The 71088-nt window shown below is 51.4% G+C and overlaps 1 protein-coding gene and 1 non-coding gene across 2 annotated transcripts; both read right to left on the reverse strand.

Moving 5' to 3' along the window:
• Positions 1 to 6390: 6390 nt before the first annotated feature.
• On the reverse strand, positions 6391 to 6464 carry TRNAN-GUU (transfer RNA asparagine (anticodon GUU)). Its single transcript has one exon. It is a non-coding gene; the product is annotated as a tRNA-Asn (tRNA).
• Positions 6465 to 8521: 2057 nt separating this feature from the next.
• Positions 8522 to 28321, reverse strand: LOC140898046 (uncharacterized). Its single transcript, XM_073311475.1, has 6 exons — positions 28303 to 28321; positions 18080 to 18243; positions 16051 to 16300; positions 15398 to 15496; positions 12671 to 12856; positions 8522 to 10558 (listed from the first exon to the last, which is right to left on the reverse strand). Exons 1-5 carry the CDS (start codon positions 28319 to 28321, stop codon positions 12681 to 12683), a joined length of 708 nt encoding a protein of 235 aa, XP_073167576.1. The 3' UTR covers positions 8522 to 10558; positions 12671 to 12680.
• Between the last annotated feature and the right edge of the window lie 42767 nt (positions 28322 to 71088).

The raw sequence follows: 71088 nt of genomic DNA on the forward strand, positions 1-71088 counted from the left end.
CAGAGACACCCCCCAGCAAATCCCCCCACCCCCAGACACCGAGATCCCGGCCTGGCAGAGGGGTTCGCTCCCCAACACTTACTCACGACAGCTGCAGCAAGGGGTCCCTGTGGGGCGGGGGGAGCTTCCACCCCGCTCCGGCTGGCTGGATCTGGAGAGAGAGAGAGAGAACAGGGAGAGGAGAGTGCGGTGAGGAGTTGGTGCCCAGGGGTCCCCCTGCCCCCTCTCCTAGCTCTGGACCCCCATTGCAGGGGTATCTGTGGGTGTGTTCAGGGAAGGGCCAGGGGCTCTGCTCCACCAGGGCTGAGAGCGTCAGAGCAAAGTAACTGTAACACTGCTGAGTATTTTCAATGTTGCCTCGTCCTGAATGTCACTGATCCCCCAGTTTATAATGCATCTCCCCGGCCGCTTCTCTTGCTAATTTGAACTTCAGGGAACACATCAAATCTCTCTCCTGTCCCCCACAGCTGCTGGGTATGGGCCACTGCCAGGGCCCTCTACACTGGGGTTAACATCTGGATCCTGGCCAAGCTGGTTCTAGCCCATGTGGCCAACCCCCAGTGAACAAAAATCACAAGTCAGAGCCCCCCAAAACCATCAGATTGGCTGAAACAAGATGAGATTTTGAAAACAACTTTGGGTTCTGTTCTTGATCTTCTGGTGGTGGAGCCTTTAGGGGTCACCTTTTCAAGCTTTTCTCCACAGCCAGGAGGGCTAGAACAAGAAAAACGTCCGACAAAAATGGTCAACCCCGCCAAAATCTTCAACCAGAATCAGAAAAAATTAGTCCAGAATGATTGAAAACAGAACAATTTTTGGTTTTTGAATTTTCCAGGAAGACAGTGAATGTTTTCTATTAAAGCCGACACTTTCCACAAAAACTTGCCTTTAATCAAACACTCAATTTTTCCTAAAAAAAAAGTCAATGGAACCATTTCAGTCCACTCGTTACAGCTGTTGTGAAATCCCTCATCCCACCCACCCCAGTTCCCACAACCTCCCCCGCAACTCCATCCCCTTCACCCATTGCACACACAGCTGCGCCCCCTGCCTGGCCATAGGGCCCCTTCCCTGCCCCCAAAGAGCAGCTGCAGCAGATCCCAATGGGGGGATCCGCACAGGGACCAGCCAGCTGCACCTGTTGCTGCTCAGCCCTGCAGGGTCGTGTTTAGCCTCTCCCTGTCCCTGTCCCGGGCAGAGAAGCGCGGTACCTGGGGCTGTGCCAGGCCCATCCCTGCCATGAAGATGCCCTGTGGGCTGCGGTGCCCCGGCAGAGGGAGAAGCTGCTGGATCCATCTGGGCTCCGGGCGAGCGCTGGGTTGGGATCAGGCCCCTCTGGAGTGGCTGGGCAGCTGGTTTGCAGGGCTGGTCACCTCCTGGCCCCATGCAGATTGTCTGAACGTGGCAAGCTTCTCTCTAAGGGGAGCTCGGACAGTTCCTCCCAGACCTGTCAGTCACGACATTGCCTTCATTGTTTAGAACCGGTTGTGGGGTCCCCATATCAGGATTCCCCCCTTATATCCCCTCACCATGCCCTGGAGGGACCAGATGGAGGGATCTCACTTCAGTCCTTGGCCTTGGCCTGCTGGGATCCCTCAGGCACGTGGTGACATTTACTCGTGTTCATCCACTCCCCACTTACAGGATTGTGACCAGTGGTATCTCTCCCAAGCACCCCTGTCCCAATGCCACCCCATTGGGCTCCGGAGCTGTTGCCGCTCCATTCCCCACCCAGTTCTCTGGCTTCATACCCTCGCCCATGCTCCTGGTGTCACGCCCCACAATCTGATTGGCTGAGAATTCATTCCCAGTGCTTCCAGCCCAGGGTCCTTGTCCCTCCCTTCCCCCTAGCCAGCCTGGGACAGGGGCAGCAGCTACCCCTGCAGCCCCACCAGCCGGAGCAAAACGGAGAACACGAGAAGCAAAAGCGCGTGCGTCTCCTTTTAGGGTTGTGCCTCCAGCCCAAGAACCAAATGGATTATCCAGTGGTTCTCCAACTTTTGTTCTGGTGACCCCTTCCACACAGCAAGCCTCTGAGTGCACCCCCCCCCGTTATAAATTGAAAACCACTTTAATATATTTAACACTGTTATAATGGCTGGGGATGAAGCAGGGTTTGGGGATGGAGGCTGACAGCTCGTGACCCCCACATAATAACCTCACGACCCCCAGTTTGAGGACCCCTGCACTACACTGAGCATGCACAGAAAGAGAGCCAGAGGGTTGAAAGGCTGCTGGGATGGACAAGTCTTGTGGGGCTCCAAGAGACTGTCCCCCCCCGCCACCCCGCAGCAGTGTGAATTCAGCTCCAACCAGGGGCAGGAATCTGAAATCAGTTAAACAGCAGAGACTTCATGCAGGCAGAGGTCCGGCTTGCCAGGCAGGGACAGCTCCTTCCCTTCCAGGACGTGGGCATCAGCAAAACTCAAGCATCAGAAACCTGGGAATTACAGAGTTACGGTCCATGCCCAGGCAACCTCAACTCTGCTCCCTGGAGCAGGCAATAGGCACTGGGATTATCGGCATGTACAGCGGCTGCACTCACTGTGGGACCTGTAGCTGTACTGAAGGGTGGGGCAGGTCGAGAGAGGTGATAGGCGTTAGTTTGAGGAGTGTCCGAGCTGTGACTGGGCTACGAGGAAACCAGGGGTTGCCCCCACCCCATCAAAGCGCAGGAAGCCTTGTACCTTGAGGCTCCAGTCTGCCTCATTTTGTTGCAAACTTGTGTATGTTGTCTCAGTAGCAAGGCACTGGGGGGTCTTGCCATGGGGATTGGCAGCAGTGAGGTGGGATGCCAGAGCAGGCTGTGGGTTGAATGGTGGGTAAGGGAAAGTCTAAGGTTAGATGGTATCCAGTGAGTGAGTGGGAAGTGGTTGGTACATTTCACATGTGCAGTATTGTGCAGGGATTATGCTTAGTGTTTGAGCACTCGGCAAGCGGAGGCAGCTCCTGCCCATGACAGTGAAAAGGCCGAGTGTGAGCGTATGATGGACCTGTTGGGACATCACTTAGAGGGCGCAGTTACGGCTACCTGGGCACGTACCTGTACTTCCTGGCTTTTAGGTGGTTGAGATTTGCTGAACTCGATATTCTGGAACTGCTCCATTCATGGCCGTGGATATTCTCATCCCCACTGCTGGAGAGCCTGGGATATGCACCAAGCGTGCCCGGACTCAGCTCCTCACCCTGGTGTCAGCGGTGTGTTCTTGGTGCATGCTCCCAGTATGCCTGTTCTCCGCTCCACACCCACAGTGGTAGGGCTTCCCCACATACTGGCTCACAGGGGGTGCAGGAAGAGGTGCTCAGACACCCCCAGAGGGGCAGGGACCCACAGAGCCCAGCTCACATGAGGGGGTTGAGGATCATTGGGAGGGAGGGGACTCAGGACCCTCCCTCAAAAGCAATGGTCCCCCAGAACCATGCTCACATGAGGATGGAGGGCACAGAGGGTGGGGTCAGAACTACAGAGTTGGCCAGGGCCCTCCCCCCTCCCCCAGATCCTGACACTTGCACAAGGGACAGGCACACATGGGAAGTTTTAGGGAAACAGGCTCAGACTCCACAAGAACAGGCCAAGGCCTTCCAGCTCCCAGGTCCCATGGGGGTGTCAGCCATATATGAGCTGGGAGGTGCCAGATCACGACCCACACACCCCTGCTCCTATTCTCCCCCAGTCCCCATCCCTCTCCCCCACTCCTCCCTTCTCAGTGCCCCACCCCACCTAGCCCCCAACCTCAACCCCTCTCTGCCCCTATTCCCAGCCACTCTTTCGTCCTTCTCACCCTCCGCTCCCAGCAAGCATTTGCATGTGGAATTCATTGTCATTTCAAAGACAGGGTTAGCACCTTCTGAGTATTCTGCTGTATTTGGATTAAGTTTCCCCAAAATAAATAATAATAATAATAAAAACCCTTGGAGAGAGGCAGATTAGAGCAAGATGCCTCCTTTTTTTAAGATACAGATTTCCTACCAAGGCTTGGATTTGAACTCCTAAGAGCATAAGACCTCCCACACTGGGTCAGCCCAAAGGTCCATCCAGCCCAGTGTCCTGTCTTCCAACAGTGGCCAGGGCCAGGTGCCCCAGAGGGAATGAATAGAACAGGGAATCATCAAGTGATCCATCCCCTCTTGCCCATTCCCAGCGTCTGGCAGAGGCTAGGGACACCATCCCTGCCCATCTTGGCTCATAGCCATGGATGGACCTGTTCTGCATGAATTCATGGTGCCCGCTGCGGTTCAATGGCTGGACCATTCCCCCTGGGGTCATAACTAGCTTTCAAGCTCCTTCCCCTCTCTCCCTGCATGGGCACAGCGTGATCTGCTTGGCGTGTGAGTCTCACACCGGCTCAGCAGCCGGCCAACCTAGAATCAAAGTGGTTCATAACATGGTCATTTGATCTCCCCGAAAGGGCTGGGGGATGCCCTGCACTCTGCTGGGAGAACTTTCAGCCATCTAAAAACAGAACAGGAGGACTTGTGGCACCTAGAGATGAACACATTTATCTGAGCACAAGCTTTCAGGAGCTACAGCTCACTGCATCGGATGCATTTAAAACCCTGGTGCACTGATCTCAGCCCTGGCTGTAAGGAAAGCAGGTCAACTTTAGCTGGTTGGGGGCTTTGTTTGGGGGAGGAAGGGATCTCAGAAATCCCTTGTCCAAATGGCCCTGTGGGCCCCCCCCCCCCCCCCCGAGGCACATAAACTGTCAAGGCTCCAAGTCAGTGGATGGATTTCAGAGCAGGCAGGAGATCGGTGCTTTAGGCAGGGAGCTGGCGCTTTGCTAGAATAACATCTCTTTAGCTGCCCTCCACTAAGATCCCGTCCTTCAGCGCCTCGTCCCCAGCGCTTGGGACCCCAGGTGAGGGTCAGCCCCAGACCCCCCCACATGGCGGGCTGAGACACTCGACGCTGCCAGGATGCAAGTTCAGAGGGGGTGTTAGGACACTTTGGCCCATCAGTTAAAAGACAAAGAAACAAAGTCTGCCCTGGGGACCAACGGAGACATCTTCTCTCACTGCAGAGAAAAATCATTTCCCCTTCCACCCCAAAACGATCCACGCTCGTGATTTGCTGCCCAGCAGCGGAGTTCTTGTCTCGGGAGGCAACTTCAGCTCCTGCAGGTTACCCGCCTATTTTGCCCCCCTTAACCCTCCTTCCATCTGGTCAGCGCACAGCCCCCTCCCCAATAGACCCTGCCCGATCAGCGCACAGCCCCCTCCCCAATAGACCCCGCCCGCCCCCATCCCCATCTGGTCAGCGCACAGCCCCCTCCCCAATACCGCCCCCCCCCGATCAGAGCACAGCCCCCTCCACAATGAACTCCTCCCGACCCCTCCCCCATCTGGTCAGCGCACAGCCCCCTCCCCAATAGACCCGGGGTTCCCCAGTGTGATCGATGCACCCGCCCAGGTCTTCTCCTCCCCGCCCAAGCCGGCACCTCCCTGCTCACCCCCTCCCCGATCCATGCACAACACCAGCCCCTCCTCACCTGCTGGTGGAGACCCCCAGCCCCTGATCGCTCCGTGGGCAGCTGGCGCCTGAATCCTGGCTCGCAGCTCGCCCAGGCTCGTGTCCCCTGGAGCGGGCTCAGAGTGAACCCGGCTGGCAGGCAGAGGGAGCAGCGAGGGGACGGGCTGCCCCGCCGGGAGCCGCCAGGCTCGGGGAGAGGGTTGCGCGGCTGCAGCCCCGCTCAGCTGGGCAGGTCAGCAACACCGAAGGGAAACGCACCCAGCTGTCTGTCCCCGGGGAGCAGGCGAAGAACAGAGGCTCCAGCTGGTCAGGATCCCGCAGCGCTCCCCGCTCTTTTGTGGCTGCCTCCCGGGCTTATGGCTCGGGCTGGGCGTGGGTGTCCTCCTTAAATACGCCGTGCCGCGAGATCGGGGGACACCGACATGGAATGATTCATATGAAGCGCATCGGGGAGCGGGATAGAGCCCCCCCCCTCCGATGCGGCTCAGTGCAGCGTAGCCAGCTGCCAGGGAGAGCGCCTGGCCTGAGGCTGCGGGGAAGTTGGCGAGTCTCCTGGGCCAGCAGCTCAGGGGCCGGGCAGGAGGGTCCCCTGGCCCACGGGCTGTAGTTTGACCACCCCCGCTATAGACTGTCGGCCAGTGATGTATGATACCATATTAGGCGCATCTTCCAGACATGTGGGTGGGAGAGGCGGGGCTGTGTCCTCCTGCTGCTCTGCCCCTCCCCCTGTTCATAGACTATCAGGGTTGGAAGGAACTTCAGCCGGTCATCTTGTCCAACCCCCTGCTCAAAGCAAGACCAATCCCCACTTTTTGCCCCAGATCCCAAATGGCCCCCTCAAGGATTGAACTCTCAACCTTGGGTTTAGCAGGCCAATGCTCAAACCACTGAGCTATCCCTACCCCCCCAAAGCAGATCTGCATCCCTGGGTGGGCTCGAACCACCAACCTTTCGGTTAACAGCCGAATGCGCTAACCGATTGCGCCACAGAGACTGGGCAGCCAGGCCCCAGGCAGGGAGCAAGTGGCCATAGCCAGCTGCTGGGCAGAGCCTGGCTGGGGAGGGGCGGCAGCAGCAGCCCGATCCCTGCCCAGGCTCGGCTTCCCGGCGAGCCGCAGCCCCTCCCCGGCAGGCCCTGTGTGCAGCAGCTGGCTGCAGAGGGGCGACAGCCCAGTCCCCCCACACTCGGCTTTCCGGGGCAGTGGAAGTACCTAAAAGTGTGTGTGCTGGTGGGGGGGGGGGGGGCGGGACCACTGGCGCCCGAACCGGGGCACTGCCCCCTGCACCACCCTTTCCCCTGAGGCCCCGCCCCCTCGCTCCTCCCCCCCACCTTACAATGTGGAAGTGGGAAGACAGGCGCTGGGGGTGTGTGTGTGTCTCTCTCTCTCTCTCCAGCTTGCGGAGAGGCTCTGACCCGCCCCATCCCGTCCTCTCCCTCCCCCCAAGTTGCCTTTTGGCCCCTCCCCCAATACTAAAACAGACAAGTTCTTATAATAAAAAAAGGGACTAGGGCCCCCCCCTTGAACTGCTGGGGGCCCCAAGCAATTGCTTAGGCTGAGTCTCTCTGTTTATACCCAGGGCTCTGAGTGTAGGTAGCCCAGCCCGGCACATGTGCCTCAGTCTCCCCGTACCCTGCACCACCACCTCCAGCTGTTGAAATTGAACTCGCCTGGGCCTGGGCCCCTCTGCCATGCCCGCCCCCCAGAACTGTACACCCTTCTCTGCCCTGGCCCCGCTGGCTCCCCCTGGGGACGACACTACTCTTCCTGGTTCCACACCATGACCGCCAAAGGCTCACAAACCAGCAGATAAAAAACTCTGCATTTAGTATTTTAAGTCTCATGATTTTTAAGTGGGTCTCACGGTTTTGAGGCCTGACTCATTTTGAACTCTTGCGTTTATCAATACAGAAATTATCTAACCCCTCTCTCTCTCTCTCTCTCTCTGTCACACACACGCGCATCACTTAGTCTTGCACACCTGCTGTGGGCGCTGACTCCCTGGGCGCAGGAAGAGGGGGCGCGAGGGTGAGGCCTTGGGGGAAGGGGCAGAGTGGGGATGGGGCCATGGGACAAATCAAACTTCTCAGGAGCCTGTCTGTGCCCAATATAGTTTTAAGGGGCTCCTACCTCCCCTCTCCTGCCATGGCTCTTAAAACCAACTGAGAATCTGAACCATCTGCTGCCCAGGGCCCTGGGGTGAGCGGAGCTAATGCCAACCCCAGTATGGCCTGATACGGCCTGCACCCTATTTGTGAGACGAAGGGTGAGAATTTTCACCGGGAGTGGGCTCAAGACACTGCTGGGTAGCAGGCCCGGTACAGCCAACCAGAAATCCCTCCTATCATCACTGGGGTTGGGTCCAGGCGAGCAAGGACAAGAGAGACGTCTGGTGCACCCCCCTCCTTGCATTGCAGGCTGACATACGCGGTGGAGTGTGAACTACCGCCCTGCACCGCCTCACATACTTGATTTGCCACGGCTTTCATGGGACGGTGGAGGTTGATGCTTCCCTAAACCCTCGGGATACAACTTTCCGACTTTCTTTTCAACTCCCGCAGCCACTCACACGCTAAACCCCCTGAAAGTAGCAAACACTGAAAACCCATCGCAGGCAGCCTAGCTCCGGGCAAGCAGCAGGAATGGGACAGAAGGGCAGAAGCTCACGAGTTCTCCTCGCCCCTGGCAGAATGCCTTGTGTGGGTTGTACCTGGGGGGTGCAGGGGTGGAATGAGGCAGGGACGTGTGCCCGTTTGAGCGATTCATAGCAGGCAAACGAGGCACCTTTGGGGGAGCCTTGTCCAGGCCTGCCATGGGTCAGCTCTCTCAAACCACCACCCCTGGCAGCGCAGGCCTGACCTTCCAGCCCCCTGCAGGCCTTGCTCTCTGTGTACAGGTTAGCGATCGACACCCCCAAAGCCTCTGAGCGTCCCTCGGGAGTGCTCAGCCCGTTCCACTGAGCACATGCAGAACTGTGACTCTATTCCCTCAGGCGCGGTCCACAGCAGCTTGTAAGATTCAATTCAGGCCAACCACTCTATTGAGAACCCAGCACTTAGATATACAGAAAACAGGAACGAGTTTATCATCAAAGAACAGAGATGCAAGCGAGAGTGAATAAATACTGGAAAGTAATGGTTACATAGAAAACCAAATCCTCACACTTTCTAGAGCTGGGGTTCTCACAAATTTTTGGCAGCCTCAGCATGCGGCTCTGACAATACTTAACTAACTGTAGGAAAAACAAACAAATAAATTACATGTGCATATTTACATAGGGATTTTTTGCAGACTCAATAATAAATATAAGGTACAGTTGTGTCCTATCTTTACTGGACCTAAACACAGAACAAACCAGTGCTTTGCAGAGTCTTGTCTTTTTTGTTGTTCTTTTGCTTTTTTGGTCAAAGGTGGAGGGCTGTACAACAATTCTGAATTAAATTTAAAAATGCTTTACATAATAGAAAGAATAATGACTAATAATGAAAGAATGTATCTGCCAATATGTCCAAAATTTCTTTCACAGACAAAAAAACCCAATCAACCTAGCCCAGTAATAATAATGATAATAGCAAAAACAAAATCTGAGCCATTGCTGTTGTCTTTTCAGCTTGGTTTTTGCATCATTTAACAGCTTGCGCCTCTGAAGCTCACCATGGTAATTTGGTTCAACTTCCCTTGCACGAGTGCTGTAGGGACGTTGCATGACATACGTTTCAATTTGATGAATTTCTCTCTCACCCTGCAACTTGCTCAGAAACGGAATCGGGTGGCTTCAGAAACATAGGAAACTGCCTTTCCCCCTGGTGCTGAAGTGTTCCTTTTTCTTTCTCTGTTTTGCTTTTCTTAGCAGAAGGTCCCAGAGGAGCCACCTGCTGTCACATTCAAGGTCATTTTCTGGCACTAGATTATTTGAAATACTTTCTGATACCCAGTCACATTTTTAACTCTTTCACCTCCCCCCCATGAACAATCACAACCTACCCAAACACCAAGCAGTGAGATGGCCCATAGCCACTTACAGAGCTACAGTAACATGAGATGTAAACAGTGATTAGAGGTCTATAAAATCATGAGTGGTGCGGAGAAAGTGACTAAGGAAAAGCTATTTACTTGTTCCCATAACACAAGAACTAGGGGCCACCAAATGAAATTAATGGGCACCAGGTTTAAAACAAATAAAAGGAAGTTCTTCTTTACACAGCGCACAGCCAACCTGTGGAACTCCTTGCCTGAGGAGGTTGTGAAGGCTGTGACTATAACAGGGTTTAAAAGAGAACTGGATAAACTCATGGAAGTTAAGTCCATGAATGGCCATTAGCCAGGATGGGTAAGGAATGGTGTCCCTAGCCTCTGTTTGTCAGAGGGTGAAGATGGATGGCAGGAGAGAGATCACTTGATCATTGCTTGTTAGGTTCACTCCCTCTGGGGCACCTGGCATTGGCCGCTGTCGGCAGACAGGATACTGGGCTGGATGGACCTTTGCTCTGACCCAGTCTGGCCCTTCTTATGTTCTTAGCCAAAGAATATACTTTGCGACTTCAAAGAAAACCACACCGATGTAGCTCAGCTCTGCTGGCATGGTACTATTTAAAAGGGAGCGCGCATTAGGATTTATGGCATTTAGAAGGCACCTTTATTACTTAACATCTCAGCGATTCTTGGGGCACTTTGGAGGCTCTTGTGGCTGCAAAACAATCAGCTGGTGGCTGCATTTGAGAAATGCTGTTCTGGAGTCTAAACGAACAAGGCCTTCCCTTCTCTCATTTCCCCAGCGTGTGGCTGAGACTCCTTCTCATGAGATCACTCTCTCTCAGCTGCAGAGAAAAGCTTGACAATGTGACCCTGAGTTTAAAGGTTCAAAAGCAGAAGGCACATACGAAGAATCCACAGTTTAAACGAGACACACTTAATGCTTGAGGGCCCTGCTGCCTGATTTTGAGATCCTGGCCAGGCTGACGAATGGGGACTTGGCTCGTTCAAGTAGGTGTGAGTTGGATCGACCAAGCAGGAAACGACCAAGCAGGAAAAGCGGGGGGCAGGAGGGATCTCACTTCCTTGAAACACACGGAGCAGAACCAAGATGACACTGAAAGAGGAAATTGCATTCAGGGGTTTCCTTTTCCATTGATCTATAACTTTTGAGCTTTCCATTGGGGATGGGGGAAAAAGAGAGTGTTGAAGAAGTTCCTTTGTGAAAGCATGTGAGCCTTGTTTGTAATCCTCACGTGACCCTCCCAGAGTTCATCTGGAGTGGAGGGTGGAGCTCTAGGGACAACATGCCTCTCGGGAGGTTTGGGAGGGTTCAGACCTGGTTTTGGGTCCTACAGCAGATGATCTGCAGGGTCCCACCTCCTAAGGAGGGAACCAGACAGGGAGTCTGTACCCCAGGAGAGGGCCATAGAGGCCCAAACTTGGGACAGTGTCTGGAGGCTATTCAGACCCAGGCTGGAAGCAGGTGGGATCCAAAGGTTGGGTCCAATACAGCAGAATGGGGACTGTCCATTGGGGAGCCCTGACCCAGCGCCATAACAGCCTGAGTTTTCAAAGTACTGAAGTAAACCAGACCAGGGAAGTGGGGGGTCTCCATCCCCCTCTAATGGCTGGCCTGCATAAGAGCTTTATCAATCGGGGGGGGGGGGGGGGGTTCATTTAAAGAAGTGGATTCTTTCGCTCCTATGGCAGAGGCTCATGCTTCTAGTGCTGAATTCCGGGGTTCAAACCCTGCTCCAGGCTCAAGGTTTTGTGATCACACTTGGAGCCCACTGAAACCCATCGCGGGGTGTTGGGCAGCCATCACTACTGTACCCCGTTCCCGTGGGAGCCCCAGGCGTCCAGCACCTGTGAACCGCAGGCTCCTTTAACATCGGTGCCTTGCTGCGGATTCAGAGGCCTCACCAGCCAAGTCACTCAAACCTGCCGGCTGCAATCCCCAGCGGGACCTGCACCTGCCATGCACTGCTCGGCATGCTGCCCTCTCTAGCAGCCACTGTTAACCTGAGCTCCCTGCTGCCTCCTTTCCCCAGGGGGGGTCAGACACCCCAGGGACCTTGCTGAAGAGGGCTGGGGGAGAACAGCGAGTGTCCCAGCTGAAATCCCAGCACGCTGCGAGGGCACCTCTGGCTATGGCGGGCTCTGTCTCCGGCCCAGCACCGTGCTGCGGGGAGGAGCCGAGAGTTCAGGGACACGCTGGCTCCCATCGGTCTCCAATACACGCAGGACGCGAACGGACCAGGGTCGTGTCTGGTGGTTTCACTAGCACTGAATGGTGGATCTACCCGAGCTCAAACCGCTCAGACACCAGAATCCCCAAGCCCAGGGAATTAGTCCAGTGGGGTGAGAGAGACTCACAGGTCCCTGAATTTGGTGCCATTGGTCCATTTCCAGGGCTGACCCTGCTCCCTCCAGAGGCCGATCCAATGGTCATAGACACCCTTATGGCGCAGCAGGAACGCCTTAAAGAAAGCCGAGGGACAGCAGGTATCAGCCCCAGCTCCCGTGCTCCCCCCACCGCCCCTCCAGGACTCTGTGCTGCAGAGAATCCCAGTCGCATATTGAAGGGCGCTCAGTTTATTTTTGGGGGGGGGAAATTTTCCCCTCCCTCTTGCAAAGCACAAGACCACCCGGGCAGTCTTAACCCTCCCACCGCACACAGCAGCCCGGCCCCAGTGCTCCCAGTCACCCACACCCCAAGTCCCCCTGGGCTGGGGGCAGCTGCTGGGTCTGAACTCTCTGCAGAGACGTCTCTTCTCACAGATCAGCCCCCGCTCACCACAGCAAGGCAGGAGGAGGGAGCGAGTCAAGCTGAAGTGGGAGGGGTCAATGTGAGAGGATCCCCTCCTCCCCCGCCTCCTCAGCTGGCTGCTCCTTTCCCATCCCCACAACAGGAGCACTGGCTGGGTTCTCGGTCCCTCTCCAGCAGCCAGCAGGCCAGGAGATGCCTGAGCCAGCCCTGCCCTAGGCAGAAGCTGTCTCCCTATTTGGGGAGCGGAGAATGGGCAATCCCTGTGATCACACACTGACAGTAGGGCCCTGGGCCCAGCCAGGGCTGGGATTCAGATCCTGGAAGTTCATTCACTCCGGCCTCCCAGCACGGGAGGGGTCAGAGCTGCTCCTCACCCCGCAGGGGCAGAGCCCAGGTCCTACTGCAGCAGCCGCCGCTGAGCCAAGGCCAGTGTCTGGCAATTCGAGAGTCTCTCACCATTTCCTGCTCACTGTCGATCCCAGCCAGGGAGGCACCCGGTGCAGAGCAGCGGCTCTGGCTGTCGGTCCAGCTCCCTTCCCTCTCGGAGAAATAGTAGCGTTTCCCTCGGTATCCGACCCAGCTGTCTGGGCACGAGGGTCCCAGGGGGGCACAGATCAGCTGATGAAAGCTTAGATGCCAGCACTGAGAATGAGACAGTCACACGGAGGGTAAGAGTTGCACCTAGAATTGGGCATTTGACTGGTACAAAAATTGGTCAATTGACCAGTCAAATGTGTCAGATAGTGGTCAGATATTTTAAAATACTAAATTTATCAGAACAGTAACTAAAAAGAGCAAGACGTCATTGTCTCCAGTAGGTTTAGCTTTAGATAGATACGGATCTACCTAATTTTTTTTAAAAAATGTACTTCACTAACAGCCGTGTTAGTCTGTATTCGCAAAAAGAAAAGGAGTACTTGTGGAATCTTAGAGACTAACCAATTTATTTGAGCATGAGCTTTCGTGAGCTACAGCTCACTTCATCGGATGCATATTCCACGGTATGCATCCGATGAAGTGAGCTGTAGCTCAGGAAAGCTCATGCTCAAATAAATTGGTTAGTCTCTAAGGTGCCACAAGTACTCCTGTACTTCATTGAGTTATTTTAACTCAGAAAAAAAAGGCAAAACACTGAAACCAAGTTCTGAAAAACACCAGTGAGGCTCCAAGGCGCAATCCGAAAGGCAGGCTTATTCCTACCCCCAGGGCTCTCGCTGGAGCATTTGATTGCGGCCAAACAGGCAGTCAATTGACCGGCTTGCCAAGCCTACTGGGATCCCCAGCTGGGGCTGGTCCAGGGCAATCAGACACAGGGGGACAGAGGCATTTGTCACAATAAATTTGCCTGGCAAGAAGGATTCCAGGGACACTCCCAGCCTGGGAGGGACTGACACAGCTCAGAGCATTTCACCCCAGGTACAAGATCAACAGCTGGACCTTCAACCTCGCAACAAACAGCAGGTGAACAACTGAGAAGAACGTGGGAACTTTCACTCAGGGACATGAAAGCCACAAGGGGGTGCCGGAAACCACAGCCACGGGAAGTGACCTGTTGCACTGTGGGCCAGGAATGATATAACTTTATTCACCTCCTACCTGCAGACTTTTCTTTCCCCAAACACAGCAGCAAGAAAGGCACTTTCTGGAAGCCCTCACGGCAGTGGAACCCTTTCAGAGCCATGAAAGAGCAGCAGGGGGGTCACCCATAAGTGACACCAAAGAGGATTTGAAAGGCCTGTCTAGTTGAGAGGAGTCGGACTCAAACCCCTCCAGACATTTTTGACCACATCACTTTTCTTTGCACCACAGTAACTCGGTAGCTGGTTTGCAAGCCTTCCCATGTGGTTGGCGCTCAGCGTGGAACAGACACTCTGAGTCGGGAAGAGTTAGGAAACGTGGCAGCGGTGATCAGAAAACGAGCATGTGTTCAACTCACTCACAAGGCATGTCTGACCCTGTAGATTTAACTGTCCAGTGCACGGTAACCCACACCCCTCCCCTACTGAACTGAGCAGAGAAGTCAGTGACTAACAGTTGATGGCACAGGCTGTCTCCACCATCCATCTCCAGGTCAGATGCCACATGTTCTGCAGAGCTCCCTGCACCTGCAGGTGTGTAACCAACCCTAAGCTCACAGATTCCCACCTTACACAGTGAGAGCCAATGCTGCCCATTGCAACAGCCTGCCATTACAGCAGGGAGCTGGGATTCAGGGCCCATCTGTATCCGAGCAATCTGCACCAGTATAATCACAGTGACGCAGTGACATCAGGGCAAACACCTCCTGAAGATGCGCTGGAGCAGTGCGGCTCGCTCTGGTAACTTCCTGCAGCGAACTGCACCAAGGCAAGCTGCTTTGTGCACCAGTGCGGTGCGTCTCCTTTAGCGGTTTGCCCCAATTCAACTGCACGGATGTCATGACATCGGCACAGAGGATTCCTAATGCAGACAGACCTGGATTCAATCCCCTCTGCCAGCTGCTAAACCCTCCTCGGGCCCAGTGATCAGATCCCAGGGCAGTAGAGAAATCCCACCCCCGACAGTCTCCAGCACCCCCTGCCCCAGACGACGGGGGGATACAGCAGGGTTCATGTTCACGGCAAACAGAAGCCCTCTGCATGAGCACACACTGTCTGTGCAGCCGGGGGGAGTGAATGGTGCTACGGGAGCCTTCATGGCCACGCTCAGCGATTGGTGGGTTTCCACACTGCGCTGGTGGAGGGGTCTAGACTGAGTTCTCCGGCTCATTTCAATAACACGGCAGCACCTGCCGCCCGGCCACAGGCGTGACCTGAAGATCCAGGAAGGCCAGGCTGGTAACCTCAGAGCAACACAGGGAAGGCAAAGGGCTCAGCATTGCACTGCACCCTGTCCCACTGGACACCCTGGTCAGGGACTGCTTCACGGCGCGTGGCAAAGATGACTTGGACCCAAAGTGCTCAGAGATGGGCTGGGGGGGCTAATGTCAGTCAGATCGTCCCGACACAGAGAGTGCCCAGGTGCAGGGGTCTGGGAGGGAGCAGGAGGAGGGTCATGGAGGAACATCCCCCAGGAATCCTCTGTCCCAGGGGCAGAAGCCAGACAGGCCGGGAGGAGAGATCGAGCGTGGCAGGTCACGGGGAATGGGATGCACGGAGATTGTAGATGGAGGGGAAGGGAGCAGGGCGTAAGCTGGGAACTCACCTGCCAGAGCAATGATGGCAGCGATCAAAGCAGACGATACAACTCTCAGTGCAACCACAACTCCACAGGTTGGACTTTTCTGGCAGTTACAAGGAGGGTCTGAAACAGAAAGACCCGTCAGGCAGGGGTGGGAGGACACGTCTCACTGACAGCACCGGGGCTGGAGCTGCCCTGGAACATGCACGGTTCTGTCGATTGCTCCTTCCCTCAGACGCTCTGGGAGAGGAGCCCGGAGGGTCAGGCAGACCTCCCCCACCCCCAACGGCAGATGGAGGGTCCATGGCTCCCCAGAGCTGCCCTGGGGCTGTTACCAAGATCCGGCTCTGTCTGGGTAGCAGGGCCTCAGAGCAGCAGCCGGGCCATGATAAGAGCCGCAGCTGTGGGGAACTACAGACCCTCCCCCTGCTCTGGGCAGGGAGCCTGGGGGGAGGGATACGGACAAGTGGAGGCAAGTGGAGGGTCATCCACGGCTCCCTGCAACTGCCTGGACTCCAGCTGCCAGCCAGAGGCGGGGTGGGGGGGACCTCAGGGGGAAGAGAAGGGGGAGGGGCAGGGCCAGTGACAAAAAGTGGGAGGGCCATGCCCCCTTCCAGCACCCCGGGCAGTCTCAGTGTCTCTCTCCAGCCTGCCCCCAGGCAGAGATGCCCCATTACCTGGGTTCCCTCCAGTCTCCAGGTGTCCATTGCCATTAACACACAACTCCTGCAGCGGCTCTTCGCTCTCAGCAACCCAGCTGCTGGCCCCACCGTCTCTCTCAGCGACACTCAGGCCACAGACGCTGCAGCAGGTGCTGGGCTGGGGTCGGCTCCTCTCGGTCTGAGTGAGTCTGATTTGACAGCAGCAAAGCCGAGGCACAGGTCCTGGCCCTGGCTCCCCGTCCCTGCTCCAGGCTCTCCAGCCGATCTGAAACCGAGACGGACCAAGCAGGACAGGTCAGGGGTGGGGGAGGCCATTTGTGGTTTCTCGTTCCCTGCCCAGCAGCCCAACCCCCTGCCAGAGGCGGTGCCATGATGATTAAAAACCCTTCACTCCCATCGGCCCCTCCGCCCCCCAGGGCCTCAGAGACCTGATCTGCTACAGGCCCCGCTCACCCGTGACAGGCACTCAGTTGGGGGGTGGGGGAGAAGACCCTCCTCACACACACAATCCTCCTGGAAGTAAGTGTGAGTCGGATATCAGAAGGGGAGGGGAAGGGGCTCAAAACAGCCCTGTCCCTGGCCCAGCCCCCTCCTTGAAGGACAGGACTTGAACCAGTGTCCTGCACTCCTCTGCCCAGCCCCTCCTTTCCCTTCCGGGGGGTGCTCTCCCGAACCCCCCCCGCCCTTCGGCCCGGGGCCCGCCCCCCAAATCACCCCCCTTTGGCACAGAATCCGCGCCCTTCGGCCAAGGACCAGCCGCCGCGCTGCCCTCCCCATGCGGTCCCCAGGCACCGCTCGAGCCCCGCCCCCCATTCGGAGCCCCGCCTCGATTTGGTCCCCAGCCCCTGCCCGAGCTCGGCCCCCATTCGGAGCCCCGCCCCCCATGCGGTCCCCAGCCCCGAGCCCGAGCCCCGCCACCCATTCGGGCCCCAGCCCCTCCCCCTCCAGTCCCCAGCCCCTCCCCCTCCAGTCCCCAGCCCTGAGCCCCGCTCCCCATTCAGGCTCTGGCCCCGAGCCCTCCCCATTCGGTCCCTTCCCCCTCTGGGCCTCCAGCCCCTCCCCATTTGGTCCCCAGCCCCTCCCCCTCCGGGTCCCCGGCCCGCCCCCTCCCCATTCGGGCCCACGGTCCCCCCTCGTCCCAGCCCGGCTGTGGCTGGAACCAGCCCGCAAACCCCGCCGCGCAGCGAGCGAGCCACCGCCGAGCAGCCAGCAGCACCCACCGGCCCGGGGACCGGGAGCGTCTCACTCCGCGGGAAGAGCGCCCGGCGCCGAAGCAGGGGGAAGGAGCTGAGGTCCCACCAGCCAGGCTCGACCCCGTTACCCACTAAGTTTGCAGCCAATCAGAGCCGACCTAAGAGAACAGCTGAGCCTTCGGTTCCCAAGTTTCATCACAACAAGGGCCAGTCCCCGCCCTCAGTCCCGCCTCCATTTAACCCGGCTCCCCCTTCTCTATTGCATCCGACACAAACTGCTTGTCTTCGCTTTCAAGGCCCTTCCCGTACTGTCCTCTCCCAACCGGACATCTCTCATTCACCGTCCCAAGGTGTTGACTCCCACCTCCAAAACTGTATCTATGGAAACTGAGGCACCTATCCTCCTTTCAGGTATTTTGTTCATCCCTTGACTGGTGACACATGTGAACCTCCCCCCCGCACCCTTCGGCCCGGGGCCCGCCCCCCGAATCACCCCCCTTTTGCCCAGAATCCCCACCCTTCGGCCACAAACCGGGCCCCGCCGCCGCGCTGCCCTCCCCCCCGCCCGAGCCCCGCCCCGCATTCGGCCCCAGCCCCGAGCCCCAGCCCTCCGGTCCCGAGCCCTCCCCCTGCCCATTCTGTCCCCAGCCCTTCCCCCTCCGGGCTCCCACCCGAGGCCCCCCCACTTCCCCCCCGCATTTGGGCCCGCGGTCCCCCCTCGCCCCAGCCCGGCTGTGGCTGGAACCGGCCCGCAAATCCCACCGCGCAGAGAGCGAGCCACCGCCGAGCAGCCAGCAGCACCCACCCACCCGCGGCCGGGGCAGGGACCCCTGGGACCCAGAGCATCTCACCCACGGGAACAGCACCTGGCGCTGCAGCCGGGGGAAGGAGCTGAGGTCCCACCAGCCAGGCGGGCTCGCAGCCGGATCGCGCCGGGTGAGTTCGCAGCCACAGAGCGGCCGAAGAGCGACCGGCTTCCCTGTGACCCCCGCGCCAGCTTCGTTTCCACGTGGGTCTGAACAGCGGAAACGTCCGTGCCCGGGTGTCACCACAACAGCGCCCGATCGCCGCCCTCAGCCCCCCCTCCATTTAACCCCTCGACTCCCGGCCGCTCCACTCCCCACAAACCTTCCCCCTCTCTCCCGGGCTGGCCTGGTGCCCGAGCGGCGTCCCGCCTGGCCCCTGGGCAAAGCTCTGATCGGGGCTCAGTCCTCGCCCTCCCTGGCCTGCCCACCCTGCCAGCCCTCCTCCTGAAACCTTGTCCTCCCTCTGCCCTCCCCTGCTCCCCCCACCCCCGACCCCTCTGATCGCTGCTTCCCCCTCCTTCCAGCTCTCCGGGGCCCTTCCACAGGCTCTGTCCTTGGTCCCCTGGGGCTGACCAAATAGTATATAAACACATGGGGTGGGGAGGGTCCTTACTGGTTTGTTTCGGTGTAACAGTGTGTGACAAGGAGGGGGGAGGTCTTGAGAAAAATAAACAAACAAACCAGTAAATGTGACATGGTTTATGGCCAGCCTCCCTCTTCTGTTCTCTTCTCCCTCTGCCCCTCCTCTCTGGGTTGTCTCCTCTGTAAACACAAATTCAACTCCCCTCTCCATGCTGACAACTCACCCATTTGCCTCTCTGCACCAGCCCCATCTCCTGCTGGCCAAATGAACACCTCAGCCTGTCTCTGGGACATCTCCTTGTGCCTACCTAGCTGTCAGCTCAAGCCCAACATGGCTAAAGCAGAGCTCTCTGTCTCTCCCCTCCTGTCCAAGCCTCTCTGTTACCTCCTTTCTCCATTGCTGTGGACAATGCCAGCATCCTGCCTGTCACTCAGGCCCATAACCTGTCATATTCCACTACACCTCTCTCTAGGTCAGGGGTGGGCAAACTTTTTGGCCCAAGGGCCACATCGGGGTTGCAAAATGGCATGGGGGGCTGGGTAGGGAAGGCTGTGACTCCCCAAGTAGCCTGGCCCCCACCCCCTATCCGCCCCCTCCCACTTCCCACCCCCTGACTGACCCCCATCCCTAACCGCCCCCTCTGGGACCCCAACCCCTAACCAACCCCTGTCCCCTGAGTGCCCCGACCCCTCTCCACACCCCTGCTCCCTGACAGCCCCCACCGGGAATCCCACACCTATCCAACCCCCCATTCCCCATCCCCTGACCGCCCACCCCGAAACTCCACCCCATCCAACTGCCCCCTGTCGCCTGACTGCCCCTTATCCACCCCCCCCACCCCCTTACCACGCTGCTCAGAGCAGCAGGAGCTCGCAGCCCCACCGCCCGGTAGCAGCAGCGGGCCAGAGTGCTGGCGGCGCAGTGAGGTGAGGCTGCAGGGGCGGGGGGACAGCAGGGGAGGGACCGGGGGCTAGCCTCCCCTGCCGGGAGCTCAGGGGCCGGGCAGGACAGTCCCGCAGGCCGGATGTGGCCCACGGGCCATTCTTTGCCCACCTCTGCTCTAGGTCCTCACATCCAGGGCTGTGCTTAAGTCTTGTGGAGTTTTCCTGCATAACATCTCTAAGATACAGCCTTTCCTCTCCATCCTCACAGCTAAAATTCCCATCGAGGCTCTGATCACATCACATCTCAGTTACCTCCACATGCTTCTCTTCTCCCTCTTGCCCAGCTCAGATCCATTCAGAATATTGCTGCAAGCTGCAAAGATCATTCTCCTAGTCCATTGCTTTCACCATGTCACCCCTCTTTGCATCCCTCCACTGCCTCCCCCTTCTCTATTGCATCAAACAGAAGCTGCTTGTCTTCGCTTTCAAGGCCCTTCACGTACTGTCCTCTCCCAGCCTGACATCTCTCGTTCACTCTACCAAGGGGTTGACTCCCACCTCCAATTGGTCCATGCTGCCAGCAACACCCACTTGTTAAATTTTCAGACAACCCCATTCGTGCTTTCTGCCACATGCCCTTCATGCTCGGGAGGAGAGCCCCTTAAACATTTGCAAACCTACCTCATTATCCATCTCCAATTCCCAAATCAAAGCTCTTCTTTGCCCTGAGGTCTACCAAAAATTCAACAGCCTGTCTCCTGGGGTGCTGAGACCACTGCCTATCATACCGACTAATACAGTCTCATTATTTCCTTCCACTCCCCTGTCTGTCTGTCTGTCTCCATCTGTCTCTTGTCTTATACTTAGATTGTCAACTCTTTGGGGCAGGGACTGTCTTTTGTACTATTTTGTACAGCACCTAGCACAATCGGGTCCTGATCCATGACTGGGGCTTCTATGTGCTACAGTAATACAAATAACACAGGCTAGAGAATGTCACTATTATGGCTTCAGTGCCCTCCCCCCCCCACCACCAAAAAGCAGCAAAACAAAAACAAAAAAATCAGCCTCCCAGCTCAAAAAGTATGTGTTTACACTCAGCTGGCGAACTCAATGTAAAGTACTAGTAGAGGTGAGGGAGAGGTGTCTTTTACCTTGATGTAGCTAGTCCAGGAATGCTATACGCTCAGCCTGGAATTTACCTGGACAAGTGACACAGAGGTTAAAGCCACCAGTGCCTTGTCTCCACTAGGATTGTACATCAAGTTAGCTATCTTCGTGTAAACACACTTTTGCAGTGAAGACCATGCCTGGGAGACTCCGACCTCAAGCCCCTAACTTCTGGTTGAGCTAGACATTATTTGCAACCTTTAAGAGCCCACTGATTGAAAGAGGTTAAACACACACAACATTTCTCCATTTTATCCTTGTGCAACTGACCGCACTCTGCAGTGTCGTCAGTTTCACTGCTTCCCCCAGAGAAGCATTCACCAAATCTTTGGAAGCTGTGCACTGCTTCAGGACAATACAATCAGTCATGTCTCTGTCCCCCCCCACACACACCCTCCACATGTGTGTTCCTAAAGACCTAATCCTCTTTATTTATACCTCTTCTGTACCCCTCTAACGAGTGCTTCATACACATCCCCAGGGGAAGGGGAGGGCAAATGAGTGCACCCCACACTCAGAGAGACACTGACCTGGGAGCGATTTCTAGACATGGTTGGAAATCTTTTCCAAAGGAAGGATTGTCTGTAGAAAAGGGACTATTGTTGGAATGCAAGGGTTTTTCGTGAAAGATTGTCAAGACTATAGGAATTTCCTGGTTTCACAATATTGTTCTGACACTTTTAAAATCAATCTTTTGTTCACTACATACTCTCTTCCATGCTCCACCCCCTTTAACCCAAAACCTGAGTTTGTTCTAAGTGAAAAAATGCAACTAAAAATGTTTGCAAAAACGTTGATATACATTTAAACATTTGATGAGTCCCACCCGAGAGATGGCTGCATTTCGGCATTGGATGAGCGATCGCTGCGCATTGTTACTATATGGCTGTCAACCAGCTGCTGCACCCAACCCCAGAGGCAGTTATATTTCAGTACTTGGCAAGCAATCCCTGGGCAACGTTGCTGCACGGCTATTGCCAGCTGCCCCAACCCAGAGGTGGCTGCATTTCATGCACTGGGGCTGTGATATACCATAGGGATTAGGCAAGCTGAGGACTCAAGAAGTAGACCTAAAAAACCTGTATCTATGGAAACTGAGGCAGTAACACACCTATCCTCCTTTCAGGTATTTTGTTCATCCCTTTCCTGGTGACACATGTGAAACTGGATCATACCAGCTTCAGGGTAGAGACCATGCAGTTCTAACTAAGTGTCTCTACAGCACCTAGCACAGCTCTTCAGTGCAGAGACAGTCTCTTACTACATACAGATACAGCACCGAGCACAATGGGACTCTGTTCTGCTGGGGACCATAAATCACTGAACATTAAATCCCACCAAATGAGGGTAAATCCATCCTCATCATCGTATCCGCTCATTATACTCCACACCTGAACATAGCCATTATATGAATAATATACCCCCATATCTCAATGTTTGTACTTTGACCCGTTAAGCTTTTACCCCCAATCGGGGACATTGCAGATTATGTATTTCTTACGCCAACTGTTCCTAAACCGAATTTCGCACCCCTTGATAATCTGTACCTTATTCCCTGATAACCAGAAATTTCTATGCTTAAACTCTGTACCGTTTTCTTTTTACTTCAACATCATCTTAATAAAATTATTAAATCTGCAAATAATAGTACATCATTCATGTGTCCTGGGAGGCCCTTTAGCCCACCTTTGGGGGCTGTAAAAACAACAATAGGGCTGCTGCAATATCAGGGTCTCCCAAATAACCTCTGATCTCCACCCAAGCCCGTGTCCCCCTTTGCAGAGCAGGGGGTTGGGAGTCAGTTTCACAAGCCACTGCTACGTAGGAAGATCACAGCTTACCTCGTGCAGGGACTCCATGGCTGCAGCACTCCTTGCAGGTCAGGTCCCTGCTCCATGTCCCCCTCTCTGTGCATTAGCAGAGGGGGGAGCCCGAACTCCCCTCTTCACACACATCATGTCTTCCCCCATTGCTAGTGCAAGGAAAAACCCTTGAAAAAAGCCAGCCACAAGGGGACTGCAATATACACAGGGGCGTGGCCATATACTATATTAGCATACTGATCCTGGATTGGACAAGGCACCAAGAGCCGTAACTACATCCGCTGTTGAAATGAATGAAACTTTACCGTCGTGGCGGGACATTTGTAATGACACTGATCAGATTAGCACAAAGCGCGCCAAATCCCTTAAAGGGGACCGAGCTCTTTAGTTTACCCCTCCGACGTGTGCAGCAGGGAACAGACAGCATGGGCCATTGCAGTGTCTAACAACCTGCCACGGCAGTAAAGGACCCAGGGGGTCAAGCACGTGATTTAGAGCCATGATAGGAGCCTCCTGGCTCATGGCCACTTCTTGCTTGCTGGTTGCCAGAAGCCAAAGAGGACCAGAGCATGCAGATTATACACAGCAGTCAGGCAATGACCAAAACCTGCTGGATTATGCAGGGCCCATGGCTGGCTGGCTGCAGGGCTGGGACAAAGACCCAGGATGGGCTTACAGCCGCGTTGCAGCCACTTGACCTAGGGGGCAGTGTGTGGGGAGCGGGGGAGCGAGAGAGGCTGCTTGGGCTTGGAGGCTGAGGCCCTGATTCCAGGCAGATGTGGGGCGCTGGTTTAGGTTACATGGTGCATGGAGGGGGGCTAGGCTGAAGGGTGCAATCTGACCCTCCAGCCACCCATCAGTGTTTCACCTCTCAGAGGTGCACATTGATTCCAGGGGCCGTGACTGCGGAGTTCATTCCCAGCTCTGGGGTTTCTTTATCGCAGTCGCTGGGGGCTGCTCCCACCTTCCCTCCCTGATTCTTTCGGTTTTTCTTCTTCTCCCTCCTCTCTTCTCTCTCTTTCCTTCTCCAGTTCCTGCTTCTACCCCAGTTCTTTCTCTCCTCCGTCCCCTTCCTGTGTTTCTCCTGTTCCCCCTTTTCTCAATCCTCCCTCCTTCCTTTCCTCACCTCAATTTCAATCTCTCTCCTCCCCCCTCCCGTGTTCTCCCCAAACCCTTTCCTGAGTCTGCTCTGCATGCAGCCCATTCTCTGGGTGTGGGGATAGGAGGCTTTCAAGGGGAACCCTGCTCTCTGTGGTAAGCAATGCGCTCTCCTTTGGTTTCCAGTGGACATTTTGTGCTATGGTTGTTACAGCCAGAAACCTTCCCTAATACTCTGTTTACATGGCTATCAACGCCACACCACCTTCCCCTCCTCCTCCTCCTGTGCCCCCCGGCCCTGAGCTGGGAGGGACCCCAGATCCCACCCAGAAATGGCGGTTACAGGGTTTGAGTTTTCTCACGCTGTTTTCAAAGATCAGTCTGACTCCACTTCATGAATTGTCCATTTCCCTCCCCCGCCCACAGGAGGAACTGAATTGAAACAAGAAACAAACAAAAAAACAGGAGGACTTGTGGCACCTTAGAGACTAACCAATTTATTTGAGCATGAGCTTTCGTGAGCTACAGCTCACTTCATCAGAGTGTAACTCACGAAAGCTTATGCTCAAATAAATTGGTTAGTCTCTAAGGTGCCACAAGTCCTCCTTTTCTTTTTGCGAATACAGACTAACACGGCTGCTACTCTAAAAGAAACAAAGAGGATCAATCAGCTCCACACGCTGCCAACTCATTTGCGGAGGGGTTTGGAGGCAAGGGGACCCGCTCCCCAGCCTGGCATAAGGGGCCCCTGATCTCGAGCGGGGGATGGGACTGTCTCTCACTGTGTCTCTGGGCAGCGCTCAGTACAAGGCAGCCCCGACCTCAAGAGCTGAGCTCTAGGTGCTGCCATAACACTCACAGTCATTTATAAGTGACCCAACTGCGTCTCCTTCAAGGCCCGGAAAGGGTTAAATTTCAGACACTGATTTTGAGTCTCTCTCTTGTTTAATCTGTCTCCTCCCGCGAGAAACAAGCCCCCCCCCCCCTTAAATAAACGGTGAATCCCGTTCTAGCAGTGTCTGGAGTTAGTGTCTAACAGTCTGGGGCATGCAGTTCTTGTGGCACCACACCACATGCCCACTGCCTGCCACTGAGTGAAAATCACAGCACTTTTCCAAGCCATTCACCTCCCTTTGAATACCCACAGGTTCATTCTGAAAGTTTTTTTTTTAGAATTTGTTTAATGAAGCCATCACAGTCTCTTTAGCACATTAATAAGCCTGATATTTCCCAGCTGCTTAGGAGAGAATCTGATCAGACTTTTCTGCCCCCCTATTTATTATTATTATGATTTTGTATTACATCAGCTCTTAGGAGCCCCATGCATGGACCAGGGTTGTGCTAGGTGCTGTACAAACCCAGAACACAAAGCCAGTCCCTGCCCCTTGTGCAAGAGTGGCACTGTTAGCCCCATGCGGGATTGATGGTAGGAATCATTCCCTTTGAGGTGGGTGAGACTGGAGGAGGAAGGTAGCTGGGTCCATAAGCGTGTGCCATGAACACAGCTGTGCAGGAAAGGAACAAACCGTGGATCAGGGTTTTAAAAATCAGTGTAGAATAAAGGATTAGATGAAAAGCAGATGATGCTATAAAAGGAAATGCTCTGCTACATAATGCATAATTGACCTGCGGAACTCATTGCCCAAGGATGTTGTTGAGGCCAAGAACTTGGCAAGATTCCCAGAATAATTTTATTTGGATGAGGTGAGTATCCAGAGTTAGATACTAAAGGTTGTTTTGTAATCACTAAAAAAATTGGGAAGGGCTATAAACCCTCATGCTTCAGGGCACGATCCAACCTAACAAGGGTCAGGAAGGAACTTGCCTTGGGAGGACTTTTCAGAATTTGTTCATGCTCTGGGAGCAGCAAGACTGGTTCTCTCTTTAGGCAGCAGGAGTGTGGGAGGGTGGGGCCAAAAACTGGCTTTACCCAGCAAGATCCAACTTACACTTGCTCCCAGGAGGGAGGAAATTCCTACCTGCTATGAGGCCACAGTTAAAGAAAACATGGATGCAGTTGCAAGAATATGAAATCAGGTCACGTAGAATATCAAGGTTGGAAGGGACCTCATCTAGTCCAACCCCCTGCTCAAAGAAGGACCAATCCCCAATTTTTGCCCCAGATCTGTAAATGGCCCCCTCAAGGATTGAACTCACAACTCTGGGTTTAGCAGGCCAATGCTCAAACCACTGACCTATCCCTCCCACCCACTCTCCTTCTGCTGACACACATGCACTCTACATGCCTGTCTATAGAAATCTGGGGTCCATCATGTTTGCTGGAACCCCACCCCTTCCATTCCACCCCAGTTACAGATGTTTTGAGCTCCGGGTCCCGGTACAAGTGTCACACCTGTCCCCATCTCTCATCAGCCTCACACACTCCACTCTCTAGGCTCCTCCTGGTCCCCTCTCTCCCAGGCCCAGATCAACAAGGTATTTGGGCTCCTGACCTCTACTGATATTATGGGACCCTGTCGCTCCCCCAGGGATGCAGAGCTGCCTGGCCTGCATCCCTAGGCTACCTTCTAGCCTGGCCTGGCTCCTGGTGGAGTTAGTCCCTCCCTAGCAGAAGGGGCCGCGGCCAGGCTGGCACTGAGCCCGTCGTCACAGTGGTGGAGCGGCCCACGAGGCTAGGGCCGCGACTGCGGGCGGTGCTCGGCGCTGCTAGGGAGCCGGGCCCAGCTTGTTGTAAATGCTTTAGTAGGACATGAGGATGTTTGAATGGTTCTGTCAGCCAGGGAGTGCGCACTTTCCCTGAGAAAGTGACTGGAGTATTAATGGAAAAGCTGATTTTAAATTGCTCTTAGCGAGTGGGGCTGATTTGATCCTGGGAGCGGCTCCTAGGGAGCTGGAGGCGACGTTACGGACCCTGCCGATCGCCCTGGGATCGTTGACCCGACAGAGCCAGCTGCGAGAGCAGCCCAGCGGGCTTCAGCCGAAGCCGGGCTCCTGGCGGGACTCGCTTTTAGCCCGCTTCGAGGGCCCCGATCCTGTGCGAGCCGGGCTCTGTTGGTCTAGGCTCGGGCTGCTTTGGCACTCCGGCGGCAGATGGAGCCATCGGCTTCTCCCCCTGCCCAGGCAACGCAGCCCGCGGGGCTTCCTCATGGCAGCAGAGCCAGGCCCAGTGTCACTGGGGGGAGGTTTTCGCCTCCCTGCTCCTGCCCGTGCGAGCAGCACAAGTCTCTGTGCACTCTGCCTTCTCCCCTGGCCGTGCTCTGCCTTTGGATTGCACCTGCTGCGGTGTTAAGGGGAGGTGCTGCTGGGGGTCAATGTGGGGCAGCAGCCGGTCACGGGGCCAGTGCCCCAGCAAAGCCCCAGCTCCAGGAGGACCCCGACAGCAGCGACGTGAAGGAGGTGGAGGAGATGGGGGGAGGGGAGGAGGAGGAGAAGGAGGTGGAGGAGAGGGGGGGACAGAAGGAGGAGGAGATTCAGACGTGGGGATTCCTGCCCCAACCAACACCCTCCACAACCTCCCAAGGCGGGCTCCTGACCCATGAAGCCAGAGAAGGCACTTCTGGTGAGCGAACCTTTGTAAATACAATAAGGGTTTAAAAGCAAGTGTGTTTAGTGATTCATTTGCCCTGAAGACTTGGGATGCATTCGCGGCCAGTACAGCTACTGGAAAAGTCTGTTCATGTGTCTGGGGACGGAGCGGGAATCCTCCAGGGACATCTCAGTGAAGCTCTGCTGGAGCTACTCTGAAAGCCTTTGCAGAAGGTTTCTGGGTGGGGCAGCCTTATTCCGTCCTCCACGGTAGGACACTTTACCACGCCAAGCCAGTAGCAAGTCGTCTGGAATCACTGCAGCACAGAGCATGGCAGCGAATGCTCCTGGGTTTTGGGCGCATTCAAGCAACATTTGTCATTTATCTCTCTGTGTTAGCCTCAGGAGAGCGATATCATTCAGGGTCACCTGGTTGAAATAGGGGAATTTGTTCAAGGGGACATTCAGAGGTGCCCGTTCTTGCTGAGCTGTTTGGGTGTGGCTAATGATAGCCACGCAGTGGGGCGAGGGGTGAAGCGATCATCCCAGAGAATTGGGTTGAGGGGGGGTGTGTTGTGTTGCACATCCACCTGAAAACTGCAGCCTCTCCTTTTAAATGGCCAACCCACCAGGCATTGCTTGGTATGGGAAAGGAGGGCACCGCAGTTCGAAAGCATTCCCACATGTTATGAAGGCGGAAGAAGCCAAACTCCGCATGCCCCTTGGGATTACTAGGGCTACCTGCAAGCCAAATTCTGGTGCCCAGCCGCGTGTGATGTCTCACGCCGAACCAGCAGGCACTCACTAAAAAAGGCAAAACGTGACCTTGTATCGAAAGAACATGTGCTGTGTGGTTTGAATCGCTTGATTCACTCTGAAAGAGTCTCCCCTTTGTTCTCTAAAATGTATCTTTTTTAATTCTGCTCTCCCTTTTTTTCCTCCCACAGGTGCAAATGTTTCTACGCTCCCCCTATCATCTCCATCCCAGAGGCCATGTCCTTAATGATGTCTGATGGCATGGGAAGGATTCACTTTTAGATTCAGGCCTTTTGGAGCAGATTAGCGTATGGCATTTGGGAGAGGTTAACACTAATCAGAAAAAAGCCACTCTTATACCAGCATAAGAGAATCTGTCCAGGGCGCTGGTCTTGGGATAACTATACCTCTATACCTCATAAAACTTTCCTGTGTAGAAGTGGACTCAGATGGCTGCCTGGGGCTTACCTGGATCCCTGTAGGTCATGCTGGTTAACATTTTTCAAGGGAAAAGTGTTTTCATTAAAAATGGTTTTTATTTTTCAAAAATAAGATTTTTCCTTTGTGGTAAAGGGAAAAGGACTCTAACCATTCTGATGTTTTCTTTCGTTTTCTTTCTTTTTCTTTTTTTTTTTGGTAAAAATACAAGGGAAAAAAATCATGAGAGTTGGGTGAATTGCAAACACTGTGAAACAAAATTAACTTCTCCATCCGTGGAGCTGAGGTGGAGCCTGGCAGCTGAGCCAGGGCCAGGTAAACTTTGCATAGCTTGTCCTCACAGGATTTATATTTCCAAGGGTATCGTGGCCTCACGGTCGGTCTGGGGCCATTTCTAACGCAGCACTGGATACCGCGGTACATTCACTTTTCCATTGCTCCTGTTGGCTAAAAAGAATGTTCCAACTCGGATTAGCCCCAGCTTTCTCTCTGTCCCAGACCTCGAAACCAGCCTGTCCTAACAACCTCAAATTGGGTCAGAACATTCCCACTGGATACAGACCTCCCATTCTAAAGCTGCAAGGATGTCTCCTGGGGATTGTTGTAGCAGGGCCTGAGTTGGCCTTATAAAGGAAAGCAAACCCTGACTGTAACTATTATGCAGCTACTACGGCTCCCTAGTATACTGCACGGACCTGTTGCATTCAGATGGGAGTATGGGTTCCTTGGCCACGTAAGACTTTCATTAACTGTTCTGTGCTTGTACAATACCTAGCTCAGTGGGACCCTGATCCCTGCCTGGCATTTCTAAGTGCTACAGATATTAACAATTATTATTTAGAAAGGTTATACACCTAGCGATCTGATGAGCAGGAAGAGTTACATGCTGTCCTAGAGACTGGATGACGCCCGTCCTTCTAGCTACAACTGGCTTTTGTAGTTCCCCTCAGATGTCTATTAGCAATGACAAAACCAGCCGTTGGTCTCATGTTACAATGTACTAGTCTCTCACTGTTCTTCACCAGCTGCAGCTGTACACTAATGGTGTGCTGGGTAAAGGAGGCTGCAGCACCTCTCCTGTTATTGCTCTTTGTGGGTGGAGAAAGATGCTTATCAGTGGGGTGCGGATATAAACACGAGAAGGGGTGCACCTGGCCTTTGTAGCTCCCTACAGGAGGCCCTGTGGTTCCACTGCATCTCGCCCCTGGAAGTGGCGCTGTGTGAGGAATGGAGCAGTGAAGGTGGATCCTCCAGGCTTGCCTAGAGAGGCCTCTCCAGAGCTGTCATCTTGGAAACTACAGAGCCCTGGTCCTCCAAGGGCTAGGAGGGCTAGTGACAGCCAATCAGAGCCCAGTGAGCTCAGCTAAAAGGAGCTGTGGGCCCTGGGTGGGATCAGGGGCAGGGAGGGGAGCTCCTCTCTGGCCAAGGGAGTCTGAGCACTAAACAGGGTTAGCTCTGGCTCCACGGGCACAGTGGGGTTCACATGGAGAGAGGGGCCTGAGCCTCTGGCCCTAAGCGAAGGGTGAAGACAGAGGGGCAGGTGGGAAGAGGCCCAGGGAAGTAGCAGCAAAGGATTTCAGGGAGCTGTGTGCGGCTGCTGGGCATGGGGTCCCTGGGTTGGAGCCCAGGGCAGTGAATGGGCCCGAGTTCCCTGCCGGCCACTGTCAAAATGGGGTAAATCCCGTGAAATGGGGAGAAGCCTAACCTAAGCCCCAAGAAGGGGACTGGGCTGGTTTGGATGCCTGAGCAAAGGACTGCATTTAAAGGTCCCCGAGCAGGGGCTGGAGACGCTGGTGAGGACACACAGACTGTGCATTTGTTGGACTCTTTGCCACCCTGGAAGAGGTTCACTGTGACTGGCTGGGGGGGGGTCAAGCCACTGAAGTCGTGCCCAGCAAGGTCGACAACCTACTGGGGGCACCAGGAGCCAGAAAAGGACTGCAGCACTGCACCCGGCCACAAGGAAGCGCTCATGGTGAGTGTCCCCCTTCACGAGCCTGGTTTGGATATGATCATAGCCCTCCCCCTCCATGAGGCGACTATACAGATACAGGTGGTGGGCCAGTCTCTAACCTTGTGTAGCTGCACGGCAGTTACCCGGGGATTGAGATTACCCCTTCATCCCCTTGCTACCACCTGGTCTTTTGCACCGATTGCCCATTGTTTGAGCAGGTGCCTCACAACCAGCCATCTCACCACTGGCTATTTACCCTCGCCCTGGTGGCTTTTGTTATGCCTGAGTGCACACTTTTGGGAATGAAAGATGAGTAGCATGGAGGAGAGAAGTTGAAGAGGCGACCCTGCGAGCTGCAGCCCCTTGGGATTGTTTTCAAAGCCACTCAGCAAAATTAAAGAGTGGGATAGTGAGAAGAAAAGGCCTTTTCATTCAGCAATCGGCAGCCGCCCAGAGATAATCACTGTGGTCACTGTGGGCCCATTGAAGCCAGTGGAAAAGCTCCCAGGGGCTTTAGATCAGGTTCTAAATCTAGGGAAGAAAATACACCCTAGTAAAGGACACAGCAGTAACTGGCTTGGTGGCATAAGATGCCATGAACACATTGTCCCCACACTCTGCTGTTTGCAGTGGCTCAATAGAGAGTCCAATTCAAGGCCTCCATCTTGATATTGAAAACCTTGCATTGGATTGGCCCAGGCTACTTGAGAGATTGATGGCCTTTCCTTGACAATGGCCTCCTGTGATGGCTCTATTCTACTGGAACAATGAAACTGCCCACCTACAGGAAGAGGCTTGGGTCTTTGGGAGACTGAATTTACACAGGAGATGGACTTAGACTGTGGAACTCACCACTACAAGATGGGAAAGACCCAGGAATTAGAGACCTTCAATGCAAAACATTGATTCAGCTTAGTTTTCCCTCCACATATTCTTCCCCCTCACCCATGGATACAGACTCATATGCGCTCATGCACACACACACACACACACACACAGAAGCACACAGAACACTCCCACTCACTCCCACAAACATAAATGAGCAAACAAAACTCTATGAACTGTCCAAACTAATTCTCCTTTAGGCTGGGAAGAAAGAGAGAAATTGCATTAATATCTAGTCTGTAGATTGTGCTGAACTGCTGCCATTGCTAACCTAGTCTGGATTTGAACCGAGTGCCTAGACAGAAAAAAAGATTTCCATTGGCCGGTCCTGATCACTTGAGCCCCTTCCTCTCACCAGTGCCCACTCTGGGGAGCTACATCAGGGCCCTCCCTTGGGGGCAGGGATAGCTCAGTGGTTTGAGCATTGGCCTGCTAAACACAGGGTTGTGAGTTCAATCCTTAAGGGGGCCATTTGGGGCAAAAATTGGGGATTGGTCCTGCTTTGAGCAGGGGGTTGGACTAGATGACCTCCTGAGGTCCCTTCCAATCCTGAGATTCGATGATCATAGCTTAACAGTTCTGTTGTTTCAGTCCCCAAATGAGTGTGTAAACTCTCTAGCCTCTCTATAAAGGGGCAAAAACTCCCCAGGCAGAGTAAGCAGCTAGGCAAATCCCCCTTTATGGCCCTGTTTCACCTCAGCCCCATGCCCTGACACCATTGCTCACAGCCTGACCCTGAAACCTCAACTACCTTGGGCTGTCCTGCTCCCACATTCTTCCTTCCAGCCACAAGAGGGCACCAGCATGTCAAGAAATCTTTCACCTGTTTCACTTGTTCTTTCCCTTGCTTTATGTTGGGCGTCTCTGCATGTCTTGGCCCAGGGCAGGTTTTAGGATCTGAGAAGCATTTCCTGCATGGCTGCATTTGATCTTCTATTTCATCATCCACTGATGTGTTATAGAAATGGCCACAATAAAACGCCAAAGGGCTGCCAACTGAGTGGCCGTTCAATTGGGATGTGCCTGCGTAGCTTGTTAGGCTATAATAATAATAATTAATAATAGCTTCCTTCTCCTCCTAACCAAGGCCTGTTTGCATGCACACAATTAAGGCTTGCATAATGATTTCAACTTAATGAGATCCTCAGCCGCACATCCGCGGGGCAGCTATTTCAGAGGTAATAACACTCAGGGCTGTAGGCGCTGGGTCCAAATTTCTGGTGGGACACAGCTTTGGCATGCTACGGTGTAACAGGCGGAGACAATGCGGCCGTGTTTGTTGCTTTGAATTGGGCTGAGGGTTGCAACAAGAAGGTTATTTCCTTGCCTCAAATAAAGCACAACAGTGTTTCAATGCTGGAATAGCTCTGCAGGCGAACATGTGCATATGCCCATGATTGTGAGTGTGAATGCATGTGTGCACACACGTGAATATAAGTGCGTGGGTTTGCGTGTGTGTTTATGCACGTCCGTATGCGTGTGTGGGCATGTGAGAGTGTGTGCATGTGTGAAAGCGCTGTGGGACCATTAATAGCCAGGAGCGTTTCAGGCCTGCACTTCGCCTGGGATCTGAACATGGACAGCAACCCCTGCAGCAGCACCATGGACCCAAGGGAGGGGAGTGTCATTCTCCTGATAATGGGAATGACATGAGAGTGGGGCCATTTCCTGGGGATAAATAACCCTCCCTCGGCTCAGCCCCAGGCCATCAGCCCAAGGCAGCCGGTCATTAATCCCCAGGAAATGCTCTGCAGCTTGACCATGAACCTTGATTAGTGCAGATACACAGCACTTAACTCGATTGCTAAGAGATTAGCTTGGAAGCAAGGCGCAGGGAGGTCGTTACCCTTCTGGTAATTGGGTTTCTCCTGCAGCTCTGATTTGGTTATCTGACTCCAGACATCTCCTGGTCTGGTGAATTTCTCCTGTAGCTACATCCTCGTTAGCAGCAGCTGCTCTCCTGCCCTGTGCTGAGGGTTGGAGTGAATGACTTCTCAGGCCCAGAAGGGGGCCCTTTCTCTAACAGGCTGGTGCTGGATATTCAGTTCTAATCAACGCCAACCCCTCTTTAAATGCCATGTGATGTTTTCCCAGATGCGTTTTTTTCCTTCTCACTCCCCTGCCCTCAGACGTCTCAAGCAAAGAGCTGATCCGGCAAGGGCTGGGATGTCACAAGTGCCGTACTCAAGCCCCAATGTTTTAATTTCCAGTTGGTGTGCCCTGCAGCAGGCATGAAGTCTAATGTAATCTCACACCAGCCCTGTGTATCAGCTGATCAATCTATCTATCTCCATACCCACCCTCCCCGCCATACATTTATCTATCTCAGCATGTATGCCATGGCATCATAGTATCGACAGGTATGGAGGAACACATGGTTTGATCCGACACATCCCTTAGGGGAGGATTTATTAAAGAGGATATTCTATACCCTAGTAAAGAGGAGAGGATGGAAGCTGATAAAGCACAGGTAGGAACTGAAGAGAGACAGCCAAACAAAAAAGAGTCCCATTCAATTACATCACATGAAGGCAGACAACTAAATATTGACAAATTGTGTAAGTGCTTGTATACAAATGCTAGAAGTCTAAATAGTAAGAAGTCTAAATGAGTGCCTGGAATTAAATGAGGATATTGATATAATAGGCACCACAGAAACTTAGTGGAACGATGATAATTGATGGACATGGTAATACCAGGCCACAAAATATATAGGAATGACAGAGTAGGTCATACTGGTGGGGGAGTGGCACTATCTGGGAAAGAAAGCATAGAGTCAAGTACAGTAAAAATCTTAAATGAATCGAACTATCTCTATGGATAGAAATTCCATGCATGAATAATACAATTCTAGCAGTAGGAATATATTGCTGAGCACCTGATCGGGATGGTGATGGTGACTGTGAAATGCTCAGGGAGATTAGAGAGGCTACAAAAACAGAAAACCCAATAATAATGGGAGATTTCAATGACCCCATATTCACTGGGGACATGACACCTCAGGATGGGATGCAGAGATAAAATTTGTAGACACCATTAACGACTGCTTCTTGGAGCAGCTAGTCCTGGAACCCACACAGGGAGAGGCAATTCTCGATTTAGTCCTAAGTGGGAGCACAGGATCTGGTCCCAGAGGTGAATGTAGCTGAACCTCTCAGTAATGGTTACCAGAATGTAATTAAATTTAATTGGGGAGGAAAATACCAAAGAAGCCCACCACCGTAGCATTTCATTTCAAAAAGGGGAGCTACACAAAAGTGAGGAGGCTGGTTAAATGTAAAAGGAACAATCACAAGAGTGAAATGCCTGCGAGCTGCAAGGAAACTTTTATGAAAACACCATAATAGAGGTGCAGACTATGTGGATACCCCAAATTAAAAAAAAAAGTAAGGGGATCAAAAATAAATAAATGAAGCCATCATGGCTAAACAACTGAGTAAAAGAGATGGTTAAAGACAAACAGATGGCCTTTAAAAATTGGAAGTCAAATCCTACTGAGGAAAACGGAAAGGAGAATAAACTCTGGCAAGTCAAATGTAAAAGTATAATTAAGCAGGCCAAAAAGAGAATGTGAAGAGCAACTAGCAAAAGACACAAAAACTGACAGCCAAATTTGTTTAACTACGTCAGAAGCAAGAAGCCTGCCAAACAACTGGGGGGACCACTGGACAATTGAGGTGCTAAAGGAGCACTCAGGGACAAGGCCGTTGAGGAGGAGTTAAATACATTCTTTGCATCAGTCTTCACTGCAGGGGATGTGAGGGAGATTCCCACAGCTGAGCCATTCTTTTTAGGTGACTAAGTTGAGGAATTCAGAGTAGCAGCCGTGTTAGTCTGTATTCGCAAAAAGAAAAGGATCTGTGTGTATAAAAACATCCTCACTGCATTTTCCACTTTTATGCATCCGATGAAGTGAGCTGTAGCTCACAAAAGCTTGTGCTCAAATAAATTGGTTAATCTCTAAAGTGCCACAAGTACTCCTTTTCTTTTTGCGAAATTTGAGGAACTGTCCCAGATTGAGGTGTCAGTAGAAGAGATTTTGAAATTGATAATTAAACAGTAATAAGTCACCAGGACCAGATGGTATTCACCCAAGAGTTCTGAAAGTACTCAGATATGAAATTGCAGAGCTACTAACTGTAGTATGTAACCTACTGCTTAAATCAACCTCTGTACCAGGTGCCAGATGGATACCTAATGTGACACCGATTTAAAAAAAAAGGACTCCATAGGCAATCCTGGCAATTACAGGCCTGTAAATCTAACCTCAGTACCAGGCAAATTGATTGGAACTATAGTAAAGAACAGAATTATCAGACACATAGATGAACATGATATGTTGGGGAAGAGTCAACATGGCTTTTATGAAGGGAAATCATGCCTCATCAATCTATTAGAATTCTTTGAGGGTGTCAAAAAAACATGTGGACAAGAGTGAATATAGTGAACCTGAACTTTCAGAAAGCCTTTGACAAAATCCCTCACCAAAGGCTCTTAAGCAAAGTAAGGAGTCATGGGATAAGAGGGAAGATCCTGTCATGGATCAGTAACTGATTTAAAGGAAACAAATGATAGGTATAAATCACCATTTTTCACAGTGGAGAGAGGTAAATAGTGGGGTCCCCCAGGGATCTGTACTGGGACAAGTGTTGTTCAACATATTCACAAATGATCTGGAAAAAGGGGTAAACAAAGTTTGCAGACCATACAAAATTACTCAAGATAGTTAAGTCCAAAACAGACTGAAAAGTTACAAAGGGATCTCACAAAACTAAGTGACTGGAGAAGAAAATAGCAGATGAAATTCATAGAATTTCAAGAGGTTTTCTAGTCCAGTCCCCTGCACCCATGGCAGGACTAAGTATTATCTAGACCATTATTCAGTGTTGATAAATGCAATGTAAACACAGTGGAAAATATAATACCAATTACACATACGAAAAGATGGGTCTAAATGAGCTGTTACCACTCAAGAAAAAGATCTTGGGGTCATCGTGGAGAGTCCTCTGAAAACATCTGCTCATTGTGCAGCAGCAATCAAAAAAGCGAACAGAATGTTAGGTACCATTAAGAAGTAAGACAGAAATTATCATAATGCTGTTATATAAATCCATGGTACGCCCACACCTTGGACACTGCGTTCAGTTCTGGTCATCCTATCTCAAAAAAGATATATTAGAATTAGAAAAAGTACAGAGAAGGGCAACAAAACTGATTAGGGGTATGGAACAGCTTCCGTACGAGGAGAGATTAAAAAGACTGGGACTTTTCAGCTTGGAAAAGAAACCACTGAGGGGGAATGTGATAGAGGTCTATAAAATCATGACTGGTGTGGAGAAAGTGAATAAGGAAATGTTATTTACCCCTTCACATAATACATGAATCAGGGGTCACCCAATGAAAATGATAGTCCGCAGGTTTAACACAAACCAAAGGCAGTACTTCTTCACACAATGTACAGTTAACCTGTGGAACTTGTTGCCAGTGGATGTTGTGATGGCCAAAAGTGTAACTGGGTTAAAAAAAAATTAGATAAATTCATGGAGGACAGGTCCATCAATGGTTATTAGATGGTCAGGGATGCGACCCCATGCTCTGGGTGTCGCTAAACCTCTGACTGCCAGAAGTTGGGAGTGGAAGACGGGATGGATGACTTGATAATTGCCCTTTTCTGTTCATTCCCTCTGTAGTATCTAGCAGTGGCCATTGTCAGAAGAGAGGACACTGAGCTAGATGGACCATTGGTCTGACCTCGTACGGACATTCTTATGTTCTCATCTGCCCCTCACCACCCCGTACATTTTGTCGGCAGTTGCACCTATATTCATAATCTGGGGGCTGGCGAAGTTCTGTGCCATTGCACCAGCAGCCTTGTCCTTGGTGAGAAGGATCTGCCCCCATCCTGCATGTGGCATAAGGAATCTCGTGTCAGGGCCAGAGTAGCCAGACCATCCTGCAGCGATGTCCCTCCGAAAGGTGGGAGCAACACAAATCAGGGTGCACCTGCTGTCCTTTCCTGAAGGCATTAAAGCCCCACATCACCATGGCTCCCCACTCTGTCTGGTGCTAGGAGAGATAAGCCAGGTGGGTTTTACTAGCCCTCTGCAACTCCTGGACCCGCCCGTCATACTAAAGGCCTTTTGTGGAAGTGTCACTTGCATTGGTGGGTAAGCCTTTTGTACCTGGCTTGGGGCTGACTTGAGCTGGAAAAGGGATAAAAGATTCAGAGCTAGGGATGGAAGTGCTGGGAGACACTGAGCTACTGTGCTGCAGTAATAGCCCATTTGAGCCAGCCATGTCCCCTGGCTGGTGCGGATGTACCAGCCAGTCTTGCTCAGAAGATAACTCGTGAGGTCTTAGAGTGTAATGAGCAGCCAGCCCTGTAGGTGGCATCAGTGCCGCTCTTTAAAACATCTGATGAAGTGAGCTGTAGCTCACGAAAGCTCATGCTCAAATAAATTGGTTAGTCTCTAAGGTGCCACAAGTACTCCTTTTCTTTTTGCGAATACAGACTAACACGGCTGTTCCTCTGAAACCGCTCTTTAATCTGAGTTGGCAGAGGATGCTTAGGGTAGGTTTTAGCAGTGTGAATTCATCTCCCAGCAGTCACTCACACACAGTTGACTCCCCACCTCTTTACCCCATCTCCCTCCATCTCTTCTTCCTACTGCTCCCTTTGATTGTTCCCTCTCCTTCTTTTCTCCTCCCACCCCTTCCTTCTCCATGCTCCTTTCCTTGCACACATCCAGTGATTCCCATAGTGTGAGGCATGTGTCGGGGGGCCTGAAGGACTAGCAGGGAGAAGGGGGTGGAGGGCAGATAGGCCTAGCAGCCACAGTTTGACACAACAAAGTCTCTAGCTGTTAAGATTACAGAAAAAACCTGGGAAATGGGACCCGAGTGTAACTGAGGTAGAAAAGTCTCCCTGAGTTTGCAGAGGCTGAGCCAGTATCTCCGAGGTGTGACCTGCTGTGTTGAGGTCAGTGGGCATTAGCTCAGTGGCCAGTGATGGTACTTTAAATGTTGACATTTCTCAGCTCATCATGGAGGGTTGGACTGTGACAATCTGCACTGGCATTTCCCAAAGGGGAGGCCCTGAAGGACCAGCTAAGGGACTAGGGAAGGAGGATGTGTTCAGATGGTCCAGTCTTTAAGCACACAGGGCAGGACTGCAGGGGGCATGGCTTGTTTTGTTTTTCTGAAGGGGAGCTGAGCTTTCAGACGCTTTCGAGACACAGCAGCAAGTGCTGAATGCAGCAGCACCAACCTCGACTGTGCAAACGTCAGGAGTCAGGCCCCCCACAATCATGAGATTAGCACAAAAATAACAAGATTTTAACAAATAATGATAAATGTTGGGTTCTTATTTGCCTCCTGTTTTCTGAGCCTTTAGGGCTGTGTTTTCCTACTCGTCTCTGAAACAGCCAGGACTAGAAACTTGATTTTTGTTTTAAAAGGAAGCTGAGATTCTCATGTGACTCCAGGAGCTGGGGCTTTAAGAGATACCCCCAAATACTGCAGGACTCATGGTAAAGTTGTGAGAGTTGGTGACACTGTTTAAAGAACAGCTGGGACTAAAGATTGCCTCTCATATAGTAGCAGAAGGCTGGGGTGCCTGGGGAGCCATTGCTATGGACACCCAAGGATGCCCCTCCTCCTCCAGACCCAGCCTTCTTCAGGGTCAGAGTGAGTTGGGGGTGTAGGCGGATGGAGTAAAACAAGCAAAAGCCTCAGGTTCCAGCTGCATTAGCAAAGCCCCTTGCTTACTCTGCTGAGGCTGGGCCCAGCGCGTGCTGGGAGTGATGCAATCAGCAGCTGGTACCATTGCCACTGGGCCGTGTTTGTTTTGGCAGACTGAGGTGCCCTGGCCCTGCTGCCATCAGTGTAAGCTGCTGGGCAGTTTGCAGAGCACTGACTGCGATCTCTGCTGCCCCTTGGCGAACTCATGGCTGGCACAGAGAAGAGAATGTCAGTGATTTACTGCCCGAGGTAGAGAGGCTGCAGAAGTGCCTGCAGGTACGGAAGCAGGAGTGGCTCGGGATGGGTTCGTTCCTCAGGGCTCTCCATCTGGCACCTTTCCCCAGCTCACTGTCCAAGTTCAGAACAGCAGTGGGTGTGTGTGGAGTGCCATGCTGTACAGGACCAGAGGAGATCGGCACCTGCAAGAGACAAGGTGTCTTGGGCACGTGTGATTTAGCTGGCTTGGCTGGCGGTGGGTGCATTTGCTAGCAGGACAGGACAGGATCCTCAGCGAGATAACAGCTGTGCTGCTAATAGATGGTAATGGCCGCGTAATGCATGCTTAGCAGCAGGAGGTGGCAGATGACAGAGGTGGGAATTGCCCGATGTCCAGGAGTGCTTGCTGGCGAGACACAGAGCAAGCTCCATTAGGAGCCGGGCTTTGGGAGCCAGAGCTCCATCAGAGTTAAACCTCTGCCCATGAATAATTGAGCAGGAGGCTCCCAGCACTCTTCTCCTCCCCCGCCAGGCCCAGCAGCATCGCCCTTTTGTAGCTAATGTGAGTAATTCATCATTTGCTTAATGAAACATTTCCCAGGGCGGGGGTGGAGCAGGGCGAGATCAGGAGGGGCCAGGAGGCCCTCGAAGCCCCTCAAAGCTGTCTAGTGGCCACTGGGGAAGTGCTGCCCCAAATGAGTTGTGCTTTGGGGAGAGATTCTGCTCTGAGATCCAGCACTCGCTGACGTCATCGGGCGCTTTCTCCTGGGGCGTTGGGATCAGGAGCTAAGATACATTTGTCTTCACTGCAGAGGTAGCCACAGTGATTGGCCCCTGGCTCTGAGCCCCTGGGTTAGCCTAGCCTGGGTGTGAGGAGCAGCCACACTGCAAAGCCCTGCCCCAGTTACTGAGTCCTCACTGGTGCTGCGCTTCCCTATGAGGGTCACTAGGACTTCTCGGGCCGCATCTCGTGGTTCTTCATGCTGCAGCGAGATGAGATTACTTTCCAGTGAATCGTGGGGAGAGGGGTAGCTCAGTGGTTTGAGCATTGGCCTGCTAAACCCAGGGTTGTGAGCTCAATCCTTGAGGGGGGCATTTAGGGATCTGGGGCGAAAATTGGGGAGTGGTCCTGCTTTGAGCAGGGGGTTGGACTAGATGACCTCCTGAGGTCCCTTCCCACCCTGATATTCTATGATTCTATGACCTCCTGAGGTCCCTTCTAGCCCTGGTGTTCTATGATTGGCTGTGCTTCTGGGCATGCAGGTGGGAATGATGGGAAGGCTTCAGGGGACTCTCAGCACTCAAGTGATTTAACCTGCAACATTGGTGGGTTACCAGCTTCCCTTGGGCTTTAGCATACTGGCCCATCACAGACCAGCTAGCCACACTGAAAGCCCCACTAACCTCAGCTGAGAGGGTTTTGTGTGCGGACAGGAGTTGTGCAGGGCTTAATTTGTAATGAAAGAAGTGCTGGGGCTCAAGCAATTTTTATTTACTTTCCTAACTGACGTGGCAAGTCCAGAGGTGGCAGGGCTCTGAACTGCTAAGCCGAGAGGTCCCGAGGCAGGGCTCAGTCCTGGCACAGATTAAGCACCGGAGTTGCGTTGGGGTAACACCTGGGTAGGAGCCTGGGTTAACTCTGCAGTGAAAACTTTTAGAGTGACTTCACTGGAATTGCTCAGCTCAAACCCCTGTGGTTTTGCGAGCACAAAGTAGCCCTTGCTAAGTGTGTATGACATACAGTCCAGTAATGATGCGATGGGCACCCTCTACAGAATGACCACAACGGCTGGGTAGGAAACGTTATCTTTTCCTGCAACGTTTTTCATTTGAAAACAATCTGTATTTTTCATTAGTGTAAAAAAAAAGGCAGTGGAGATTTGGGGGTTTTGTGACAAAATTGAAATTACTTTGGTTTGCAGCCACCGACATTTTTTAGTTCGCTGACAAAAACCTCGTAATTTCACTCCAAACAAAAAAAGTCATGCGAGCTTTTTGTGTTGGACAAAGTCCCATTTTTCAGCAAAAAAAGCATTTTGTCGGAAATTTTTTGACGCAGTCTAATTTATGACTCTGATAGCGACCACTAGTGCCCCGGGGCTCTTCTCAGTCCTGGGAGCCGGGGCCTAGCATCTGGCTCTGGCTCCTTCAACGTGCACAGCTGCTACAGGGGGCTCTGATACTCTCTCACACCCATTTCACATGCCTGGAATTCCACTGGCTTCAGGGGAGTTACCGCACTGGCGTGAGTGAGAGAACAGGCCACTACATCCACGTGCCCAGCACCCGGCACGATTCTCTGGTGATAGATTATTATACCCTCTGGCTGACCCTGGTGTCCCGTGCACTGGTGTAAATCAAAAATATCACTGTTATTATTTAATTGTGGTGGCACTCAAGGCCTCCAGCTGGGACAGGGGCTCCATTGTGCAGGCAGCTCTCAGCCACTGTGGGCAACGGTGGGGACCTGAAGCTCTGCGCCAGTGGCCACAGAGCTCCAAGCCGCTGCCGCCGGCGGGGGGACCCCGGAGCTCTCAGCCACCGCAGGCAGCGGGGGGAACCCTGGAGCTCTCAGCCACTGCAGGTGGCAAGTACTGAAACCCCCGCCCTGCAGCAGGGCTTGGGCTCTTATCCCCCCCATTCTGTCACATTTATTTTTAGTAAAAGTCAGGGACAGGTCACGGGCTTCTGTGAATATTTGTTTCTTGCCCGGGACCTGTCCCTGAATTTTACTAAAAATAACCATGATAAAATCTTAACCTGAGCCATAAGCCATTGCTAGAATGGAGAGAGACTCCAGAATACAGCACTAAGCCCCGGCAATGTGCAGACCCCTGAGGTCAACAGTGGCTTCATTTTCAAGCTTGCCAGCATCTCAACCTCAAGCACATGAATGAGTCAGTGGGTGAGGTGCCAGTATTGGAGGATGGATCAGCTCCATAGGCCCTGGACGTACAACTCAGTGTGCACTTCCCCGTCCTGCCCCCCAGCCAAGCCTGAGCCACAGAGGATATAACAAGTCTGCTGCAAGGACTGGCCTTTTCACTCAAGCTCTAGGGGCTCAGGCTCTTAGCTCTGAAGGTCCCTGGTTCAATCCCTGGTTATGATGACCCAGCTAGCAGTTGTCACACATGTACTACCCTTCACCCCTATGCCCACAAACTTTGCATTTACTTTTCAATGGGCAGCAATTGGCTTCTGGCTAGCGCTATTGGGCTGGTCCATTTGGATCCCAGCCAGGGCTAAGAGAGGCTGCTTCTGCTCACTAATGGACACTGAGAACATCCTCTGGGCTCTGTTCAGCTGGCAAGAGCCTTCGCTGTGACCAGACATTGCCAGAAGGAAGGTTCGACTTGACACGCCAATGATGCATCGCTGTACCAGCTCTCAGGGGAGGAGGGATAGCTCAGTGGCTTGAGGATTGGCCTGCTAAACCCAGGGTTGTGAGTTCAATCCTTGAGGGGGCCATTTGGGATCTGGGGCAAAAATTGGGGATTGGTTCTGCTTTGAGCAGGGGGCTGGACTAGATGACCTCCTGAGGTCCCTTCCAGCCCTGGTATTCTGTGATTCTATGACTGTGATTGGGGTTGTCCATGCGGCTGAGACCCCCTGTGTGGTCCTGGCAGAATAACTCTGGCTGGGCTGTCTCTCTGGGAGGGAGCATGGATGCAAGTAAATAGGATGAAATTCAATAAGGACAAATGCAAAGTGCTCCACTTAGGAAGGAACAATCAGTTGCACACGTACACAATGGGAAATGACTGCCTAGGAAGGAGGACTGCGGAAAGGGATCTGGGGCTCATAGTGGATCACAAGCTAAATGTGAGTCAACTGTGTAATGCTGTTGCAAAAAAAGCAAACATCATTCTGGGATGCATTAGCAGGAGTATTGTTAGCAAGCATGAGAAGTAATTCTTCCACTCTACTCCACGCTGATTAGTCCTCAACTGGAGTATTGTGTCCAGTTCTGGGTGCCACACTTCAGGAGAGATGTGGACAAATTGGAGAAAGTCCAGAGAAGAGCAACAAAAATGATTAAAGGTCTAGAAAACATGACCTATGAGGGAAGATTGAAAAAACTGTGTTTGTTTAGTCTGGAGAAGAGAAGACTGAGGGGAACATGATAACAGTTTTCAAGTACATAAAAGGTTGTTACAAGGAGGAGGGAGAAAAATTGTTCTTCTTAACCTCTGAGGATAGGACAAGAAACAATGGGGTTAAATTGCAGCAGGGGCGGTTTAGGTTGGACATTAGGAAAAAACTTCCTAACTGTCAGGGTGGTGAAGCACTGGAATAAATAACCTAGGGAGGTTGTGGAATCTCCATCACTGGGGATTTTTAAGAGCAGGTTAGACAAACACCTGTCAGGGATGGTCTAGATAATACTTAGTTCCGCCATGAGTGCAGGGGACTGGACTTGTCGACCTCTCGAGGTCCCTTCCCGTTCTATGAGTCTGTGTGCTGCCCCCAGCCATGGAGCTGGCCCGCCCACAGGGCTCCTGTTTAAATCAGCAGGCCTGCTTCCACTCTCACTTACAGCGGTTTGCCCCAGTGCATATGCACTGGTGTCACTCCTGGCGTGCAGCAGCATGTGTCAGAGCAGCCGTGGGGCTAGGCTCACAGTTTGGAAATGACTGACAGTTCTCTGCTGGGAGCTGCTGCCCAGATCTCCACTGCTGTGTAGAGCCCCATTGAGGGTCTGTGGGGCAGGATCCCAACCCTGGAGCTCTGTACATGTCTCTAAGTAAGGCCTCCATCACCCTAGTATCATAGAAATGTAAGGTGAGGAGGGACCTCAAGGGGTCATCTAGTCCAGCCCCCTGCGCTCAGACAGGACCGAGTACACCTGTCTGAGCATCTCACCACTTTTAATGCATTTATCTTCACAGCTCCCCTGTGGCGCAGGGCAGTCCAATTACCACATCATACAGAGGGGAAACTGAGGCACAGAGAGACTTGCCCCAGGTTACATGAGAAGATGGCAGCAGAGCCAGCCCAGGTCTCTTGTGTCCCACGCTAGCGCCCTAAACACTGCACCAGCCTTCCTTTGTGCCTTAATGCACTGCAGTCAATGAGGCCTAGCAGAGAAGAACACTGAGGCACAGGAAGGAGAAGGGAAGGGGTTCCAGATTTAGAGGGAGCCGGGGGTTAAGAGTGGAGACAAAGGGGTGAGCTTGGAGGATGTGGTCTGAGTGAAGGGGTGGATCCAAGAGCGATGAGAGCAGAGAAGTGGACTAGGTGGCAGGAGGGGAGTATAATGTAGTGTGGTACTGTCTCTTTAAAATTAGACATGCTTAATCACCTTAAGGTCTGGGAGCCATGCAAGGGGTCTCTCCCATGAGGCACTGTCTGCTTGTTCTGAGTCTGCAGGAGCTGCCATGCTATGTGTCTAATAAAGAGAGCTCTGCATTAAACATGATATCCCTCGCCTCACTCTGCATTCCTGAAGTGCATGCTGTGGCATGCTCAACAGGGAGGCGCTCTCAGCTGCCTGACCATGCTAGAAAGCACAGGCAGGGAGGAGAAGGAGCTGGGATCCGAAGTGGTGAGGAAAGGAAGTCCCAGTAAGATGCCCAAGGGCCATCTGTATTCTAACACTGCCATTGGGCCAGGGCTAGCAATCCACAGAGCCAAGCAACACAAGCCAACATGTTTCAGAGTAACAGCCGTGTTAGTCTGTATTCGCAAAAAGAAAAGGAGGACTTGTGGCACCTTAGAGACTAACCAATTTATTAGAGCATGAGCTTTCGTGAGCTACAGCTCACTTCCTCAGATGCATATCGTGGAAACTGCAGCAGGCTTTATATATACACAGAGAATATGAAACAATACCTATTCCCACCCCACTGTCCTGCTGGTAGAGATCTGGGATCCAAAGGAAACTCACTTCAGGTATCTGGGTGTATTAGGCCTCAGTTTCTTCCCCTGGACTCTAGCAGGAAGCCGTTCTGTGATGACTAGGGTGTGCTGTGACTTGATGGACTCATCTGTACATCAGGCCCTGCATTATCACCCTCGTCACTGACTGCTCAGCAAACAACCAGAGCTGGTCCATTGCAGGGTGATGACTGTGTGTCAACATGGTGTCACTAGAGGAAATCCAGCTGCAGTATGCTTCAGTGACCACTATTCCTAAATTGTAGGTGGGAAACTAAGGCACAGAGACTGAAATGAATTGCAAGTCAGTGGCAAAGCTGATCTCTTGGCTCCCAGTCTCTTGCTCTTCCCTCCCTCCCACAATCCCTACTCAGACAATCAGGAGAAAGGTTTAAATGCTAAGATCAGTGTGCTTTGCTCACAAGAGAATTGTTGTGTTCATGGCGTACACACAGAGAAGTTAAATAAAAGACATAAATACTCCTGCTCGAAGGTTGCAGCGTAGCACAACCTTATTTCTTATAATTCAGAACAATAACACACAAGAAGCCCAATTTGAGGACTTCAATAGCTCAGACATAGGTGAGAGGTTTTTTGCAGGAGTGGGTGGGTGAGATTCTGTGGCCTGCGTTGTGCAGGAGATCGGTCTAGATGATCATAATGGTCCCTTCTGACCTTAATATCTATAAATCTATGAACCCCAAAACAGAGAGAGTCAAAGCAGGCTGCTCCCTAAAGCAGAGAGGCACAAGTCAGCTCCCAGACTACTGCACTGGGCAGCACAGCATGGGGAGGAGGTGGCCAGCCCTCTGTGAAGGAAGAAGTGGTTCGGGACTATTTAGAAAAACTGGACGTGCACAAGTCCATGGGGCCGGATGCGTTGCATCCGAGAGTGCTAAAGGAATTGGCGGATGTGATTGCAGAGCCATTGGCCATTATCTTTGAAAACTCATGGTGATCGGGGGAAGTCCCGGAAGACTGGAAAAAGGCTAAAGTAGTGCCAATCTTCAAAAAAGGGAAGAAGGAGGATCCTGGGAACTACAGGCCGGTCAGCCTCACCTCAGTCCCCGGAAAAATCATGGAGCATGTCCTCAAGGAATCAATTCTGAAGCACTTAGATGAGAGGAAAGTGATCAGGAACAGTCAGCATGGATTCACCAAGGGAAAGTCATGCCTGACTAACCTAATTGCCTTCTATGATGAGATAACTGGTTCTGTGAATGAAGGGAAAGCAGTGGACGTGTTATTCCTTGACTTTAGCAAAGCTTTTGACACGGTCTCCCACAGTATTCTTGTCAGCAAGTTAAAGAAGTATGGGCTGGATGGATGAACTACAAGGTGGGTAGAAAGTTGGCTAGATTGTCGGGCTCAATGGGTAGTGATCAATGGCTCCATGTCTAGTTGGCAGCTGGTATCTAGCGGAGTGCCCCAAGGGTCGGTCCTGGGGCCGGTTTTGTTCAATATCTTCATTAATGATCTGGAGGATGGTGTGGATTGCACCCTCAGCAAGTTTGCGTATGACACTAAACTGGGAGGAGTGTTAGATACACTGGAGAGTATGGATAGGATACAGAGTGACCTAGACAAATTGGAGGATTGGGCCAAAAGAAATCTGATGAGGTTCAACAAGGACAAGTGCAGAGTCCTGCACTTAGGATGGAAGAATCCAATGCACCTCTACAGACAAGGGACTGAATGGCTCGGTAGCAGTTCTGCAGAGAAGGACCTAGGGTTGACCGTGGACGAGAAGCTGGATATGAGTCAACAGTGTGCCCTTGTTGCCAAGAAGGCCAATGGCATTTTGGGCTGTATAAGTAGGGGCATTGCCAGCAGATCGAGGGACGTGATCATTCCCCTCTGTTCGACATTGGTGAGGCTTCATCTGGAGTAGTGTGTCCAGTTTTGGGCACCACACTACGAGAAAGATGTGGAGAAATTGGAGAGAGTCCAGTAAAGGGCAACAAAAATGATTAGGGGTCTGGAACACATGACTTATGAGGAGAGGCTGAGGGAACTGGGATTGTTTAGTCTACGGAAGAGAAGAATGAGGGGGGGATTTGATAGCTGCTTTTAACTACCTGAAAGGTGGATCCAAAGAGGATGGATCTAGGCTATTCTCAGTGATAGCAGATGACAGGAGAAGGAGTAATGGTCTCAAGTTGCAGTGTGGGAGATTTAGGTTGGATATTAGGAAAAACTTTTTCACTAGGAGGGTGGTGAAATACTGGAATGCGTTACCTAGGGAGGTGGTGGAATCCCCTTCCTTAGAAGTTTTTAAGGTCAGGCTTGACAAAGCCCTGCCTGGGATGATTTAGTTGGGATTGGTCCTGCTCTGGGCAGGTGGTTGGACTAGATGACCTCCAGAGGTCCCTTCCAACCCTGATATTCTATGATTCTATGAACTCACCCCACCTGGTTTTAGGCTGGTTGCTCTTGGGACTAGTGGGGGCAGAGGCTTCAAAAATCAGGTATGTCAGACCCATAACCAGTAAACAGACTCATTGTCCCCAAATTCTCAACTAAAATGATGTTTTGTTATCTGTCTAGTGCTGGGTGTGTTCAGGGCACTAGACAGACAACTAAAAAGCAACAATCTATGGGGCAGGAAAGATCTTGTTGTTCTGTCTGTAGTACCTAGTACAATGAAACCGTGGTCCATGACTTGGCATCCTTAGTGCTACCACAGTACAAATAGTAACTAATAATAATCATTCAGCATTATACAACAGGGGAGGCAATGAGCCAGGGTGCAGGGCGGGTCAGAAAGGGAGGGATCACCAGATAACCTGATTGGGTTATGTCCTGTTAGTGTCATTTGTTCTTTTAATGTTTTATATGGGGTTTTAGGGCCAGATCCTGATCTCCGTCCCACCAGTGTAAATCTGGAGTGACTCTGATGTCATGGGAGTTACTCTGGGTTTGCGGGTGTAATATATGGTGGAGGTGGCTGTGACTGTGGGATCAGCCTTCGTTTTCTGGATGCTGGGGTTTACAATTCGTATCTCTTTGCTTGGAGCCGCGACAGTAGCTGATTCATTCTCTGGGTGGCTGCAGCTCGGTGCAGAGGAGGTGCCTGCCCTGCCTTCTCTCTCATGGGGACTTCACTGCTGCTTTTAGGAGCTGTGGTGAGACACCACAGGCATTTGGGACCCTAAGTTCATGTTTTGCTCCTTGGGCCTGGGAAGCTGACATCCCTGAGAGCAGATCTGGTCCAGGTGCCCTGAGTGAAGGGCAGGCAGAGAGTAACGGTGAAAGGCTAACTGCAAAAGTGAGATCTGAAGAGAGGTTGACATAAATACATTAAAGATGGTGAGTGTTCAGCTACTCTGCTGACAGGGGCCAGATGAGCACCTAATGAGATGGGAGGATGCTCCAGGTACAGGGGACAGTGTGAGAAGAGGGTATGGAGTTGGCTGGTGGCAGCTTGATATCCTTCCCCAGTGGTTGTCAGGTTGTGCTACAGAATCCAAGCATTCAGTACGAAATATTAACTCGCTAGCCCTGGTGGGTGTGATGATAACTTCCAAACATAAAAGAGAGCCGTGCTGCCTGACAGAGGGCATGGTGTGACCGCCACAATGTGCACACGGCCCCATTCTGCGTCAGCTGGGCATTAACTCTGAAACCTAATAGTGGCAATTAAAATGTCAGCCTTGTTAACTGTTTCACTGCTGAGCCAAACACCCAATTTAAACAAGGGATTGGGCTTATTACGAAGTTTTCTATAATGTGCTGTGATTGGTTTCCGACTCTGGTGTCATGAGTGGGTGGAGCTTGGGTTCTGGGTGGGACTTGGGCAGAGGGCATGGTTTAGGAAAATTCTAGCTTCTTATTGTTTGCCCATTTGAACTCCATGTTAGAAAAAGTTCAGAGCTGCTTGGAGTGGGGAAAGAGACAAAGGGAGAATCAGAGCCAGAATCTGGGGCTGGACGACAGGGGATAGATCACTCGATAATTGCCCAGTTCTGTTCACTCCCTCTAATGCACCTGGCACTGGCTACGGTCAGAAGACAGGATACTGGGCTAGATGGACCCAGTATGGCTGTTCTTATGTTCTGGAGCATGTGGTACAAGCTTGGAATGAAACTGTGAAATGAGCCCATGGTTGGAGAGGACCTTCCATCATCTTCCATAGGATGACTATGAGCCGCCAATGTGATATGGCCGTGAAAAAAGCTACTGCAGTCTTGGGATGCATCAGGAAAGATATTTCCAGTAGGGATAAGGTGGTTTTAGTACCGTTATACAAGGCACTGGTGAGACCTCACCTGGAATACTGTGTGCAGTTCTGGTCTCCCATGTTTAAGAAGGATGAATACAAACTGGAACAGGTACAGAGAAGGGCTACTAGGATGATACGAGGAATGGAAAACTTGTCTTATGAAAGGAGACTCAAGGAGCTTGGCTTGTTTAGCCTAACTAAAAGAAGGTTGAGGGGAGATATGATGGCTCTCTATAAATATATCAGAGGGATAAATACCGGAGAGGGAGAGGAATTATTTAAGCTCAGTACCAATGTGGACACAAGAACAAATGGATATAAACTGGTCATTGGGAAGTTTAGACTTGAAATTAGACGAAGGTTTCTAACCATCAGAGGAGAGAAGTTTTGGAATAGCCTTCCAAGGGAAGCAGTGGGGGCAAAAGATCCATCTGGCTTTAAGATTAAACTCGATAAGTTTATGGAGGAGATGGTATGATGGGATAACATGATTTTGGTAATTAATTGATCTTTAAATATTCATGGTAAATAGGCCTAATGGCCTGTGAAGGGATGTTAGATGGGGTGGGATCTGAGTTGCCCAGGAAAGAATTTTCTGTAGTATCTGGCTGGCGAATCTTGCCCATATGCTCAGGGTTTAGCTGAGCGCCATATTTGGGGTCGGGAAGGAATTTTCCTCCAGGGCAGATTGGAAGAGGCTCTGGAGGTTTTTTGCCTTCCTCTGTAGCATGGGGCACGGGTCACTTGCTGGAGGATTCTCTGCTCCTTGAAGTCTTTAAACCACGATTTGAGGACTTCAATAGCTCAGACATAGGTGAGAGGTTTTTCGCAGGAGTGGGAGGGTGAGATTCTCTGGCCTGCATTGTGCAGGAGGTCAGACTAGATGATCATAATGGTCCCTTCTGACCTTAGAATCTATGACTCTATGAATCTGCACAAGTTGGCATCCTCATTTCCTGGAGAATGGGCTGCTTGTGGCCAGTGGGGTGTGGGTTAACCGGATCTGGGGGTTAAACGAGAACGTCAGTGCACACCGATACCTGCCTGTTTGTTTAGCAGCAGTACACACCCGGCTGTTCCGCAGCCTTCTCTCCACCCCGATCCAGGAAAGTCTTAGCTCTCACCCTCTGTTCCAGACTGCTCCCTGCTGAGCGCAGCTTGAACTGAATGCAGCTGGGCCGAGGAATTCATGCACCAGCAGGGTCTGTGGCAAGGACCCTGCTTTGTAGGGAGAGAGGTGAAAGGGGGGTGGAGTTCCAAGCACCAAAGGGACTTAGGGGCCGTCCAAAACTTACTATATTGCACATGACAGGGTGGGTAGCTCTTAATTTTGAGTGTTAGTTTCAGTGTGACAGCGTGTTACAAGGGCCTGGGTGGGTCTTGAAAACCACCCAAAATGTGTTCTATAATTTATGGACAGCCGCTTAGCAGCACATGTCCCAGTGACTTTCAATTGGGTTGTGCTCCTAAGAGTCAACCATTGTATTTAGCTGTGACATGGTCAGTACCTTTCCCAGACCTGAGGAAAAGCTCTATCTCTCTCTCACCAGCAGATGGGGGTCCAGTAAAAGCTCGTATCCCACCCGCCTTGTCTCTTTAAGTCACCTAGGCACTTTTGAAAATGCCACCCAAATGCATGTGGGAAGCCACTGACCCTGCAGGGAAATGGCACAGAGCTTGGGAGCTGAAAGTGGGGGATTGGCATCAGACCATGGCCGGTGCCCCCTTACCTCAGAGTGGAACATCACCATGGTGCTAGGATGCCACAGTGTCTGGTTCGCTGCATTGTGTGATGGCGCAAGGCCAGGGAATGGCACTGCACCAGCTGCAAGGCCAGACTGGGTCCTTGTCAGGATTTGGGTGCCTCCTTTCAGCCTCTGTAGCTAGAGGCTTTCAGACTTGGCTCTAAATACACATGTCTTCTGCTGGCTTCACTCAAGCTCCATTTGGCTCTCAGGGCAAGACTGTAACACACCACTCGGCCCAGAAAGGGGTGGCCCGGAGCACTGTTCCCTCTAAGCTGGGATCGTGCGCGTGCACACACAGATCCTAAAGCCCACGCTCACAACGAAACACCGCGCGCACAAAAATGTGCCCAGAAGCACAACAATTTGCACAGAAGAAATTTTTTGTGCACATGGCCTGTCAAAAATTAGAGGGAACATTGGACGGAAGGTGTGCTGCCTTGGGAGCAAGAGCTGAGAGGGAACTGTGACTCCCTTTGCAGAGAGGGGGATAACTTACTTCACCCCTCTGCAGAGCAGCTGCCTCCTCCCTGTGCCACAGGCCCCGCTACTCTGGCAGGCAAGGAAGGGGGGCAGATCTGGGGTCCCTCTCACTCCTTGCAATGGGAAGCATGAGGCGAGGAACTCCTGGTCTGACTGCTGTCCCTGCAGCTGCAATCTGAGTGGGTGAGGGAGCAGCGCCGACTTGCCCGGGGGCTGAGTGAGGGCCCCCCAAGGGAGTGAGCTCGCCTCCAGAGTACATTGGTGTGAGTGACCTTACAGAGCTCTGGGGATTAACATGCCATTGAGATACCAGGGGCAGGATCGAGGCCCCGAGTAACTGGTCCATCATAACCTGAAACAGACCGGGCATATTTGGAATCCCACTGGGCACTTGTGCCCAGAGAGCCATGGGGAGCACCCACCATGCATGGTACATCTGCAGTGCTTGGTTAGGATTCACAATCTGTGGGGCCTGGGCAGCCCCCGATGAGTGTCACAGTCAGATGATCCTCAGAATCCAACGGCTGGGAAGCATCTGACAAATCTAATTTACTGAGATAAGTGCTCAGCACTGGGGTCAAAACCAAATCTGCAAGTAAATCACCCATCCACTGGGACCTCACAATGGCTGCTACTCCGATTGACTCGGCTGGTTCTGCCACCATGACGTCTGGTGCCTCCTGATTCCTTTTGCTCCTTTGAACGTTGCCTGGCAGGTTGCTGGCTTTGTTAGGTCTTGGCTGCCTGCCTCCTGGAGCGTAGATGGTGCAAAGTGCAGCTTGTGTGCTATTGGCTGGGCTTCAGGTGTAATTTAGAGCTTTTTATGGGAAAGACTTCCTGGAAGTCTTGGGGGAGATTTAGGTTGGATATTAGGAAAAACTTTTTCACTAGGAGGGTGGTGAAACACTGGAATGTGTTACCTAGGGAGGTGGTGGAATCCCCTTCCCTTGGAAGTTTTTAAGGTCAGGCTTGACAAAGCCCTGGCTGGGATGATTTAGTTGGGATTGGTCCTGCTCTGGGCAGGGGGTTGGACTAGATGGCCTCCAGAGGTCCCTTCCAACTCTGTTATTCTATGATTCTATGAATACAGCTTGGGAAGGGCTTGGCCAATTCCTGTTTATCCATATGGAGCCATTGGACTAGATTAAGGACACACTGTGCTTAAACCTAGTGCTGCACAACAAGGTGGGTTTGTATTCATGATTGCTTCCAGTTACCCAGGTAGCAGCGAGACCCAAGGGGGAGTGTTTACACCTGTGTTTGGCAAGGATACTCTGATCTTTCCTTTAGGAGCAGGCCTCACTCCTGTTACCCAAGCCCTTTTCACCCCTAGCCTGGGTCACTGCACCATGCTCTAGGTGGGACTGTGCCGATGGACTGCTCCTGACTGTCCACTCATGCAGAATGTGCTTTAAAACTCCCCAGGCATTGCTTTGCCAGGTGCAGAATAAACGTGAGCTGTTTGGAGCAGGGTTCTGTGTTCATACAGCGCCTAGCACGATGGGGTCCTGGGCCATGACTGGGGCTTCTAGGTGCTCCTGCACTACAAATATACTGCTGCTCCCAATTAATTAATTAATTAATGTTGGTGGAATGGTTGGTCTTGCATCCAAACAGGGAGCAATTTGCATTTTCACTGGCTCGGCTAGGAAAACATATCACCATCCAGGCAAAACTGAAGTGCAGAATTTGAACATTTGGAGGAGTGTGATCAGAATATGATGACTGAGTCCATTGATGAATGACAGTGAGCTCCGAAGGGGAGCTGTCTGGGAGGAAACCCCTGGACTGTCACATCATAAGACTGTTTACATGGATCTTTGCTGAAATATGTAAGCCGCCACATCAAAGGTTTTTCTGTCTGTTTCTTCTGCTCTTTTTTAATCTGTCCCCTACTCCTGTTCCCTTCCGTAGCATTTGGAAATCAAGTCTCTTCACTCTGAAGCTCCATGAGGTAGAACATAAACATGTCATCTGATGAAATGAGCTGTAGCTCACAAAAGCTTATGCTCAAATGAATTTGTTGGTCTCTAAGGTGCCACAAGTACTCCTTTTTGCGAATACAGACTAACACGGCTGCTACTCTGAAATAAACATGTCAGTTTTCCTGAAGTTGCTGTGACTACATACTGCATTGTCCTAGAGAACGTTACCTACTTTACTTGTGTAAGTATTGAAATGCAGAGCTATGTTAGGGGACGAAGTCCTGGTCGTGTGGCCCAGTGGTAGGTCACTAGCATGGGAACCAGGGGACATGTGTTCTCTACCCAGCTCTGCTACGGCCCTGCTGCGTGTCCTTGACCAAGTTGCTTCACCTCTGCTTGTGTCAGTTTCCCAGCTGTAAAATAGGGGTATCAATAAAACAGCTGTGAAAGTGACAGGAGCTGTATCAGTGCCAAGGATCATTAGATGGGCTCTTTGTTACTCCCTAATGGTTCTGCATAGTCCTTGTTTTCAGCTTTGCATGTTACTGCTGCTGCATGGGGCTAGTTCCTGGGAGTGCCTCGAGCTCTCATCCCAGAAGCGGCCGACATTGCCCATCCACACAGATGACTCTGTGATCCCAATTTGCATAACATGGAAAAAGCATGTGTAAGATGTATATGAGAGAACAGCATGCCGCCCAAAGGCATCCCCTTCTCCCTGCGTCAAGCCATCCTGCAGACAGAGACAGGGAAAGGTTCAAACCGGTCTCCGGAAGAAAGGGCAGCAGTGTGCACAGAGGGCGGCTCCCACTTGGTTGTTGCACACTGAAACATCCGCAGTTCATTTAAACCCAGACCGTCACGCACAGCTCCCCTCTGTTTGGTGGTACCAGTAGAACAGGTCTGCCCGGATGCTGAACTCTGTCAATGCCCAAGTGCGGTGGCTGCTAGGAAAAGTAGAATACCCAGAGCTAGAATCTCTGGAATCCTTTGTATTGCTTAGATTTGCTTGTAGGAGGATTTGCCTCCCATGGAAAAGTGCCCGCCCCAGTGACCATTTGGTGGGGGCAGGTCTACTTATCCTCACTGTGTGATGTCTGAACACCCATCGTCATCTGATGTCATGGGGCAAGCAAGGGGCTGAGCTACTTGGAAAGGGCGTTCTTTGAGCTCGGCAGGTAGTTAGTGTTTGTATTTGCCATGTGCACTGAGCATGATTGACACACAGCAGCTCCAAACGGGGCAGGGGGTGGTTTTGTGGAAAACAGGCCTAGGAATGACCAGCTAGTGCCTCATGCGTGGGATCTAACGACAAGGACTGGAGATGGAGTTGTCCCTTTTTGGCCAACTTTACCCCAGTGTGGCAACAATCTGTCCAGCTTTATGGCTCCCTTTCCCCTGGCATTTGAGGTCCTCGTGGCTGAGCCAAAGCACAGGATCTCCTTCTATGGCATTAATGGGCTTTGGATCCGTGAGTGCATCTAGTGAATGCAAGGGTTAAATCCAGACTCACAAGGTTAGCATGGCCCCTCTCTGGCAACCACCAGAAGCCACAGGATGAGTGAAGCTCAGGATTTGCATGGCATTTGGACACAGGCTGCACTGGTGGACTTCTAGTCAAGCCCAGAAACATGGATGGATGAGCTATAGAGCGAGAACTGAGAAGACTGTGTGTCTTCACCCTCTCCATATATGTTGGCTCCAATGCCCCACCCATCCTGGGCACTGACCCACTCAGGGCCAGTGCGAGAGCTGCTGGTAGTAGCGATTGAGGGCCTCTGTCGAATGTTTATCCACAGCCTCAGCAGTGTTCTAGGTGTGGGACAACGCAGAGTGCAGAGAGGTGGGGGGTCCCGGCCATGAGGAATTTGCAGTCCATGGCGTGGACCCTCTTGCCAGATCTGTTAGTGCAGCCCCTGTGCCAAAATCCCCATGCTACTCCACAGCTGTCCCACCAGCTCCGAGCAAAGGATACTTGGCAGGTGCGTTTCCTATGTCCAAGTCCCAGCAGAGCTCCATGTGGGCACAGGGGGCTGCCCTAGGGGATCCAGCTGAAAGACAGGGACAGTAGCAGAGAATGGAGAGAGGAACAGTGGGCTAAGTGGCTAATGGGCAGTGGTTAGATCCCCTCAGAACATGGCTGTCCTTTATTTCATATTTTCTGTCAGTTCTGGATAAAAACATGTACATGATAAAAACATGCTCTTCTGCTCATCTCAGCCCACCCCCTCGTCTCTCTCACTTACCCAGTTCTCCTATCCCTTCCCTCTTCTCGCCTCTCCTCCACCCCCAGCCTTCTCCTGATTCTTCTGTCCCTCAGTGCTGGAGCCTGGGTGGCAGCAGTGGGTTGGAGCATGTTATTTACACAGTCACACACAAGCTGCCGCCTCTGCTTTTTTTATTACCCTCTTACTGGCGGGACAACTTCTGTTGTGTGGGCAGAGCCACCAGCACTAGGTTACACCACAATCTTTGATATTCTGTGACAAAGACACCAGGGTTTGAAATGACTGGTCAGAACGTTTAATAAATAAATAAATCCAGAGGGCATGACACTGCAATGCCTTCCAAAGAGGACACAGCAACCGTGGCTTTGTTACACAGACAGAGACACACACACACACACAGCAGCGTTTAATGCTCTGACTCCCTGATTGCTGGTTCCTTTCTGGCTCCAGGATTTTGTTTGGTGGATGCTCCCATTCCTACATGGTGAAAGGGCAGTGGGGGCTGTGATTACCAAGCTCATGGCTGTAAGATCAGACAGCGAGTGTTGCTGGGATTGAAATGACAGCTGCCCTGAAGCTGTCAGGCAAAAGGGCCAGGTGTGCCTGTGATGGGAGCTGAGAAGGAAGTCAGATGAGAGCGAAAACAGGGCAATGCTTCCTGGACAATTATGTGGCTACAGGGGACACCGTGGAAGACACTTCTGAGATCCCTATCAGCCCTCCTGGGGCCTCTGGCAACAGCGGCAGGTCTCCAGGGCGCCATAGGAACTAGAGATAGGAAAAACCATCTGGCCCATCCTCTGGAGCCAGGACAGGGGTATTTCCTCCAGCTCAGTATTAAATGTCTGGCTGGAGCTCCGGGGGCGGGGAAAGTCAGGTACAGAAAGGGCTACACCCCTTGTTATTTATATAGTAATGCAGTCGGCAATGCAGTGTCCAAACCTGCAGTCCCTGTGCAGGCAACGCCCCCATGGCAGCCCATAGGATTGTTCTCAGGAAGGGGAAGCAGGGGACCCTGCGATATAAGGCCTGCATCAATTACACTCAGCTGCAAAATGGGACCCCTTGCTAAGCTTGACCTCTGTTGCTGATGCTCCTCCAAATATCTCCTTTCCCAACAGAAGCATGAAGGGGAATGCCAAACCAGAAGCGAAGCTTGGCTGGGCCTCCCAGCACGTCTGTGTATTTACTGTAGAGCAGAGACAAAGAGGGGAGTTTTGTCTGAGCAGGTGGGGTGTGCATGCAATAGGCTATGCGTGCAATAGGCTATGCGCACAAAGGCTCTTCCCTGAGGCCTGCTCAGGTTCCAGAAAAGCACTGCCCTGAAATACCCTTGTCTTCCTTATTGCTTTATAATGTCAAATCCAGTGATGGCGCATCCGTCCTCCCAACCTTATACAGGGCTCTCCAGGCCCCCTTTTCCCCCTTTATACACCCCTTCTCTCAAGGCCCGGGAGCATGGAGACTTTCCTTGGATGAGGAGGGAAGGAAGGGGTTTCCCCCCTCAAAGCTGTCCTGCCTTGGCCACTGTAGCGGGGAGGTGGGATGTTCCTTTCACAATGTTCCAGCCTTCCTGGGGCTGGCAAGAGCCTGGGATTGGAGTGGGTCTCTCTCCCTCTCTCTGGCAATAGTTAGTTTTTACAGTTCAGTTTCCTTCTCTAGCCGGGTGATTTTCTCACAGTTAATTGCCACCCCCTGGTTACACCTGGGCAGCTTAGTGGTACTCCGGGCACAACTCTCACCTTTATATCTATAGTCCATCTGGAAATCCCAAACTATGTTCAAAGAACATTTGGTTGCAAAGTCATGTGCTCCAAAGGTGGGAACTGCCAGATTTACTGCTGCTTATGCGACCTTGAGCCAATCCCCTGGTGCACATGCCTTATGGTACAGTCGCTAATTCCATGATCACATGCTAGAAGTTCAGAACTTGGACACATTTGGGTGAATTTTCACAGGAGCAGCCAAAAGCAGGTCCCTGACATGAAGGTCACCCCCCCGCCAAAGTTCGAGTCCCTGCTCCAAGAGTCTGGGGCGCCAGAGCTCCCAAACCAAACGGTTGTCAGCATTTTTTTAATATGGGCAAAACAATGCATTCTCCCCTAGCTTCGCTCTCAGAAATGGCTGAACTATTTGAGCTGAAACTTTCCAAAAACAGTCAGCCTGGGGCAGACACCCAGCATGGAAGATTTCAGCTCAAACAGTTAAACTCTGGCAACTGTCAGCAGGGTCTTAAAATGGGAAGGGTTGGACAACCTTAACAAGAGACGTCACTACCTGCGCTGCATGTAATAGAAAAAGTTGTTAAAGTGAGTCGAGTGCTATGTCAACAGCCTAGGAGAGCGAAGTCACCTGAGCTCTCCAGGTGCCGTCACCTCCTCTCCCCTGCTCCTACAGGATGTTTTTATTTTTAATCTGATGGGAAGATTTTTGTTTTGTTTCGTCACCAACTTGGCAGGTGAACAATGAAATTCTTGCCCAGGCCGGCAGAGCCCTTGCTGGGTGCTGCACCCTGCGAAGAGGTGGAACGCCGCTGCAGGGAATGCTGCGGGGTAGGGCTCACACCGTGTCCTACAAGTATATGAAATGCAAAAGACCCTGTTTTTCGTCATTTCTTCCTGAGGTCTGGGAGGCAGGTGGCGTGTGGGGTGAAAGAGAGGAGAAGCAGGCTTACCTCCGACACAAGGTCGTCACCTGGGTGTGGTAGGTCACCCTGAGTTTGCACTGCTACCCTAACCTCACTGTCTCTTTGGAGGCTCTTAACATTTCTGGGTAGCCCAGGGAGCAGAGGTATCCAGCCCACTTTCTACTCCAGGTTTCCTCCGCAGCAGCAAAAGATGCCAAATCTGAGCCAAGCAAGGAAAGAACTGACATGCAGGTGCCACTCGCTGCTCTTCTTTAGGTCTCTGCTCACTGGTGTCAGCCTGCAATGTTGGTATCACGTTGCACTTCCACAGGTCCCATCAGCTAAGTACTCCTTTTCTTTTAGGCTTCCATTAGGAAATCTAGAGTGCTAAACACATTGCGTCCTATGGAGTGCAGATTTCAGTGACCAAGTTAACTGGAAAGCCCTTTTCCATAGAGTTTATTGATATACATGAGTTCTCCCAACAAGAGAGTTGGCTAGATAGCTGGCCAGCACAGATAATGCAGGGAACATTTTCAGCCACTAATGCTCCTCTTGACTCAGTGTTTTTACATCGAGGTCTACACAACTGGCCCAGCTTGCCCTCTGGAAACCTGCCGGGGAGCTAGGACAAAAAAGTCCACAGAGGCTGAGAGCAGGCAGGGCCACTCAATGAGTGGTGGAGGAAAGACTTCAGTGCAATGTGCCTAGCACGTGCTGTTCAGCATGGAGGATGTGCAAACATAGTTCACGTTGGTTGAATGCTCAGGTTCAGAGAGGTTGTGAAGTGCATAGCATGGATCCACATGACTCTTTGTTGCATTTTTAGGGATTCATTTTCAGACGAATGCCTCGCTGAAGAGCAGACAATACGTGTTCCTCACTTATCTCCTTCTTCATTTTCTTGGTCACCTACATTTCTGATCTTTGGGCCTCTTCTGAAAAACAACCATAGGAATAGAGAATGAAAGGATGCATTGGTAACTCACCAAGTCCTACTGGAATCATGGGGCAGTTCGGAGATTTAAGAGCAACACAGGATTCAAGAAGAAGGAATGGATTCAAGCTATGATTGACCTACCCTACTCAAGAAGGGGTTTTTACAGTTAGGTACAGAAATGCTGGTCTAGAGTTCTTTCTGTGATGGTGAATAGATTTCCTGAGTGCCCATCAGTGCTGTTCTGTGGGTTAGTGAGGATATGCTGGGTGGCCATGTGGGAAAGCCAGGTTAATGTATGTGTGTGTGTGTGTGTGTGTGGCACCATTCACATTGTTAGTGATTACTAAAGCGGGTTAGAAAATGGGGATTTTTCCATGGAAATTTTGTGCTGCGGGTGAAAAATCAAAATCTTAAATATAGACATTTCCCATAAGGCACCACGGTCTCCTGTCTTGGTGAAGGAAGGCAGTGGATAATGGGAGATGAAGTCGGGCAGGGGAACCTGGCCCATAGAGGAGAATGGGAGCAGCAGGCACTATGGTGGCATTTCAGAATAAAAATATTTCATTTTGGGGTGGTCAGTTTTCAATGAAAAAAGCAATGTTGGGGGCAGAAACAGACACTTTTTGTGAAGAATTTAATTATTCAAAATCCCAATTTTCCATTTAAAGCAGCTTGGATGGAAAATGTCGGCCAGTCCCAGTGATTACCACCCTACCGTGTGGCTCCATGCACCAGCGAGAGAACAGATCCCAGTGTCAATGGTGGTGCATGGCGATTTTCCATCGGTGGGAGCTACGTGCCTGCAGAAGCTGTAGTCTAAGGGGGTCACTGCTGCAAAGTGGTAAGTGCACAGCCCTGGTCTAGTGAAGCACTTTAACACCTGCTTACCTTGAAGCAGAGACGTGGTCCTATTAACATTAACAGAACCACTCAGGTGCTTAAAGTTAAGCATGTGTTTAAATACTTCGCTGCGTCAGGGCCTGAGCGCTCAGCCTCTGCAGGACTGAGCCCTAACAGGGGAGGCCAGTAGAATTCCCAATGCTTTAAAAACTAACTGGGACAAATTCTGCTCTCTGTTACACTTCCTGGGACCGCCCAGCAACCCCACACCCAGCCACAAGGCGGTGCTGGCAGGTGAGTCACTCTGTGAATGTGGGGCTGGCTCTGGGGTGGGGCCCTATAACAAAGGGGCACAAGGGAGCTGTTACCTTAGAGCCAGCTTCATCCTCCTCCCCTCTCGCTCGCCTAAGGGGACAGCATGCTGGCCTCAACGTGCTGCCATTCTGACCTTGGCTGAGAGCCCCCTGGCATCTCCAGGGTGCTTGGCCCTTTTGGCCTTCCTCCTGAGCGCTGCCCCTGGCCGCTGTCCCCAGTGCCCTGGCTGGCATGGATGGCAGCTGGGGAGGGTCACAGACTCCATCCCTAGCGAGAAGAAGGCTACACAGGTCTGATGGCCTTTAGGTGACCTGGTGGCCAAGGGGTCATGTCCTTCTCACATCTAAGTGACCTGGGATGGAAAGGTCAAGTGTTCATGGGGGTGGGAGGTGTCTCTTGCACCAGCCGCCCATAATGAGGACATGTCCTGGACTGCAACACGCGCATGGTACTGCCTCGTGCTAGCCAGCGAGCCACCCGTTGTTAGACACACAGCAGCAACAGCCATTCTACCTGCAGTGTGGGAAGGGCTTTTGTCCCTCCACAGAGTGTCCCCTCAGGTCAACATGCCTGGCAGTCTAGTTAGCTCCCAGGGTGTTGGCTCTGGGGTGGTGTTGGCACAAGCCCACACAGAACAAGTTACACCCGGTAAACAGCTTTGGGTGGTGGCTTTTACTAACAAAGTGCTCAGCCAGGCTTCACCTGAAACAAAGCAGACAAGTGCGCGGCCTGATTAAAGCTCCCAGGGTAAAACAAGGTGGGGTCTCCTGGTTTATAAATAACAACAACGTCAAGCTAAAATTAATGACAGGCCCTTATCTGCAGTTGTATCAAGGCAACTCTCAAAGCAAGCAATCCCAGAAGCACGCAGGTGAAAATACCTCTTGAAACTTGATGACAGAGTAGATCATTGATCTGCTGGGCTGCAGTGTCATAGCAAGCTCATGGCTATAAAATTTGATAACTTACGTTGCAGCTTCCAAATTGCCCTTGTTCCACAGGCATGGGGAACAGCATGGCTGCTTTCCACGGGCACTACAAGTAACAGGGATAAATAAAAACCAAGGTGAAAACATCTGTAAGCAGTTACTGGTTCCTTTTTTGTAATAGCATCTGATTCAGAAAACCTCCTCGGTGGGGACAGGGACAGGGACAGCACCCCAGCAGCAATGCTTTTGTGGGTAGGAGACAGTGAAGCATCAAAACATTTTGAAAAATCTCCATTGAACGGGAGTGCCTGGGGAGCAGGGAATGATTTTCAGTTAGGGAACATCTGTAAACACTTCAGAGGGGCAGCATGGCTGAGTGCCTTGGACTTAGAAGACCCTACTTCACTCCCAGATCTGACCCTCACTGATGTGTCCTTGGTTCTTGTCGTTTTCCCTGTCTGTGCTTCTGGTTTCCCTTTGTCTGTTTCGATTGTGAGCTCTCTGGGGCAGAGACTGTCTCTCAGCAAGTGTCTGTTCAATGGGGCTCTCTGTTGTCACTGTAATAATACAGCTCGTTGTTCTGAGTCTGTACAGCATCCAGCACCATGGGGCCCTAGGCCAGAACAGGTGCTCCTGGAGCAACCACGACACAAATTAATAAAATAATAATAACTGTTACTGACAATGAATAGAAATTACCCTTTCCATCAGAAATTATTAAAAGGGACATTGTAATGTGTACACTGCACATAGATAGACTAATCTGCATACATGTCATTGTTTTTATTCTGCTTTAGATTCTGCTTGTGACCAGTGTTATAATGTCACCTGTAAATAGATTTAACGTCCTATACCAATGTTACTTAGATTTGCCCAGCTCTTTGGTGCAGGGACTGTCTTTGTTCTGGCTCCAGGTGGTCCCAGTCCTTTATGGGGCCCTGAGGTGTGACTGGAATACAAACAAATAATATAATTCCTGTCTTGTGCCTGTTTACACCGGGGCTAAATTTGCATCAGTATCTCTACAGCAATGAGAGAGCATCTCATAAGATTTTGAAAGCAAATTCTTCTAATTCTTAGCAAATTCTTGTAATGATTAGCCTCTTTTGCTCACACACTTTGAGGGTTCACACACCTAAATTAGCCATGTCCAAAGCATAAACACCTTTGCAAACTTGGGCCAATGCATTTCCTTAGCCTATGATTTTTCCCCCTTCAATATCTCTGTACCTAAAATTGGGATAAGATAGAATATAAGGTTGAAAGCAAGTTGGATTTTTATAAATGGATATTGTTTGGCTGTAAAATGTGTAAAATCATTGCTCTATATGTTCACCATTCATACTGTTATAATCACAAATGTGTTAAGTATAGTTAAGGTTAGGTTGTAAACGATGAACATTATATATATACAAAATTTAATAAAAATTGAAGTGGGAATTAAGAAAAAAACAAAACACCTTGACCAACTGTGCCATTTCAGGCAGACATTTAAATAAATGTGGAGTAGTTTGGAAAAGTTCAAAATTAAAAGAGGATAAACTCAAAGCAAAATTGTTGTGTGTTTTAAATTGTAAGAGCCAGGCATGTTTTGCTTCTATTCAGCATGAGTCATGGGCTTGGATAGAGTGCAGCAGGTGGATTCCTAGATTCCAAGGCCAGAAGGGACCATGGTGATCACCTGGTCTGACCTCCTGTATAACACAGGCCAGAGAAATTCCCCAAAAATATTCCTAAAGCAGATCTGTAGAAAAACATCCAATCTTGATTTTAAAATTGTCAGTGCTGGAGAATCCACCACATCCCTTGGCAAGTTGTTCCGATGGTTAATTACTCTCACCATTAGAAATGTATGCCTTATTTCCAGTCTGAATTTCTATAGCTTGAATTTCCAGCCATTGGCTTTGTTATACCTTTCTCTGCTAGACTGACAAGCCCTTTAATCCCCATATAGGTAGTTATAGACTGTAACCAAGTTACAAACACTTTCTACCCCCTGGGAAGCTTTTACTGGTTCTACCACTATTCCCTATTATCTGGACTGAAAATATCTCTTCCAACTGGTCAAAGCTTTCAAACAGGTACAAACCATGTAAGTGTGAACGCACCAGTTAACCACATACAGTGCGTGTATAAGAGCAAACTGCAATTTGTTGATTCACCGAGTTAATTCCCATCATCTCTTTATGGCTGTTCTCCTTCACTGCACATATATGGCTGTTATTAGCATCAAAGAGGTGAACACCCTCCCCACCCCCCATTTGTTTAAATAGGCCATTTATATGGATGTTCCAAGTTTCCGTTGCTTAGCCTTTCACTAGAGCTGGTTTAAGCTTGTTGACTTTTCTTATTTGCACAAGTTGCAACTGCTGGTGGATGGTTGTTCCCTCAACATGCCCCATCTAGGAGCCAGGCTGTTCGAAGGGGATTCAGCTCCATAAGAACGTAAGAGTGGCCATACTGGGTCAGACCAAACATCCATCTAGCCTAGTGTCCTGTCTTCCGACAGTGGCCAATGCCAGGTGCCCCAGAGGGAATAAACAGAACAGGTAATCATCAAGTGATCCATCCTCTGTCGCCCACTCCCAGCTTCTTGCAAACAGAGGCTAGGGACACCATTCCTGCACATCCTGGCTAATAGCCATTGATGGACCTATCTTCCATGAACGTATCTAGTTCTTTTTTTAACCCTGTTATAGTCTTGGCCTTCACCACATCCTCTGGCAAAGCGTTCCACAGGTCGACTATATGTTGTGTGAAAAAATACTTCCTTTTGTTTGTTTTAAACATGCTGCCTATTAATTTCATGTTGTGACCCCTAGCTCTTGTTTTATGAGAAGGAGTAAATAACACTTCCTTATTTACTTTCTGCACACCAGTCATGATTTTATAGACCTCTATCATATTCCCCTTAGTCGTCTGTTTTCCAAGTTAAAAGTTCCAGTCTTTTTAAGCTCTCTTCCTGCGGAAGCCGTTCCATACCCCTAATCATTTTTGTTGCCCTTTTCTGAACCTTTTCCAATTCCAATATATCTTTTTTGAGATGGGGCGTCCACATCTGCACACAGTATTCAAGATGTGGGCATACCATGGATTTATATAAAATCAATATGATATTTTCTGTCTTAATATCCATCCCTTTCTTAATGATTTCCAACATTCTGTTCACTTTTTTGACTGCCACTGCACATTGAGTGGATGATTTCAGAGAACTATCCACAATGACTCCAAACTCTCTTTCTTGAATGGTAACAGCTAATTTAGACCCCATCATTTTATATGTATAGTTGGGATTATGTTTTTTAATGTGCATTACTTTGTATTTATCAACATTGAATTTCATCTGCCATTTTGTTGCCCAGTCACCCAGTTTTGAGAGATCCTTTTGCAGCTCTTTGCAGGCTGCCTGGGACTTAACTATCTTGAATAGTTTTGTATTATCTGCAAATTTTGCCATCTCACTGTGTACCCCTTTTTCCAGATCATTTATGAATATGTTGAATAAGACTGGGCCCAGTACAGACCCTTAGGGGACACCACTATTTACCTCTCTCCATTCTGAAAACTGACCATTTATTCCTACCCTTTGTTTCCTATCTTTTAATCAGTTACCGATCCATGAGAAGACCTTCCCTTTTATCCCATGACAGCTTACTTTGCTTAAGAGCCTTTGGTGAAGGACCTTGTGAAAGGCTTTCTGAAAATCTAAGTACACTATATCCACTGGATCCTCCTTCTCCACCTGCTTGTTGACCCTCTCAAAGCATTCTAATAGATCAGTGAGGCATGATTTCACTTTACAAAAACCATGTTGACTCTTCCCCAACAAATTATGTTCATCTATGTGTCTGACAGTTTTGTTCTTTACTATCTTTTCAACCAGTTTGCCCATTTTCAATTTACAATGTCATTTGAAGAACACGCAATGTAGAAATGGTCTGTCTCTCTGTCTGTCTGCTTGGAGTTCCTGCTCCCCAGACTCACTACAATCCTGCCGACATGTTAGAAAACATTTCCAACCCCGCTGTTAATTCATTCTAAAGCATCTTATAGATTAAAATTGCACCTAGTGGTGCTAAGTGCTATTATTTGTGGGAATGCCCAGTGGCTTTGGCAAGAACTATTGCCAGACTCAGTGGACTCTTCTGATAAACAGCTGTGTGAATGGCCATGTTTGACGTACCTTTCCGCTGGAAGGTTTGCCAGATGGATGATAGCGTGGGAAAGAACAGGCCCCTTCCCTGTGAGGGGTTTAGTGCTCTTCTGAAGTTGAGTAAAGCTTTCAGATATTTCCCAGCCGCTGGAATGTTGCTTCTCTAGCCTATAGGTACCATGTGTGCTTTCCCACAGTTGTAGGTGAGTTAAAAGCCTAGTTCCTTAAAGGGGACCTCAATGTTAAATGAGTACCAGAATATCCAGAAGATCAAGCTGAAGGCCAGCAGCAGTGCTCCTGAGTAAATAAAGAAGTCCCAGTAGTCCAGATTGGCAAAAATCCCCAAGAGGAGGATGATCAGTCCGGCCACGTCACATATAAAAGCAATGATGAATATTCCAGCACACCTGCCCATGTGTGTGGAGAGGACCATGGTGAAATCCGACCACTGGGAGACCTTCAGCAAGGACAACAGCTCAGCTGCAGCATTGTGGCTTATAGTCTCTCCCTTGCCTGCTCGCTCTCTGCCAGGAGGAAGTACAAAAGTCACAACACACCTTTAAGAACAATAGGGAGGTAATGCAAGATAATATTTTAGCCACGTCGTGGCTCTCTAATGACTCCACCCGTAAACACCTGGCACTAACATCACCTTTAACCTGCCAAAGTTCCAGGTGGGAACCCTGGGGCCCCTGTCAGCCGGGGCACCTTGTAATCAATCTGAGCACAGACTCCGAGAGTTTGGTTCTGAAATCCTCACTTAGTTCTCACTCCCATTGATTTCCAGAGGAGTTTTGTCAGAGTCAGGGCAGGACCCTAACAGCAAAGCTGAAGTGCAGATAAAATAATAATGCTTCACATATATATAGCACCTGCCATCTAAGGATCTCAGTGTAATTTACACCACACATGCTACTGAATTCGCTCTCACGGCGCCCCTGGGAGGTAGGGAAGCAATACTATTATCTTCTTTTTGCAGATAGAGAAACTGAGGCACCAGGTGGTTAAGGACAATGTGTTCAGAACTGATCACTAATATTAGGTGCTGATTCTTGGGTCTCCATGATAGCACCTCTGTAGGTATCTCCTGTTGGGCACCCAAAATGGAGGCATCCCATATTAATATTCAAATGTCCCAGCTCACAGGGAATGAATGGCAGAGCCAAAAATAGACTCTTGGAGTCCTGGCACCCAGACCTGTGGGCTGGCCTCCTCGGGCGGCAGCCTGGGCTAATGGGAAGGGCACCAAAGTGGGAGTTAGGAAACCTGGGGGGTCTAGTCCTAGCTCTACCTGGGAGTTGCTGCATGTCCTTGGCCAAGTCTGTTTCCCACTTCCATGCATTGTCTGCTGAGAGCAGAGGTGGGCAAACTACAGCCCGCAGGCCATATCTGGCCCGCAGGACCGTCCTGCCTGGCCCTTGAGCTCCCAGCCGGGGAGGCTAGCCCAGGCCCCTCCCCTGCTGTCCCCCTCCCCCGCAGCCTCAGCTTGCCGTGCTGCCAGCACTCTGTGCGGCGGGGCTGCGGGCTCCTGCCGGGCAGCGTGGCGGTGGGGCTGGCTCTGGCCAGGCAGTGCAGCTGCCATTCCTGGTGCTCTGAGTGACATGATAAGGGGGCGGGAGGTGGGGAGTGGTGGGGGCGGGAGGTTGGCTAAAGGGCAGAAGGTCCCCAGGGGCAGTCAGGGGACAGGGAGCAGGGGGCGGTTGGATGGGGCAGAGGTGCTGGGGGGAGCAGTCAGGGGACAGGGGGCGGGGTGTTTGATAGGGCGTGGGAGTCCCGGGGGCCTGTCAGGGGGCGGGGGTGTGGCTAGGGGTCGGGGCAGTCAGGGGACAGGGAGCAGAGGGGGTTGGATAGGGAGTAAGGTCCCAGCGGGGCACTTAGGGGCAGGGGTTCCCGGGAGGGGGCGGTCAGGGGACAAGGAGCAGTGGGGGTTGGATGGGTTGGGGGCTCCGAGGGGGGTAGTCAGGGGGCGGGAAGTGGGAGGGGCGGGGGCCAGTCTGTTTGGGGAGGCACAGCCTTCCCTCCATACAATTTTGGAACCCCGATGTGGCCTTCAGGCCAAAAAGTTTGCCCACCCCTGGCTTAGACTGTCAGCTGGTTGGGGCAGGAATGGTCTCTCGCTGTGGGTGCATCTGCACTGGAGCTGGAAGAGGCGTAATCGACAGCTCGGGTACCTGTACCCGCGCTCCCACTGATCAAGGACAGGCTAAAATAGAAGGTAGCCTTGGCAGCGGGAGCAGTGGGCGGGGCTAGCCGCCCGAGTACATACCTAAGGTTTCAGAGCAGGATCATCCTCCAGGCAGCTTGCCCCACTGTGTCTACACTGCTACTTTTAGCATGTTAGCTGATCAGAGCTAGCACAGATGTGTCGTCTCCCCGAGAGGGAAAGCACACCTCCAGCTCCGGTGTAGACTTACCCTTAGTGAGCACACTGGGGCCCTGATCAAGTTTGAGGCCCTTAGGTGCTATTGTAACATACACAATGAATAACAATAATACCGATTGGGCAATAGTGTGTGTGTCAGGCTGCTCCCAAAGCCTGGATTGAACTGGAGTCTGTGGCAAGCAGATTGCCTGTTAGCTTTTTGATTTACTCACTTCTTGTAAGGTTAGCTATGCAGCAGTGCTCATGCTTCAAGCTGCAGCTCGCTAACCTCTTCTATCATGTGGCCAATTAACGCTGCCAAACCGAATTCTACTTTACATGCCTGTAGCATTATCTAGGATGCGGCCATCCAGACCCACTGTGCAGCCCAAGAGCAGAGGCTCCAGCACAGCTGTTAACTGGCTCTTACAAGCGAGTGTCTGATGCTGTTTCTCTCCCAGGGGTGTTTATACCCTGTGACCGCTCCCAGGGTCATGCTCTTCCATGCCCTGCATGATGTAAGTCACCCAAGGGCATTGATCATCGGATGCTCTGAGATGACTAACCAGAGTGTGGTGGAGGGTAGCAAGACATAAGTGATGGACACGACAGGAAGGGTCTGACTGGCTGATTGGGATTCCAGCTTGGCAGGGCTCTGGTATGACGCCCACGTACAGGACCAGCAGGGAAGGAGAAAAACAGGCCAACATGCTGATTCAGTGCTATGGCTGCTGCTGCTCGGGGAGAGACCTGGGTCTGAGCTCTCATCACAGGGGCTATCTCTGTCTGAAACCTCCAGTTTTCTCCCACACTTGATCAGTCATCATCTCCTAAAACACATATCAGATAGACACTCCTCAACTCACCCCTCTTTTTCCTGTCATTGCATCTGAAGAAGATACACCATTCACATCTCATCATTTTCAGCTTGTTTGTATTCCAGTAGAGCATAGAGCTGCCAGCCAAGATTGCACTGGGCACTGCACATACATATAGTGAGAGACAGTCCCTGCCCTGCAGAGGCTTCCAGTCTAAACTCACACGCCAAAGAGTGGAAGGAAAACTGAGGCAGAGAGAGCAACTTGTCCCAGATCACACGGCAGGTTGGCGGCAGAACCAAGAACAGATGACAGATCTCCTGACCTCTCAGGAGGACAAACGTGTCACCTTCACATTTTATTCCTGGTCTCCCCACAGGGTTTGTATTGATTCAACTATTTCTGTTTGGTGCGTGACTTTTCCACCAAAATAGTTAAATCCGCATAATCCCCTAGAATGGATGCAGTTGTACTGGGGTGGAGGTGCCTTTTCCAGTGCAGTTTAGTCTCCTAAATGCATGGAATAAGCTCTACAATCTAAGCACCTATATACCAGTATAACTGCAGCCACCCTAGGGCAGTGGTTTTCAACCTTTTTCATTTGTGGACCCCCTAAAATGGGGTGTGGCTCCCTTTGGAAATCTTAAATACAGTCTGTGGGCCCCCAGTGGTCAGCAGACCACAGGTCAAAAAGCACAGCTCCTGGGTGTTGGACCACTTTAGCCAGACCGGCTCCAAAGGGATCCAGCGAAAGTGGTGCAAAACCCACGCGAAGAGAAGCTTTAACAAACAATTCTTGAAAAGATTCTAACAGATTTTTTTAAAATCAACAGATGTTATTTTTGGAAAACACCAAATCCTGCTGCTCACCCAGCCCTGGTAATTTGGCTTGCTGAAAAACTCGGCTGGTCTCAGCTACATTAGCTAATCTCTCTCTCTCTCTGGCAGTGGCAAGTGCTGCCCTGTGTCCCTGGAAGCAGACAATCTCTGAAGCTGCAAAGCTGCTCAAAAAATGGTGACAGCTTTTTGTGACACATTTTCCAACTTTTTTGCCAAAGAAAATAATTGCCACTGAAATTTCAGAAATAAATAACAAAATCCAGCATGGCTGAAATAAACAAGGAGTGCGGCGCTGAGATGTCTTTAAATCCGCAGCAGGAAGCTCCACGGGAGTGGGGCCAGGGAAGACAGAGGCGGTCATGGGAGCAGAGAGAGAGTGTGTGACTGGGAACGATGCTGCTTTCCTCGTTCTACCAGAGTTCCTTGTCCAGTGTCAGAAGACAGTGGCTTTTTCCATGATGCGTTGCCATTGTCAAATGCCAGCAAGGAAAACGAACCATAATGAATGGAGATGGTACAGTGAGATGATCCTTACTTACCAGCCTCTTCACTCTCCCACAGTCTCCAGCCCAGCTGCTAACCACTGACAAGCCTTTGGGCTTCTGCCAGCCCAGGGTGTTCCAGACCTTAAAGGAACAGTAAGCACAAGTTACTCCTGGCAGTATAGCCCCATGCACTGGGCTTAGTCCTCTACCACCCGCGTGTTTTACCATCCCTCCATCTGAATATTCAGCCCCACTCAGCCAGCCACTCACACACTCCCTACCCTTCCTACAATCACCTGCTCACCCCAGCTACTTCTTCCTTCATCACATTCACCTCCCACCGCACTCATGCCCCCTCCCTCCAGCCCCACTCTGAATACCCCAAGTGGTGCTTTACATAAGCCCTTCACAGAGGCCCTGATTCAGGAAAGTCCTTAAGCAAGTGCCTAACTTGAAGCAGGTGACTAGATTACTCATAGGCTTTAAGTTAGGGACGTGGTTAAATCCCCTCCTGAAGCGGGACCAGGGTCTGTATGATGCTGCGGGACTGGCTGGGCTATGAGCACTGCAGCCTAATCTGAGTCGCTTACTGTTTGCAATGTGTTGTGCTGTTTCCAAAGCATCGTTAATGACAGAGGGAAAAACAGGCTCTTCTGCACAGAGAATAACTTACTCTGTGTGTGTGTGTGTGTACAGTGCCTAGCGTAATGGAGCCCAGAATCAGGACCTCTGGGCACCACAACAATAGAGACTACTAATTATCAGAAACAAGTGGCTGAGAAATACCCTACAGTAACTGCCCTGCTTGTTCCATTTGGGAATGCTCAGATGCTCCCGCCTGCCCAAAGTCATGGCTGATGGTGCAACTTGTTGCTTTTCCTTTCCTTGACACCCCAGCAGCTGGTCCAATTGGGGGTGCCAGCCCTAAGCATGGAGAGTGTATGGGGAGGTGCAGGATTGCTGGACTTACCCTTCTCCTACACCGGGGAGCTGAGAAGTCCCCAGAGACGCAGGGGCTGTCAGGGCAGGAGGGCACTGTCTGACCCTCCAGGGATGTTGTGCAGCGCTGTGATGACTCGAAGCCCTTCTCAGAGTGAGGGATCCCCACGATGCAGTTCAAGGTGCCTTGGGGATCAGATCTGAAAGGCATCCAGCAGGGAAGATTTGCTGCCATTTTGTTTCCAGAAGGTGAGGCCAGTGGTTCCCACGCCCAGCGCCATGCACCAACAG

This window comes from Lepidochelys kempii, chromosome 14 (genome assembly GCF_965140265.1).
Source record: "Lepidochelys kempii isolate rLepKem1 chromosome 14, rLepKem1.hap2, whole genome shotgun sequence".
Lineage (NCBI taxonomy): Eukaryota > Metazoa > Chordata > Testudines > Cheloniidae > Lepidochelys > Lepidochelys kempii.

Coding starts and splice junctions, on each gene's coding strand:
- LOC140898046 (XM_073311475.1), bottom strand. Junction 16,301..18,079: donor GCCAGGTGCTGTTCCCGTGG/GTGAGATGCTCT, acceptor TCTCGGTTTCAG/ATCGGCTGGAGAGCCTGGAG. Junction 12,857..15,397: donor TGCCATCATTGCTCTGGCAG/GTGAGTTCCCAG, acceptor TCTCATTCTCAG/TGCTGGCATCTAAGCTTTCA.